Source organism: Eurytemora carolleeae, unplaced genomic scaffold (genome assembly GCF_000591075.1).
Source record: "Eurytemora carolleeae unplaced genomic scaffold, Eaff_2.0 scaffold167, whole genome shotgun sequence".
Classification (NCBI taxonomy): domain Eukaryota; kingdom Metazoa; phylum Arthropoda; class Copepoda; order Calanoida; family Temoridae; genus Eurytemora; species Eurytemora carolleeae.
The window spans coordinates 159,178-217,699 of NW_019396219.1; the positions used below are offsets into that span (position 1 = coordinate 159,178).

General features: G+C 32.9%; 5 protein-coding genes across 7 annotated transcripts; 1 reads left to right on the forward strand and 4 right to left on the reverse strand.

Annotated features, from left to right (window-relative positions):
• Positions 1 to 9,288: 9,288 nt before the first annotated feature.
• Positions 9,289 to 15,095, reverse strand: LOC111698471 (CDP-diacylglycerol--inositol 3-phosphatidyltransferase-like). Of its 3 annotated transcripts, XM_023468821.1 has the most exons (9): positions 14,981 to 15,095; positions 14,487 to 14,555; positions 13,554 to 13,658; positions 12,723 to 12,866; positions 11,725 to 11,801; positions 10,978 to 11,108; positions 10,149 to 10,242; positions 10,067 to 10,098; positions 9,289 to 9,871 (listed from the first exon to the last, which is right to left on the reverse strand). In XM_023468821.1, exons 1-7 carry the CDS (start codon positions 15,079 to 15,081, stop codon positions 10,162 to 10,164), a joined length of 708 nt encoding a protein of 235 aa, XP_023324589.1. In that variant the 5' UTR covers positions 15,082 to 15,095; the 3' UTR covers positions 9,289 to 9,871; positions 10,067 to 10,098; positions 10,149 to 10,161. The 3 variants fall into 3 exon arrangements, with proteins under 3 accessions (XP_023324589.1, XP_023324588.1, XP_023324587.1); XM_023468820.1 differs by having other exon boundaries at positions 9,289 to 10,098; XM_023468819.1 differs by having other exon boundaries at positions 9,289 to 10,242.
• LOC111698468 (COP9 signalosome complex subunit 4-like) lies at positions 15,062 to 28,267 on the reverse strand. The gene is made up of 14 exons (XM_023468817.1): positions 28,132 to 28,267; positions 27,001 to 27,078; positions 26,729 to 26,794; positions 25,501 to 25,602; positions 24,409 to 24,483; positions 22,917 to 22,993; positions 22,324 to 22,429; positions 21,768 to 21,862; positions 20,497 to 20,552; positions 19,839 to 19,876; positions 17,382 to 17,452; positions 16,516 to 16,693; positions 15,921 to 16,058; positions 15,062 to 15,283 (listed from the first exon to the last, which is right to left on the reverse strand). The coding sequence occupies exons 1-14, from the start codon at positions 28,186 to 28,188 to the stop codon at positions 15,203 to 15,205; spliced, it is 1,218 nt and encodes a 405-aa protein (XP_023324585.1). The 5' UTR covers positions 28,189 to 28,267; the 3' UTR covers positions 15,062 to 15,202.
• A 392-nt stretch (positions 28,268 to 28,659) lies between these two features.
• Positions 28,660 to 38,880, reverse strand: LOC111698485 (septin-1). Its single transcript, XM_023468835.1, has 10 exons — positions 38,810 to 38,880; positions 36,527 to 36,620; positions 36,051 to 36,117; positions 34,971 to 35,148; positions 33,668 to 33,757; positions 33,096 to 33,164; positions 31,782 to 31,856; positions 30,999 to 31,109; positions 30,248 to 30,388; positions 28,660 to 29,946 (listed from the first exon to the last, which is right to left on the reverse strand). Exons 1-10 carry the CDS (start codon positions 38,846 to 38,848, stop codon positions 29,881 to 29,883), a joined length of 930 nt encoding a protein of 309 aa, XP_023324603.1. The 5' UTR covers positions 38,849 to 38,880; the 3' UTR covers positions 28,660 to 29,880.
• On the reverse strand, positions 38,867 to 42,651 carry LOC111698470 (39S ribosomal protein L9, mitochondrial). The gene is made up of 3 exons (XM_023468818.1): positions 41,093 to 42,651; positions 39,475 to 40,081; positions 38,867 to 39,073 (listed from the first exon to the last, which is right to left on the reverse strand). The coding sequence occupies exons 1-3, from the start codon at positions 41,235 to 41,237 to the stop codon at positions 38,890 to 38,892; spliced, it is 936 nt and encodes a 311-aa protein (XP_023324586.1). The 5' UTR covers positions 41,238 to 42,651; the 3' UTR covers positions 38,867 to 38,889.
• A 1,693-nt stretch (positions 42,652 to 44,344) lies between these two features.
• LOC111698467 (histone-lysine N-methyltransferase SETD7) lies at positions 44,345 to 54,987 on the forward strand. The gene is made up of 17 exons (XM_023468816.1): positions 44,345 to 44,713; positions 45,402 to 45,543; positions 46,888 to 46,976; positions 47,350 to 47,387; positions 47,781 to 47,859; positions 47,918 to 47,947; positions 48,102 to 48,207; positions 49,555 to 49,606; positions 50,512 to 50,576; positions 50,920 to 51,017; positions 51,592 to 51,651; positions 52,811 to 52,935; positions 53,746 to 53,836; positions 54,446 to 54,482; positions 54,585 to 54,637; positions 54,750 to 54,795; positions 54,851 to 54,987. The coding sequence occupies exons 1-17, from the start codon at positions 44,676 to 44,678 to the stop codon at positions 54,965 to 54,967; spliced, it is 1,266 nt and encodes a 421-aa protein (XP_023324584.1). The 5' UTR covers positions 44,345 to 44,675; the 3' UTR covers positions 54,968 to 54,987.
• The last annotated feature ends 3,535 nt before the right edge of the window (positions 54,988 to 58,522 follow it).

The window sequence follows — 58,522 nt, forward strand, 5'->3', positions numbered from 1 at the left end:
CAAAATGGAAGTCTCTAGACGAGTTTGATTTGTCCAGAGCTAGGAACCTTTGTGTTTGATACTAAAATCCAGATCCCTTGAACTCGATATGCACCGTAGGCACTTTTAATTTAAGGATTTATGCTTAACCTCTTCATTTCAGTTATCACTTCAAGGTACAATTACACTGCAAATATTTAATAAAGACTAAATTAATCTGCAGATTAACAAAGATTGAGATCAAAACAAGAGTTCCAAGCTCAGAACATCTAATTTTCTGATTAAATACTTGTAATTACCTCGTGCTCTGAGACTATATCGCTAACGTAGAGGTTACTGTGAGTTGTATTATGACTGGAGATAAGCATTATAGATCCGTCCTCACTTACATCAGCAACATAGTAGGACAAGAAGGACAGATTGTTCTCAGGAAACTGAGCTACAGACATCCTGGAATTAATCAATCCATCAATAGTTAAATCAATTAATCATAGTAGGACAAGAAGGACAGAGCTAATGACATCCCAGAATTAATCCATCAATCAAATAAAATTCAATTTTCAATCAGCCCATCAAACAATTAATTAATACATCAAATATAGTGGGCTAAATAGAATATGCAGGACAGGTTACTCTCCGGGATCTACAGATATCCTAAGATAATCGATCAATCAACCAATCAATCAATCTATAGGGTAATTGACATCCTCATCATGATAAATTAATCGATCAATTGATCGACCTACCAATTAAACAATCATTGAAAGATCAAAATACCAATCAATAAATACATAAACCGATCAAGCATCTAAACATTACCTTTGATCATGCCGGCCGACATACAGAAGTTTCTCCTCTGGGTTATTTGGATCAGATTTTACAGCAAACAGGAAATCTTGTTTCAGCTCAAACTCTTCAACATCTCGTATCACAACCTTAGAAATATCAATCAACAATAACATCATGATAATATTATCTAGTTTAAGGTTATTTTGGTGAATTAAAACTGTTTATCGTTTTATTTATTTATTATTACAAGCTTAAGTGCCCGACATTGCTCGTGAAATTTTAAAAAAATTAAAAAATTGTTAAAAAACAATTTTCATCTTGAAAAAAAAAATCGATTTTTAGCCGATGTTTTCCTTGGGGTTCCATTAAAAAATGTTAGCCAATTGGGTCCAGTCGTTTGGCCAGTTATAGCTGACATATGAGTGAAGAGCTTTATTATATAGATATTAAGAATATCTGCGTGGTTATTAGATTCGCCGTGTAACTATTTTTATCATTTTTATCATTTTAAAATCAAACAATATCTCCACATGTCGTTGGTCAAATTTGAATTAAAGATGTGTCAGGAAAGGAAAAATATGTAGCGCATATTTGCAACATTTCAGTAAAGTTCACTTCAGGACATCAAGGATAAGTTCAGAACTTATCAGAACTGTTAAGTTACAATGAAAAGCGCCTATTACTAAAGCAAAGACTTTTGAAAACCAAAGCTCCAAGCGAATCAACAATCACGCAATAACTAATTTGCCTGGTATAGTAAGTTACGTAAAACCAGAGCATATTTTTACAAGAGCAGTTTACAAGTAAAAACAAAAAATTTTAAAAGTAAAATAAAAAATGATATTAAAGTACTCCTACCTTGGTGTTCCTGGGATCCTTAAAGAAGTCTGTAGATGAAAGTATGGTTTGGGTTCCTGAAGGTTCTAGTCTAGTCACATACAGTACACTTTCAGCCTAGAAATCATAATTTATAATCCATGGATAAATATTTCCTTTAAAAATCATTCCCACTCTATCCAAATCTTTAAAATCTCCGCGTTGTTAGGAATTATCAAAGAGCTTGGTTATTGGACCATCTTTTGGAATTATGCATATACGGAAATTATACCAAAACTTGAGGGAAAATAAACTGTCATAAATAGGAAAATCGACAAAATTCAAGAATTCAACTAGGAGGGAGGGGTGGGGGAGGGATTTTTAATGATTGATAGGAACTTTTTTTTAACTGGACATCAAAAGCCACCTTTTAATCATTGATTTACCCTTAAAATTCTTTTATTTTCCCAAATTCAGCGAATAAAACCCTAAACAAAAGCATTTTATTGTATAACTTCTAAAATAATGATTTTCAAAAGAGGGGAACAGAAAGAAAAATGATTTTTCGACAAAATATGCACCTCTGTCCACATTAACTAACCTCAGTGTTATAAATAAAGAAGTTTTTGATAAACTCTCCAACTTTCTGGAAACTATTCCCGTAGTTCACAGTGACAAAGAGAGTCATATTCGCGCTCTCACGATCATGGACGAGGAACCTGGGCTCCACCTTCACGTCGAACTCCACGTGCTTGGGGACAAAGTCTGTGTCGATGCTCGTCACCGTCTCACCACAATCTTGGGTTACAAATATTCTCCTACAAATAAATTTTATTTTTTCCAAATTTTAGATTTAAGATCCAAAAAAGTGCCAAAAACTTTTGCTCTCCAAAAACCATTAAAAACCAAAAAAAGTAGCTCAACTTTTAATCATTGAAAAATCACATATGAAGAGTTAAAGCTTACCAGCTCTTTTTAACATCAAACGTACACAAAAAATCACCCCGTGTTCATGTGTACATCAAGATATATCTAACCTTTCTAACAGTAACATTAAAAACTTGTAAGTAGTATCATTTAAGATTCAATATTTTATATTTCATTTTTCTCTGCTAATAACTTAAAGAATATCCTCGCATACTTTTTGCTTACTTAAAGGGGCAATAGACGTAATTTCACGTGACCTTCAATTACAAAAAAAAGTGCCATATCCGATTCACTATGGTGAACTTTTAATCTTTATCTGAGGAAGACATCGTAGTTTTTTATCAGGAAAATGATAAATTCTGACAATTTCCATTAACCCACAAATAACAATCAGAAATAATCAATTTTCAGATAGAAAAACAAGGATATCTTCATAATCTTAACNACACCCCAACTATCCCTGTATATCCAACCTGTGAACAATGTCTGTGAAGACATAGTAGCAGTGATTGTTTGGATGATGAAAGAATTTGTTTATTGTCGCATTCTCACCGTTCTTCAGCACAAACCGGTTACTTAAAAATATAAAATTACAAAACAAAATTATATAAAAAATAGCATCATTTTAAATTAAGTGAAATATAAACTGGTAATAAAAAACACCAAAAAAGTGTTTGAAATTATTTAAATATAAAACTTTCAAAAAGTGAAGAGGTTTATGACAAATATTAATTGTCTAGCCCTTCGCAAGCTAATATCGCAGATAGTATATGATAGATCCAGAGGCCGAATTTAAAGAATTTGAGCCGCGGCTCAAATATTTTTGGTTCCGCATAAAAGTGTATTCAATGTTTCAAGATTTAAACCGGCACTCAATTAAAACCGTTTTTTGGCGGATTTAAGACGCGGCTCAAGTTCATTAAATTCGGACTCAGAACTTAAAAATCGAATGGCGCCACTTTTATCCCTAACCGATGCTTCTTAAAAGGAAAATATTTGATCCAAGTTAGTTTAAATTCTCTTCAAAAACTGCATGGGATAGAGATAAAACTAGTGTTAATATATTCACGATTTTTTCAAAATATTTATTAAAACAATAACTTTTACGACAAGACTTGATAGAACCAAGGATTTAATCTTGATAAATGAAAAGAGTTTGGTTGAAAACAAATATCCATCAAAAAATTACGTTACAAATACAAGTAACTGTGGCATTTAGTACAATATGAACGAATCTAAAAATAACTAAACTGGCAACCACAACAAAATAACAGACATTTTATATGAAAAAACACACAATTGTTTAACGCATAACAGAAAGTGATTACAATGACCTACCTAACATCCAGAAATGAAGTTCCGTAATCTGTTGAAATAAAAAATCTCGAAGTAGAATTTAAATTAATCTCCTAAAACATTTAATACCGTTTATACATGAACATATTTGTTGTAAAGGGTATTATTGGAATCAAAATTTGGTTAACATTTATCAGTTTAAATTTTTAGTTACTATTTACATTTAAACCAGTTCTAGAGCTGCCAAGTATCATTTTAATAAACCCCATACCACTCTCCATGGTTTTACTTTCATTTGTGTGTATACATTTCTTGTCAGTTAGCAATTATGTTAATTTTTAATATATATATATATCATATTATTAGGGTTCATAAGTAATCACTTATCAGTATGGCTCTATTCAACAGAATTTGATTTTGCAGTTTGCGTGGCGTGAACGCTTGGATTACGTGTAGAAACACGCAAACCACTGCTCCATCAAACCCTGCTGAGTAGGTAATGAAATAGGGACCAGAGTGCTCAACCAATTCATTACAAGTTGAGGGCTATATATAATATATATATATACATTATCTTAAAGAAAATAAAGAATAAGAACGTGAATTAAATCTATCAATATCTTATTGTCAACAATTTTGATGAATCCTTAGATGTGCCTCATTCAGTTAAAAATGATAAAATTAGTACAAAAAACCCGGAAATAATTTTTGATTTTTAACCCTACTCACACTTAATATGTTGTGATCAAATTTTTGGCCTAGTGTATTTAAATCTTTCCACAGGGAAACACAAAGAATATTTTTTCTTCAAACCAAATAAAGTGAAAATCTGAAAGGGAACCTAATGTAGAACCCACAGACTGCCTTCAGGGCTCTACGCACCACCGTGCCGATAGCGGCCTGAAGTCCATACCAGACGACGCCCGTGCTCTCATGGCATATTCCGGTGGCTGGCTGTCAGAATGACAAACTATGTACCAAACAGCCACCTATCATGGGATCAAAATAAAAAACCCAGATTCCTGTAGATCAAAAACTGAGGTTACATTCGAGTTCTCCCTGAAAACATAATAATTAAGTGATAATTCATTATTTATTAGAGAATTAATTTACTATAGCTTCTAAGAAGATTGCTCAGTTATCTATGATAATTCATAAAAGGTACTGTTCAGCTATTTTTTCAATACTCATGAAAGAAATTGTTCAGCTCTATTATAAGTAGATTACTCATTTATTTGTTTACTAATTCAAGGGATGGTTCAACTATTTCTTTATTACTCAAAAAAATTGCTTAGTTATCTAGATTGATTATAAAGGGTTTGTTTAACTATAAGAAATAACCTAAATTGAGAAAAGTTCTGTTTTTTGAAAATTCTTTATTAAAAAGATTATTTGTAATTATTAGGCATTAAGGCTGCATGAAATTATTCTTACCCTTCTGATTCAGTAATTGTGTTTTCAGTCGTATCTCGTTTATATCTGACAGTATCTAAGTCTTTATCATTATTATCACCGTATATATTCACAATATTCTGCTCCTGGGGTGAGTGGACCCTTAGGGACCCTGCAGGGACCCCGAGCAGGTACATTAAACTGTACAGGGGTAGACCCCGCATTTTATATTTAAGTACTACTTGGTGCAGTTTAAACAAATCTGAAAAAAGAAAAAAATTGTCTAATTTATTAGGTTCCTTAGAAATACGATCGCTCTATACAACGTTAGATACGTAAACATATCGTGATGTATACAACCGACCTGCCAATTAATTAATTAATAGACAGGTCGGTTGTGTACATCTGAGCTAGGCTTCACCTCTTCGTTTTATTACTCCATGTTCCTACCCCATAGCAAAAATACTGATAACTATTGAATGAAGGAACACGGAAGTAATTGAATGAAAGAAAACGGAAGTAGTTAAATGCCTATCAAAGATGATTCACTAGAGAACCCAGCAAATATACAAAATCTTGATAACAATCCTTTATCATTATTTATGTCGAGACACAGGATATAATCGGGCTGGACTGCAACAAAAAGAGTGCATTTTAAAACGTGCTTAAAAAAATTCTACAAATATTTTCTAAAGAAAAAAAAAACCACGAATAAGTTTTTGTTAAAAAGAGGAAATAGACATAAAATAAAAATAATTATAAGATCATGATGTATATTCAGAAAAAAAAATCACCTTTCCACTTTAACAATAGACAGACTATAGGCATACCGTATGATTACAATATTATCAGTTTCTTTTATTGGGAAAAGAAACATGTTGTTTTATATATATATAAGACAGAGAAATATAAATAGCTTTATTTATAAAAAATTATTTTTAATTTTATCACATAAATGTGTACTTGAATGAACTGATCCCTTAATTCTATAATTCAGAGATGCTGCCCCCCCCCCACACTCCCCCTACCCCATATCCCTACCCTATTGAAAAGAAAAAAAACTTATGAGTTACAAAATATGTAACACAAAAATTGGGGAAAATAATTTTTAAACATATTCATCCCTTCTTAACACACTTAATCATTTTTGACATTTGAATTAATTCATGTGATCTACTCCTATCCTTCTACTTAATATTCTTGTTAGAAATTAAAATCTGTTTTATCAAAAAATCCCGATCAGTTTATTTCACAAAATCAAATAAAACTAGGCCACCAGGATGCTTCGCTCCCCTTGTACAAAATTTTACAGATTTTATATTTTCCAAATTTCTTCAGTATTTTAAATAATATTTTAACACCGTTTTTCGCATGAATTGATGATTTTTTTTACCATTAATTTAAAAAACTAGTTTTCGGTTGGCAATTTTTACTTGCTTAAAAATAATTTTTCCTAAATGTTGTTCTAATATCAATAATTAATCAAATTATATAGAAGACCAACTATGACTGGAATGAATATTTCTAGAAAACCAACTATGACTGGAATGAATATATCTAGAAAACCAACTATGACTGGAATGAATATATCTAGAAGACCAACTATGACTGGAATGAATACATCTAGAAGAAAGACCAACTATGACTGGAATGAATATATCTAGAAGAAAGACCAACTATGATTGGAATGAATAAATCTAGAAGAAAGACCAACTATGACTGGAATGAATATATCTAGAAGAAAGACCAACTATGAGTGGAATGAATATATCTAGAAGAAAGACCAACTATGACTGGAATGAATATATCTAGAAGACCAACTATGACTGGAACGAATACATCTAGAAGAAAGACCAACTATGACTGGAATGAATAAATCTAGAAGAAAGACCAACTATGACTGGAATGAATATATCTAGAAGAAAGACCAACTATGAGTGGAATGACTGTAAGTTTACTATGTCTGCTAAGACCGCTTTCTCTGCTTTCTCAAAAAGAACTTTTACGCAAAACAGTTTTGATAAAAAAAATCTACGTTTCTTTCACTTCTGCGTAATATAAAACTTAGATAAACACAGGTTTAAAGGTAATATCAACCCCTGTTATCTGTCAAGAAGAATGAAAGATAAGAATGAAAATAAAGATGACTTTTTTTAACCATGAATACGTAAAATTAATAAACGATTTTAAACCTTTTATTTAAGTCACTGTTACTCTATTTATATCACTTAAAGTTTAAAATACATATTGTGAGAGTAATATGTGTGTTATGTATATCCATATTTTTCAAATACTGGATCTGCAGCGATATAAATCTAGAAACTCCCATTTACAACCCTCCCCCCATAAAACTTCCTCCCCATTTACCCCCCCCCCCTTCGTCTCCTCCCCTATACATTATATTGTATAATTGCACTCATGTGTTCAGTAATACAACCCATACACAAGACGCCTGATATATGTATATTGTATATTCATATTATTCAATAGAATTTCTAGTTTCTCTTACATCCCTAAACCCACCAACAGTTTATTTGAATTTTTTCATAGTTTTACCTATTTATTTATGCTTTGCCCCTCCCTTTCTCCCCACATCTTTTATATTTTACTAAATCCGTGATATCTTCCTAAATCCTAGATATATTCCTAAATCCTTGATATCTTCCTAAATCCTTGATATCTTCCTAATTCCTTGATATCTTCCTAATTCCTTGTTATCTTCCTAAATCCTTGATATCTTCCTAAATCCATGATATATTCCTAAATCCTTGATATCTGCCTAAATCCACTTGACATCTTCCTAGATCCTTGACATCTTCCTAAATCCTTGACATCTTACTAAATCCTTGATTTCTTCCTAAATCCTTGATTTCTTCCCATATCTTTCATATATTCCTAAATCCCAGATATATTCCTAAATCCTTGATATATTCCTAAATCCTTGATATATTCCTAAATCCTTGATATCTTCCTAAATCCTTGATATCTACCTAAATCCTTGATACCTTCCTAAATCCTTGATATCTTCACAAATCCTTGATATCTTCCTAAATCCTTGACATCTTCCTAAAACCCTTGAATTCTTCCTAAATCCTTGATTTATTCCTAAATTCTTGATTTATTCCTAAATCCTTCCTAAATCTTCTTAAATCCTTCAAATCTTCCTAAACCTTCATATCATTCTTGATACTTCATATATTCCCAAATCCTACATATCTTCCTTCTTACATCATATCTAATCCTTCATATCCTTCATGAGATAACCCATGTTTATTGACAGATGAGGATCGAGAGATCTGAAACAATTTGTATTAATAAATATGAAAACTGAGAAGCTGTTCTGATTATTGCTTTAAAGTTAATCCTTCATATCTTCCTAAATCTTTCATATCTTTCTAAATTCTTAATATCTTCCTAAATCCTTCAGATCTTCCCAAATTCTCCAAATTCTCACTATCTTCCTATATCCTCTCAGACTATCTTCCTAAATCCTCTCGGCCTATCTTCCTACCTCCTCCCGGCCTATCTTCCCGAATCCTCCCAATCTTCCCAAATCCTACCTATCTTCCCGAAACCTCCCTATCTTCTCGAATCCTCTCTATCTTCCCGAATCTTCACTATCTTCCCAAATCTTTACATTCTTCCCAAATCCTCGCTATCTTCCCAAATCCTCCCAACCCACCAAATCATCCCTATCTCACCAAAGCCTCCCCCTCTCAACAAATTGTCCCAATATCACCAAATCCTCACTTTCTTCCCAAATCCTCACTATCTTCCCAAATCCTCCCAATTCCCAAAAATTCTCCCAATCTCACCAAATCCTCCTAATCTCACCAAATCCTTCAAATCCTCTCAAAACCCTCACAATGTCCCCAGATCCTCTAAATGATCCCCAATCATCAAATTTTTTCTAAATCATCCTAATCCTCCCAATCTTTCCAAATCCTCCCAGTGTTTCAAAATAATAATAAGTTTCCTTACTTCCTTAGATTACCTCAAACAAAATTCTAACCTCAAATCCACTTTAGACAAAATCATTTTTAGTCTGAAAAAAATAGTACATTGAGAACATGAAACAATAGAGGGCGGTTAACAAAAATGGTGCTTTTTTAATAAAGTCTAATCCAAAAAATCGGTAAGATTTAACGAACTATTGCTTGTTTTTAAAAAATTAAGCACAAAACACAATACTTAAAAAATAGATTTTTAATACTGTTTAACACATGAGGTAGGGGTTATAATTAATCAATAAGCATAAGAAGAATTCTATTGTATTTTATCATTTTTTTGGGGGGGTGGGGAGGGGTACACGTTATGCCCGTACCAATATCTTATAATATAAAATAAATTTAACATTAATTTCCAACTATGGGATATTATAATTACAAATTACAACACAAATCAATGTGTCTAATGCCCAGATTGAAATAATGCAAACAAGAACTATTAAAACAATTTTCAATCATGACCGTTTGAAATAACAAACAAGAATAGAATATTTTGTTTGATTGATTTGTCTATAAATTAAAAAGCTTCTGTCAAAATTATGAACAAATGATCCTTTCTATCAGCAGGGGTTAAATACTTAGCATAAAATCTACAATATACAGTACATGAACAACAGTTAATAATGATCAAAATAATGACAATAATCTATAATGATCGAGAGTGACTAGTTAAGTAAATAAAGCAAAGGTGTAGCATAATTAGGACGATCACTTGGAACAAAAACTTAATTACTTATTAAAGTTGGAATAAACAGAAAAATAATCAAACATATTTTCAAACTTTGGATTTAAAAAAGTTCCGATTAATAAGGAAAAATGAAAAGAAAATAACACAAATGATAACCCATTGTGCTTTACACCTCCACAACAAAATCAAGTTATTGACTAGTCTAATTTAGCAGAGATATCTTAGAAGATAGTAGTCAAAATTTTCTTCTCTCTTCTTCCCTCATCTTTACTCCTTCTTCTCCTCCTTCTTTTTATCTTCTCTCTCCTTAGTGTCCACCGCAACAAGGTTCATGCAAGCCAGGTAGCCCTGCATTACATTTCATTGTTTATTTTGTTGTACAGTTTCTTGTTTACTTTACAGTAGTTATTTGTTTTCTTTGCAGTACAGTCTATCATTTACTTTATTATTTACTTTGCAGTTTACTTAAATTTTATTTCTTACGTTTCCGTACAGTTTCTCGTTCAATCGAAAGTTAATTGTGTTGTTTTCTAGCGCTGTACTGTTATTATAGTACAGTTTCTTGTTAACTTTACAGTACAGTTTAATTTAATGTTTACTTTGCTGTACACTAAAAGTTTATGTTTACTTTACCGTAGAATTACTTGTTTCTTTTGTAATGCAATTCATTGTTTATTTTACGCTTGATTTTTTACTTTGCAGAACAATTTTTTTTGTTAACTAACAACAAACATTGTTTACTTTTCAGTAATTGTTTTATTTACTTTGCTTTGCTGTACAGTTTACTCTTTACTTAACAGTTTAAGTTATCGTTTTCGTTTACTATACAGTACAGATTTGATTGTCCTACGTTACAGTTTCTTGCGTACTTTACAGTACAGTTCCTTGCTTGGTTTAAAATACAGTGTATTGATCATTCAGTACAGTTTAATGGTTTAATGGTAACCTTACATTACAGTTGTCTTGATTTCTACCCAAATCATGTTTTTCCTGTTTTATGTTGCAGTAAACTTAAAATTTGAAGTACAGTGTCTTGTTTACTTTAAAGTCAAGGTATTGTTTAAGTACAAAATTCTTCTCTACCTGGAGGAGAGCTATCCCCGACTTGGCAACTGCTACAGGAAACGAGATGATTGCGAGCAGAGCGAGTAGATAGAACCAGAACCCAGCGCTGAAGTGCAGGAGGTAGAGGGTGGCGTAAAACATCTCATTACCTGATAAATTATTGTTCAGATTGTACAAAAATGAAGAACAGATATTCCACTGTCCCATCCAAAAACCGTAAGAATTTGGGACGCAAAAAATGTAAAGTAAGATTCAAACTTGCCGATTATGTATAAAATAATATTTACTGCACACTATTTATCAATTTTCAGTAGACATAGAAATATGTATTTCTAAAATAAGCGGGAGTAGCTTTAAAAGATGTAATAAAAAAAACTCAACATATAATATTAAGAAATAATTAATTGAGAACAATTTAATAAAAAATCCTCAACATATAATAATAAGAACTAAACAATTAAGAACAATTTAATAATAAAATCCTCAACATATAATAATAAGAACTAATCAATTAAGAACAATTTAATAAAATAATTACTCAACCTATAATAATAAGAACTAAACAATTAAGAACAATTTAATAAAATAATTACTCAACCTATAATAATAAGAACTAATCAATTAAGAACAATTTAATATTAAAAAAATCCTCAACCTATAATAATAAGAACTAATAAATTAAGAACAATTTAATATAAAAATACTCAACCTATAATAATAAAAACTAATCAATTAAGAACAATGTACATTATACAATATTCCTACCTGCACACATAGCGAACAGTACTTTTCTGTCAGTGTAGTACATGTACATGAACTTGTTACCGGTCGGGTCCATGAACCTGTATAGTGTATACAGTACAGTACAATTATCATGATCAATAAAATGACCAATTCACAAAGTCAACATTAAAAAATCTACTTTTTAAAAATTGACCGCTTTCAATTGCGGTTTCTCTTTTAAAGTGATATGCAAATTTTTGAAGCAAAAGATAAGGAAGGAAATTGATCGAATTAATCTCTTTTCAAAATAGCAAAAAGGACGACATCTACCTCATTGTTACTCAAATAAAAATAAAAATTGAAGGGTATCCTAATTTCCTAATCCTTATATATTTACAACCTGATGTTGTAGACCTTTTAAACGTTAAACTCTGCTTGACGAAATATTATATTTATAAGATTTACACCCTACGAAAGCAAAGATATAGGGATGAGAAAATTCAAAAATTCATGGGTGTACTGTATAGTGTGTCTTCTTACGTATCCAAAACTAGCAAAAAAGGGAACAGCATTTAATTTTGATTGAAACTTCTTCCCAACTATTTTCTTAAAAATCAAAAGATGAAAAAATGTTTAACTTAGATTGAATTCTCTTCCACAAAATACCTATGAAAATCAAAAAAGGGAAAAAATTCAAGAAATTTTAAATTCAGCCTCAATTGAAAACTTTAGGAAACTATTCTGAGTAGCGGAGGCTCTTACTGCATGGCGGAGGCTCGGTCTCCCTAGCAAATCTAGGAGGCTAGTGGCATCCGAGGGTTCCCTCCCACTCTCACCCCAATGATTTAAATCACTAAATCACTGAATATGTGGCGTATCCAGGATTTAATCTTGGGGAGGGGGTGTTATGTTTATTTTGCCCCCTAGGAGGAAAAATTAACTCAATAACTATATTTAACAGTAAGAATATACACCCCTGAGAAAATTAGAGTTAGAGACTACTAATCTGTTTCATAACTACGGTTTTTTGCAAAACCTACTTGTGGCTTCCCTTGCCCTCTAGCAGGCTGGTGTGAAGATGGATCCAGTGGCAGGAGATATCTATAACCATGCTCAGCTGGAACAGGAACATGCACGACGGATAGAATACGGACAGGGTGGTCAGCAGACACATTGTAGCACATCTAGGAGAGTAAATCAATAATATTTATTTTATAGTTCATTTTTTCTTTCATTTTTTTTTCATCTCGTATTCCATCAATTTACCCTTCTTTCATTCTCTAATCTTAAACATTTTAGAATGGTTAACACCTAAAGGGAGTGTATCATAAGGGAGTGTATCATAAGCTTTTTTTTACATTCTCACTCATTTTTTCTAACCCTTTACTATCTTAAACCCGTTCTCTACCAACCTCTCATTCTCTTATTTAAAACCTCCAATCTTTCAAATCTCTCAATCTCCCAAATCCCCTGTTCTCCCAAATCCCCTGTTCTCCCAAATCCCCTGTTCTCCCAAATCCCCTGTTCTCCCAAATCCCTGTTCTTCCAAATCCCTGTTCTCCCAAATCCCCATCCTCCCAAATCCCCATCCTCCCAAATCCCCCATTCTCCCAAATCCCTAACTCTCCCAAATCCCACTTTCTCCCAAATCACCCTTATTATCTCAAATACTTTATTCTCTAATCTCGATCTTTCTCTAGATCCCTCTCAATCTCTCGACTCCCCATTCTCTAAAATCCTTCAAATTCTCTTTATATTTCGATAACTTTACTCCATCTTCTGATTCAGTTGATGATCTAGCTTTCGCTACCGGCCCTTACCATTTCATCTTTTAATCTTAATGATAAAATCCATCTCTCCTCTCAATATACCTGTCAGTAAGCATGTCAAGCATGCCGCCGAATTTCGAGCATTGGTTGAGAAGACGAGCAGCATGCCCGTCTAGAGCATCCAGGAGTCCAGACAAAATGTAGCAGCTTTAACACAATAAATCAATCAATCAATCAACATATAAGAGTTTTAGGGACTTCCTACTAGCCACCTAGAATGCCCCAGATGAATTTACTAAATCAAGAAAGAGATATGGACTTCTAGCTTTGTCATAGGTTCCTGAATGTAAAAGAAAATTGCATTTGATCAAAGTTGCTCTTTTCATCGTGTTTTTGATATTTTTTAACTTAGACATATCACAATGGGACACCCGACATTCTGCCAGATCGCCAGCTATAATACAATACGGCTGAATTTTTAGAAACCTACTGGTAGGTTTTTCATTATAAAATATCAATTTAAAAATAGCTTTAAGATGGAAGTGAATGGAGGTTCATAAAGGGTTACTCACAAAGAAAGAGACTATAAAGACGACTTGAAACTCTTCAAATATGACGATTCCAAGTTTAAACTAAGTCTTCTGCCTTGAGTGTAGTCTTTAAATGGGTTATTTAATGATTTGACAAAGAAAGAAAGAAGTTTTAAGTTACAAAGGAATCGTTGATATAAAGGAACCAGATAAAACAATAACGTAAAGTCGTCTCTTGAAGTCTCATCCTTTGTGGGTACTGTGTAACCCAGTTTTTCTCTTGGAAATCATAATCCGTCCCCCCCTCCGCCAAAATTGTTATGGAAGTTTTTATGTGTACTTGACTTTGAGGGAAATTTTCTTCTTCAAAAGGCACTGTATCAAAAATGCAGTTAAAACTTAAAACAATAAAATTTCATATTTTCCTTAATCCCCTGAAAAAAAATCTTTTACTCCTATAAAATCATATTCACCCCCTTTACATAAAATACAAAAATATACTTACAATGCTGCGGTGAACCAGCTAGTTGGCATATACCAGAAGGAAACCAAAGCAAGGAATATACGGGCATACCTTAACACGGATTCTTTTTTAAATCAGATTTATCCTCTCCTTGTTATTTTATCAATATCAAAACAAACATTTCCCTCCCCTTTTTAATCTAAATCCCGACATCAAATAAAAAAAAAACATAAATAAATGTTAATATAAAAATTTCTTGAAAGAACTGTAAGCGTGATTTCAAGGGACCCTTCCATGTAAAGATGGATAGACCCGAGTCACAAAGGTACAATTTTGTTGAGAATCAACAATTGTAAATTATCAGTTTTCAAAGTTATAAACACAAATAATGGATTCATGTTAGATCAGACAAAGCTTTTAGTCCTCAAGAGTTTCGTTGTAAATCGAACTTTGCCTTCTTTGCAAGGAGGGTCACTTGACTTTACGCTTACAGACCCTTTAAGTTAATAGTACAAACAATTTTTATTTCTACTAACCCGATAATATTCGGGACGAAGAGGAAAACATTTTCAGTTTTAGTTTTCTCCCTGAAGGAGGTTTCTAGGTCAGAACTCATCTTTCTGAAATATTTTAACATTCATTTCACGGATTTTCAAATACATCGAATTTAAGGCAAGTTTTCCCGCATTTTGCCACAGGCTGATGGTTTAGTTTCAATGAAGGATTCTGGTTCTCAAACAGGATGATTGGAGTTGTTTTTATGAGACCATCAGAGATTCTAAAGTTTTATCGACCCACTCCGGTTCCACAGCTCCAATCTTATCCAGCACATTGTTCACCTAAACAGAAAGGCATAGAACAGGAGGAATAATTTTCACAAAACTATGGGAGGCAGTCTTTTTTTCTGTTTTAGACATCCCCCCCCCTCATATAACCATTTACTATAACATATAAAATCTGAAGATCAGGGCTTTCCGTCAATTTCAAAAATGACCGAGTAAATTTGCCAGGGAAAACAATACTTCCCCCCATTTGAAAATCATTTTTCCACAGGAGGTATCATGTTTCTTTAATAAAAATCAATTTTCAAATATTTTAGAAATCCGCCTAAAAACTAAGATCAGCAATATGTTTTTGTTACAGTTTGCTGCTCACACGCAAATCAAAGAAAAAGTTTAGAAAAAGAGGCACAAAGCGTAACTAAACATGGAAATTGGGTGTGAAGCTCTTTTGGCATACTTCATGGAACCTACTCAATTATTAAGTCACCCTCGTCTATTTGGATATTGGCAGGTTTGCAAGTTATGTCATTCAACGTAATAACCTCCAAGAACGATATAACTTAATACCGTCAGTCGGAATGGTTTAGTACCTGGAGGAATCAAGATATTCATTGCTAGATTGAACCCCGCCCATAGTTCCGGGCCTAGTAACGCTACTCACTAAGCCAGGTATTGCCTTAACTAAAATGTCTACCTGGAAACACAATGATTGAATCTGTTTGTCCCAGGACTCAAGTATCTCCCTGGTTTCGAAGTGCAGGGTAGAATCTATCTGATCAATGTGTCCCACCAGTCTCTCCTCAGTGATCATTTTACTTGCAATCCTCTCAGCCTGCAGAATATATATATTTTAGTTAGTCGATTTTTCACTTTTCCCCTTTAAAATTTCGGGTGTCTGCGGGGTATAATATTTAAACTTTAAATAATCAAAAATTCTAAAAAATCTTTTAAATATATCGATAAGGATATCAAAAGCTCCGATTCAAACACTGAATTCAGAAACGTTTATTTCACAGAAATTCGTTAATTATAAAACCAATATGAGACAAAATAAAAAGATGTCTGGACTTGCAAATTTGAAAAAAAAAACTAGCTTTCATAGGAATAAATCTACCAATTTTATGAACTTAGTTTTACGGGCAAAGTCGAGTTCACAAGCTAGTTTAAATAATTCTCAATTCTGATAACATTTTTATGAAAAAAGTTGTAAATTAAAATTCATTTTGATTATATTTTTGGAATTTTGATCACTAATTAGGTGTGCAGCCAAAAAAATGAAATATTAATACCTTCTCCGGTGGGATCTCTAGAAGAGCTCCTAGACCGCTGAATGTGATGTTATTGTAAAGTTTAGATGCTGCAAGTAGATTATGTTCTATAACAGCATGCTCAAGTATAGTTGAACCATCAGACATCGTTGCTTTCTGATGAGTCTGAAGCATTGCATCAAACTCAACCAACTCAGTTCTAAAAAAAAAAGTTTGTTATAACTGTTGCTGATATATAACGCTGATTGATATATTTTATCGGAATGGTAGTGGTTTCTGTTGATTTGAATTTTTCGAATTCTCTTAAAGGGACTGTAAGCGTAATTTTAAGCGACCTTCTGTATATAGAGGCATGTCGATTCACAACGGTATCCTTTAAACCATTGTCCTGACAATGATGAGGTAGACACCCTTAGTATAGGTGAGGATTAAGTGCCACTGCTGAGAGAGGAGACTCAAGGGACTCAAGGTAGCAGTAAACACTGTTCAATGTACATTGTACACTCGCGCAGTTACTTTGCATTTAATTTCCCGCTATATAAATAAGAATATCTAAGAAATCCTTGATTCGACAAAGGTTTAAAGGGTATTGTTGTAAATCGGATATGCCACTCTACAAATGGAATGTCAATTGAAATTACACATAAAGTCCCTATAAACTCCCTGTTCTTCCCCCTGTTTATCTAAAACTGTTAAAAGAACGGAAAAAAAACATTAGTGCTTGAGTGTGCAACTGTGCACATTTTGGTTTACTTAGCACTGTTCATTTTATTATATTGTACAAAATATCCTCCAAAAAGACCAAATAGAGAAAAATTTACTCAGAAAAGTATTTTAGTCCAGACAATAATTATTTACAGTTTTCGAAATCAACAGTTCAATTTTACCTTTTGATAAGTCGGTCCAGGTACATCTTCTCCAGAATATTGAAACAAGACAACTGTTGTACCCTCTCATCCTGCAGTAAATTAGATTTAACTGCGCTACAGTACAGTGCAGTACAGTACAGTACAGTTCAGCAGAAAAAATTCCGCGAATTACACTCAAAGATATTGTTAAGTACCCTATATACGTAAGCTGAGAAGACAAAAGGGGGGTGAGCACTAAACTGAATTTTGCAGTTAAAATACATAATTTTGAGTTCACATGCAAAAAATCAGCGTTCTAAGACAATTCTCAGTTTAAACACTGTTTTAAATTTCCGGAGAGTTATACGTGTTGTGCATCCTCCCCTTCCTTTATAAAGATTTTTACATTTGCAAAATATTAACTCTGACTAAAAATATGTAATAAATGCCGTACTCTTAAAACTTCGTCCCAAAACTGTATCAGTCTAGGTACAACCCGTCCGCTATCAAAAGCACTTGTATCCTATCAACCTGAACTTCAAATTGTCTTTCGTTTATCTCCGCTTTTTCTACTTTCTGCTTTTACAGTTCCAAATATCTTTCTCGTTCCAAACTTTTCTTCTCTACTTCCCATTCTTCGTGTTGAATGTCTCCCCTCGTTCAGGTTTCCTTCATATTCGGTAGTTTGATCCTTCTATCAATTAAAACGGTTTCCTGTTACTCTTTTCATTGTGTAATCTGGTAGCAATCTTAACCTACTGTGGTTTCCTTCTGACACAGTTCCTTTTGTTAACCTTTCCACCGGGTAATCACTGTATTCTCTTCTTTCAAGATCTTGGCATTTGACTAGGGTTCATTGATTCACGCCGCTGCTACCAGCCACTTGTAGTAAATGCCGTACTCTTAAACTTCGTCCCACAACTGTATCAGTCCAGGTACAACCCGTCCGCTATAAAAGTCAAACAGGATACAATCCATTAGACTGCAATCTCGTTAACTATCAACGCCACTATCACTGGGCGCGATCTCAGTAGCTATCAAACAAGCTATTTCTCAGGAACTAAATGTCACACAGGGACACAACGGTAGCTATCAAACAAGCTATTATTCAGGTTTAAAATGCCACACAGGGACACAAGCGTAGCTATCAAACAAGCTATTTCTCAGGCTCTAAGGGCATAGAGAATAGAATATATAGAGAGGAATGTAAAGAATCTCTCGGTATGAATTTTTTCAGTCCCTTTCAGCCTGAAAGGGAGTTCAAAGTGTACAAATCATGTAAATGTTCACAAATTATATGCAGTAGAGTACATAAATACAGTATGTTCCCTAGACTATTCATTTCAATTTCGAATTTTTTAAACTGTTAAATAAACTTTATAATGAATTAGGTGAATAAAAACATCATTTGATTTATAATTATAACGGAAAATCATCGTTTGTAAAGTGGAAGGCATAGAGTCTATGTGAAATGATCATTGGTCAATTATGAAACCAGCCTATTTCATAATTTGGGTTTCTTTTAACAATAATTTTAGATTTTCAATAAAATTATATTCCAGGGCCCAACAGGTTATATAGCACAAATATGTGAAGTACACCTGCAGTATGGAAACAGTACAACAAAATGGCCGTTTTACACTTCTTTCTAGTAAATTCCTCTCTATATATATATTCTATTCTCTATGTCTAAGGGCCACACAAGGACACAAGCGTAGCTATCAAACGAGCTATTATATTACTCAGGCTTTAAATACCACACAGGAACACAAACATATCTATCAAACAAGCTATTACTCTGTCTCTAAATGTCACACAACAGTGGCTATCTATCAACCCTTAACCGATCTCTACCCTATACTGAGGTAGGATCTCAACACGAATATTTCAACGAGGTACAATTACTCTACACTGTAATCAAAGTGGTGTTCTGATTCTACCTAATTTGTATTTAAGGTTTATAGGTTACAAGTTAAATTAATAGACGTTATTACAATTCCTAAATAGTTATCTATAACACATAATCAAGGCAAATCATGTTACGTATTACAGCACAGTTATAACGGCATATATATCACATGATTAAGCTAACCATGCTACGTATTCATTTAGAACGCAGTTCAAATGAATAAACAGGATTTACGTACAAACATCGATCATTAATAATGTTCATTTTTCAACGTTCTACAGATTTACTGAATATCGTAATACCCAATATTTATTACAAATATAGGCCCCAGCAGTTTTAAAAATGTTCACAAACAACAACAAAAGGTAAATTAATTTAACTGTTTTAAAAAAACTAGTCTAATGTTAATATATCATGTGCCGAAAAACTAAACCCTACCCACCCAGTTAACAATTTTCAGGCCAAGCTAAGAACATTTCCGTGGTTCTACCGAGTTTGGGACATTATTATCGGACAACCACAAAAACAGACAAAAGATATTATTACTTTATATATAAAGTTATATTGGTTGACTGACTAGTAAATACCTTGTATAGTGTTGCCAGCATACGGCTTCTCTGCTGTCCTAAACAATAAGTTTGGTTTCATAATAAATATATAATATCAGACAAGAAATGGAAAGTATGAGAAAGAGAGATGGGCAGACGCAGAGGAGCCGTAATATTTCATGTGAAATGATTATTTTATACTGTGGTGAAGGAAATCGAGTCTTTGTCTCAAACTCTGATTATCTAATACATTTATTTATCTTAGACCAGAGATATTTTAAAAACTATGAATTATTAAATAATCAAATTTTGATATCAAATGAGTACAACATCAGGTTGCAAAGATATAGATATAGGGATTATGAAAGAAATAACCTGGATCCGGATTTAGATCCGGATCCATTTTTTCACAGAGCGGACCCAGAATCCGAATCCGGATCCGCATCAAAATTAAAGGGATCAGGACGGGTAAGAAAAAGAGGCCCCGTGTTAGTCATACAAGTCATTTTAAGAGGTGGAAATGGGGTCTTAAAAATGGGAAACTAAGAAATCTTGGGGAAAAAAAGGAAGTGGATAAGGAAGACAGGAAAATGGAAAGAGAATTAACAGCAGGAAAAGAAGGAAGGGAGTAATCTAGACAAGAAGCTAAGTGAATAGAGTGAACGAGGATAAGAGGTGGGGGAGGGGAGGGGCTTACCTGCAGCGGCGAGAATAGTACAAATAGCAGCATTTCTCAAAGCCGTCATACGCTCACTAAAATCAGCAATCTATTTTTCACACATAAATCATACAAACTGTAAATAAAGCAGAATTTGTAATTTGAATAATATCGTTAAATGATAAGATATAGTAGAATTTTAATGGATCCATGTCCAAGTGTAGTGTTCGACTAAATATGATTCATAAATTCCAGGAAATATTTCATCATTCTCAAATTCATATAATTCATTTACAAAATAATTGCCTTTGTTTGAAAATTAATAAGAGAGAGTTTTCAAAATCTGTAACATTCTTTACTTAATTAATAAGAGTTTTCAAAATCTGTAACATTCTTTACTTAATTAATTGTTGAATGTCGCAAGAGTTCATTATTTAATTCAAATTCCGTAAAAAATTGTGTTTTCGACCTTTAGTTTTACATTATCTTTAAAAATAAGTTTGCTAATTTGCCGTCCGCTACCATAGGGGTACCGCAGGGGGGGGGGGGCCTAAACAGAGGGCCGCAATCAACACTCAAATAGGAACTCGTCAAAATTTTGGCAAATTCCGGAACTCAGATATTTGACTTTTCAAGATTCACTTTCCCGGAAATTTTCTTGCCCCATCTATATAATGATAATACTAAAATGAAACTTTTTTGAGAATAACGTTTGATTATGGATTGTTCAATTCTTATCATTGAAATAACTAACGATGGCTATGTGTAATATGAATTGCTCACAAATGACAAATGTGCGAGAAAACTAATACAAAGGCCACCGAAAATGTTTGCCGTTGTTAAAGGGAGTGTTCGCGAAAAATTACTAATAATCGATAATTTTTCGACGCATTCGTATAAAGTTTATAATTCATAATATTTTTTTATGATCTGATAGTTACTTTTGAAAACATTTATTCCCGTTTCATATTTTCCAGGAATGTTCTAAAATCCAGCGACAGCGAAATATATTATATATAGAAACAAAACCAAAAACATTATGAAATATCAACTATTGTTTGTAACATTTGAACGATCAGTTTGGAATTAAATCGATTATTTTACGATCCGAGCTGAATGTTGCAATTTTCTGAATTTGACGCTAAGTTCTTCAGCATGAGTCGTTTTTTAAAAATTGTCTCCTTATAGACGCAACAGAAAGAAGTAATATTAGTAGCGATCAAAAGCGCTTATTTTTCGCCGTAAGCCTATATACCTGTCATGTATTGCAGTTTTATAGGATAGTTCGTTATATCTTGAAGTAATGATACCTGTCATGGATTGCAGTTTTATAGGATAGTTCGTTATATCTTGAAGCAGCTTCAATAAACTTCCTTTTATAGTCCAGAACTCGTCCTTGACACACCTAGGAAAAGGACGATTTTAGAACAAGACCCTTCGAACTTTAAACTAAGAGACTATAGTCATAAATATTATACGTAAGTACTCGTCTTTCATACTTAATTTCAATGAGAAGTTCTTTGCTTTTAGTTTGGTTTTGAAGAGATGCTGCTCTGTTTATAAATATCTCTAATCTACTAACTATCCTACCTTCTAAACAATGAAAAGTTCTTCGTTTTTAGTTTGGTTTTGGAGAGATGCTGCTCTGTTTATAAATATCTATAATCTACTAACTATCCTACCTTGTAAACAATGAAAAGTTCTTCGTTTTTAGTTTGGTTTTGAAGAGATGCTGCTCTGTTTATAAATATCTCTAATCTACTAACTATCCTACCTTATAAACAATGAGAAGTTCTTCGTTTTTAGTTTGGTTTTGGAGAGATGCTGCTCTGTTTATAAATATCTCTAATCTACTAACTATCCTACCTTATAAACAATGAGAAGTTCTTCGTTTTTAGTTTGGTTTTGAAGAGATGCTGCTCTGTTTATAAAAATCTCTCCTTGGACATGATCCTCATCCTCTAAATACAACCTGAACAATATGTAAATATTAGATTTTTTTTTATGTAAAAGCGCAGAATTTCTTCTGGGTGTAGTTACGGCTAAGTTCAGGATTATCCTGTAGATCGGCCCATCAAAGGTTTATGACTGAAACTCGCTGTTATAAAAGAATTCTTCTATAGTTTTTCTCTTTGTCAAAAAATATTCACGGAACATGCGAATAAAAGAAACTGCAGATTTAACGTGACCCTTAATTTATTGAGTGTCATTTCTGATTCACATCCTTTTGTGCTCAATTACGAATGAAATAACCTTATTTTATATTTGTTTCTTTTTAAAAATTTAATTGCGGATTTACGCTTCATAGACTTAAGCCACTTCAAAGGAAACTATAAAAAAACACTATCTAGATATCTCTCATTTAAAAAGAGGTTTAATCGTTAAGAATAGAGGACATGCCACACAATAAATGGAGGGTTACGTGATATTTCTAATATAGTCCCTTTAAACTGATAAACCTGGATATCTTGAGGTATGTCTCCAGTTTATAATCTACACTGTACTGTTTCTGACCAGTCTCAAGGGGGATTCCAACCTACACCAGATAAATCAATCATCAATAACTCGACCAATTTATCAATCAACATATCTATCGGCTTAAAACATATTGAAATAAATCAATGAATCAATCATTAAAGCAATAAATAACTTAAAAAAAATCAATTAACCAATAAAATCTATTAATCAATAAATTACCAAATCAACTTAACAATTGAATCAAAAAATCAAAATACAAAAGATGAAGAATCAATTAAGTGACAGATCAATTATAGAATGCAATCCAATGACCAATCAGATCAGATTTTCAATAACTCATCTGCGCTTTAATCAGTGAATAGGATCCGGATCCGTTGGATCCGCAAGATTTTGGTTTCCTGGATATTTTAAAGAAATAACCTGGATCCGGATTTAGATCCGGATCCATTTTTTCACAGAGCGGACCCAGAATCCGAATCCGGATCCGCATCAAAATTAAAAAAGTATGGATTAGAAGCGATCAAAAGCGCTTTTTTATCGCATTAAGCCTATACCCCCTTTCATTTTTCGTGAACACTCCCTTTAATAAAAATTCAAAGTATATCTTTCTACGTTATTATCATTAAATTTTACAAGATAGAGTAACACTTTAATACAAATTCAAAATATATCTATCTACATTATTATCATTAAATTTTACAAGATGGAGTAACACTTTAAAGGGAGTGTTCGCGAAAAATGAAAGGGGGTATAGGCTTAATGCGATAAAAAAGCGCTTTTAATCGCTACTAATCTTACTTCTATTTTTTGCGTCTATAAGGAGAAAATTGTTAAAGACTTCTCATACCGAATAACATGGCGTCCATACAAATTGAAAAAATTGCAACATACGACTTAGACCGTAAAAAATCAATTTAATTTCAAACAAATCATTCAGATATTACAACCTAGTCATCGATTATCTTTCGCCACATTTGTATATATTTGATATTTCATACTAGTTTTGATTTTCTTTTTTAAAATAATAATTAGCTTACAACTTGTTTTCGAACATTCCTGGAAAATATGAAAATGTCGTCTTCATTACCAAAAATCCTCGAAACAGGAATAAATGTTTTTATAAGTAACTCTTAGATCATAACAATTATAACATATTATGAAAAATCAACTATATATAAATGTGGCGAAAGATAATCGATGACTACAGGTTGTAATATCTGAATGATTTGTTTGAAATTAAATAGATTTTTTTACGGTCTAAGTCGTATGTTCCAATTTTCTCAATTTGTATGGACGCCACGTTATTCGGCATGAGACGTCTTTAACAATTTTCTCCTTATAGACGCAATAGATAGAAGTAAGATTAGTAGCGATCAAAAGCGCTTTTTTATCGCATTAAGCCTATACCCCCTTTCATTTTTCGCGAACACTCCCTTTAATAAAAATTCAAAGTATATCTATCTACATTATTACCAGTGTTTGAGCAGCTTGTTTCCAGTTTTGTTCTCTCTCAAATATATCTGCAAGATGCTGACGGATAGAACCAACCTACAAATATAAATAAAAATGAAAACTTATTTTCATGATTAAAAGCTAAAAATAAAGAACTTAGTTTGGAACTTATGTATTGTGAACATTTTTAACTCTTTCAGAATGTACTAATCCGTAGCTTTTCTGGTCAACTTCTACATGGAGAGCTATATCTGCTTACAACATATATCAATCAGAAGCCACAGACATCCGTCTTCAGTCAATGAGAGTCAACAAAGATCTGATACAAATTTAATTTAAAGTTTCTGCTTTGGATATCTGAGGTGGGAACTCTTGTATTGATAAATAAAGATGTAGATTAAACAAATATCCCTTGAACAGCCAAGCAGAAGCCAGGAAAGTTTTCGTTCAACTACTGAAATAACATAAAAATTGAGGATATCCAATATCAACATAAAGCAGATTCCGCAAAAAAAATCTAAACCTCCCACTCTGGATATCTAGATCAAGAGATCGGGATTGTGGGTTTCCGATATAAAAGGACCCAGTTATGATGGTTTATCAAGGTTATTTTCCATAATAACAATAAAAATTCATTATTATTGCTGAGAACATTCTCAAACTCCCCCTCCCACCTGATCTTCAAATGAGATGACCCTAGGAGCTACATAGTCCACATGACAAACCTGATCTTCAAATGAGATGACCCTAGGAGCTACATCGTCCACATGACAAACCTGATCTTCAAATGAGATGACCCTAGGAGCTACATAGTCCACATGACAAACCTGATCTTCAAATGAGATGACCCTAGGAGCTACATCGTCCACATGACAAACCTGATCTTCAAATGAGATGACCCTAGGAGCTACATCGTCCACATGACAAACCTGATCTTCAAATGAGATGACTCTAGGAGCTACACAGTACACAAACCTGATTTTCAAATAAGATGACCCTAGGAGCTACACAGTACACAAACCTCATCTTCAATTGAGATGAACCTAGGAGCTAAACAGGACACAAACCTGATCTTCAAATGAGATGACCCTGGGAGCTACACAGTACACAAACCTGATCTTCAAATGAGATGACCCTGGGAGCTACAATATCTAATGTATAGTGGGATACAGCCTTTGATACACAATCCTCCAATTTTACCAGAATCGTGCAAATCTAAAATGCAAATATAGATTTTGTGAAGTTTAAAGGGACTGTAAAAGAACAATGAAAGGAGGTATAGGCTGAAAGCTAATCACTTTAGCTCTTGATAGCGACCCATGAAAGATATATCTTATGTTCCTATCTCGAGAAATTAATATTAAATTGTGTCAAATATATACGAAAATTCATATATATGCAGCAGTACTGCCACCAATGAAACTGCAGTAACTGGTCACGTGTCTCTGTCTGTATCACGTGACCAGTATACTGCAATACCATTGGTGGGAGTTCTGATGACGTCAAACGGACTTAAAAATAATTTTATCAATTATATCTATTAAAAATAAAAATAAATTTATATAATAATATTTGGAGAAAACCAAAGTTACAATTGGGTTTCTCTGGAATATCTTCTTTTTCAGATTGGTTGCGTATTTGCTGAATATGATCTGTTTAAACCTACCATTTTTATACTAAATTGTATATATATTAATTTTCGTATGAATTTGACACCGTTTTGAGTCAATTTCTCGAGACAGGAACATCAAATATAACTTTCATGGGTCGCGATCAAGAGCTGAAGTATTAAGCGTTCAGCCTATGAACCCTTTCATTTTTCCTTTACGGTCATTTTAACAGATTTCTTCGCCAAATAGAAAATTACAATGCTAGAACATCAGTGAAATATGTACCCGGCATTGTCCGTGCCCATAAGCCTTTTTATGGTTTTAATCAATGAATTGGGTAAAATAAAGGGTTTTTAGGAAGTAAATAATGAAATTTAGGGTTAAAAAAATATTAAAAAGGGTGAAACAAAGAAAACTTACTTTCATCATTTTTCCTCCCAGAGCAAAAGAGGGAGAAGGTATTTCTCGAAAATATAAACCCCTTCAGTCTTCTACCCGATAAAACTTTAACTTTAACATGGTTCACGCCACATGGAGGGAAGGAGTGCACACACCCTCAAATAGGGTGTTAGGGATTACAAATTGAGTTGCTGTGTGCCCCCCTCCCTTCCGAGAGGCTTAGTTTAAAAAAATTTAAGCACTATCAGAACAGTAGAAAAAAAACCTTAACTTTCTGTCAAAATGACGATAGTAATTCAGAAACAATAAACTATCTTTAAATGAAAATCTACCTCTGTAAGTAGTTGCCTTGATATCACCAGAGATACATTCTCGTTTACAATCGCTTCAATGAACGCCTAAAAAATGCTTTTACTAAAATAAATATTTTAAATATATTTTAAATATAAGGGACAGAATATAAAACCTAAACAATCACGATAGAACTAGCAAAAAAAGCTGAAGAAAAGTTCAGAATTTGTATTTAAGAAAAGAAATTAGAATAACTTCAAGAATTATGAATATCCGTTTTTACGATGAAAACTGATATTAATCTGCATGCTACCTTTAGTCCCTCAACAAGTTCATCCTCCCCTAGGTTAAGAATATTATCCAGAATTTCACGAAACTTCTCCGAGATGTCCTAAAATGCTCAAGTTTTGTATGAACAAATATTTAATGTAAAATACCCCCTCTCCCCTCTCGTTAACAAATCCAAAATCATTCGGTAAATTCCTATTGTAAAAAGGACAGACCCAATCATTCATTCCCCATTTAGGACTACACCGAAAAGTCCTAATTTTACACGTAATAAAGAACTACCATAAATATCTCTCTTTTCATTCTGTTCAAATAAGAATATCATTTTGAAATGCTTCGGCCAGTTCCATAATTTGCATTGAAGGGACTGTAAAGGAAAAATGAAAGCGAGTATAGGCTGAAACCAAAGCATTTTAGGAGTTGATCGAGACCCATGAAAGTTTTATCTGGTGTTTCTGTCTCGAGAAATTTGTTTCAAATTTATGCGAAAATCTATATGTATAAAATTTTGTATAAAAATAGTAGGCTTAAACGGATCATATTCAGCAAATACACAACCAATCTTAAAACAACGATACATATATACGCCCGTATCACGTGACCAGTATACTGAACTGCAATTGGTGGGAGTTCTGAACACGTGATACGGGCGTATAAATAATATTTTCAATTTTATCTTTTATAAATGAAAAATGATTAAATTCAAATAATAATAGAAGCAAACCTAAGGTTCTTAGGCTCCTCTGGGATATCGTCATTTTCAGATTGGTTGTTTATTTGCTGAATATGATCCGTTTAACCCTATTATTTATATAGATTTTCGCATTTTGACACAGTTTATATCAATTTCTCGAGACAGGAACATCAGATAGAACTCTCATAGGTCTCGATCATCACTTAAAATGCTTAGGTTTCTGTCTATACCCATTTCATTTTTCCTTTACAGTCCCTTTAAGAACTAAAATTTAAGGGTTTCTCCTGACAGTGTACAATCACAAATTAGAAAATTTAATGAATTGTTTTGTAAATGGTAGCAAGCTCGAGTCTCATTTTATTGGAGCTAAGGCAATAATTTCTAGCAAATTGAAGAAAAATTATTTACATATAATTAGTAATGATTAGTAATCACCAAATATAGAATTATCTTATATTATACCTTGTGGGAACCATTTGTCGAGGCAAGATTTAACAATTGTGCGCGGTATTGCGACATTTTGCCTGCAAAAATAGTTAAATTAGTTTTGTACAAGAATAGTTGTTAGTACATCGTTAAAAGGCTGAAAACGAAAATCAAGCATTAAAAAATCTTAGGTTATTGTCGTTTTAAAATCATAATGGATTGTCTTTACAAAATTATTTGTAATCATCACAAAAACTCGTTTGTATGTAACAATAAGGCATAAGCATCATTATTTACAGCCTTTAATGCGTTCAATGCAAGAAAAAAATCATACATGGAAACTTAAAATTTGTACACATTGTCTGCCAAAACTGTTCACATATTGTATCAAAGATTTAATCTCAAGCTTAATTCAAATTCTTTTCTTCAGTTGTGTCTTTTTTCTTCAAAATAATCGCAAACTTTTAAATATATTTTCCATTGTTATTTTCCAAGATCCCAAGTTGTTTCCTCCCAGTTTTCCTTTCTTCCCTATATTTCTAATCTTTTTATTCATTTTCTTACGTCTACAGGAATCTTTACAACGACTCCCTTCCCACATTCTTCTATAATTTAACGCCCCTGCAATGATTTATACTATGAACCCTTGTGCGTGCGTGCGTGCGTGCGTGCGTGCGTGCGCAGGTGTACAAAATGAAGAAATCCACGAAATTACAAAATATGTTCTTATAAACAGGCTTTGTATAATGTATATATATACAATATACATATTACATAAGGCTTAAAACGGTATTTATAACTACAATGCGTTAGAAGATATATCAGAAAAAGATACTTTGGTTCGTCAGTTTAACTATTTTACAACTTGTGTTATGTTTGTATACTATAAACAAACAAACAAACAATCAACCATCATACTATAAAAGGCTTTTCAAGTTCAAATAAAATCAAACTCTGCTTTCAAACATTTTCTAATTCCCTTTATCTTTGCAACCTGATGGTGAAAATTTAACATTTCTTTTTGTTGAAATTTTATCCCGAAGAACTTATTTAATACTTTGATAAACATTAAACTATGGTAAAATAAAACCAAAGAAAATATTGTTTTTGTTTAATAAAGTTCAAATACAAATGTTTTTACAAAGGCAGTTTTAAAAGACTAAATTAATTTTAAAAAAGATTTTTTATTCACGGGTAGTTGCTAAATTTGAGGCCGTTTTTACCAGATTGGAGTAGTAGATTCGCTATCCCAGTTGGGAGTGCTTTAGTAAACCTTTGCAAGTTTATGAATCTGTTATATTCTAAAATGCGTTCTGAATTCGGAGAATAACTCTTTATCAAAATTATTGTTCAACTTTAAAACTCAAAATTGTTTAGTGACAAAAAAATATTTTATTTACACTCCATTTGCAACAGGAACTCAAAATTATAGATGTTTGTAATGAAATGGTCAGTGAACTCACTCACATTCTTTTTAGTGTGCAACAGTTTTTAATGAATCCCGCTAATATGAAAACGTAATTATGAAGGACCCGTCTATGTAAAAACCAACTCTTTGAATAGAAATGTCATTTACACTTAGAAAGTCTAGAATTAAAGGAAATTTTAACCCCTATGGGCTTATCATTAAATCCTTCGGGGGAGTAAATGATACATTTGTTCACAATAACACTTTGCTGTTCTAGTTTGATTTAAGATTGAAACTCATGGACTCTGCCATTTAATGTTTTTTTTGTCGAAACAAGTTTTGAACCAGTTTAGAACCAGTTTAGAACCAGTTTGGAACTAGTAGTTTGCTAGATTTGATGTACTCTGTTGCTTCATCTGTTCTTGCATTTTCGCCAACATATCCTGAAAAAAGTGTTTAAATAATTGCTAGAATGAATGCTAGGATTACTAAGTTGCCAGAATTAATTATAATGTGAATCCGAGATTCAGGATTTGAAACGGCGGTAGGTAGATTAGCGACTTAGGTGGTAACTTTTTTATGGACGTGAATTATTTATTTCTCTTCTGACCAACGAAAAATGAATTGTTTCTACTATGTACTTCGTCATAGGATTAGAAAGACTTTGATTCTTTGACAAAAAAAAACGCAAAATGAATGATTTAATTGATTCTGATCTTCTCTGATTTAAGAATAAAAGCAAACCTGCATTCGTTTAAGTTCCTGATCCTTTTCCGCCAGAAGTTTATCTGTAGTATCCGGAGCGAAGGATTTGCCGGATGTGGCAGAGCCACCACGAGATAACCGCTGGGAACGGAAGTTTTCGTAATGAACATCATGAGTAACCTTTGTTAGAATATTAAAATTGATTTAATTATTGAATAATAAATTTTATAGTTATTGTCTTTACACCTGTTTCAGCAAATATTTTATTTTTTAACAATTTTTTATTCTAATATAAAATACTTTTTTTTACCTAATCATTTATTCAATTCATCTATTTTTACGTTTTTCTTGATTTAGATTAAAAATATATTTGATTGTTCGACAGTTAATTTGTTTGATTAAAGATTGATTGATGTAGTCTCAACCTTCTGAAAGTGCTACATGCGTGGATGTTTGTAATTTGATTATTTATGATTGATTGATTTAAAATATATTTGATTAATTAAGGTTTTACACTACGTAAATGTGTTTCTTAATTGATTATTTAAGAACGTGAACGATTGATTTATAACATAATTGATTGATTGAGTTTCTACCTTTTGAAGGTCCTGTATATACGTGTATTATGTTTTTAATTTGATTTTTTAAAAACTTCATTGATTTATTGATTAAATCTCTTTCTTCCCTAGAGGTCATATGCTTTTAAATAAATTTTAAAACAACTTCATTAATTTTTTAATGTATATTTTATTTTTATTTTCAGGACTCCTGTATATACACCCTTGTCTACCTCTTGAAGGTCCTGCATGTGTGTGATCAGCATAGTTCTAAGCTTGATGAAATCACAATGCTCCGGGTTCTCAACATCAACAACACCCCAGGGATACTGCCGTCCTCGAACCTGGAAATAACAAACATTAAAAGGATTAAAGAGATTGTAAGCGTAATTTCAAGTGACCCTCCATTCATAGATGACAACGGAACCCTTAAAAGCTTTGTCTAATCAAGCATGAATTAGATATTGATGTTTCTGTTTCTATTAACTGTTTCTTTTCATTTCCGGGTTCTCTGCATAAGTGACCTGCAAGAAACAACCGAGAAATTATCTGAATTATCAATTGAAATCAGAAATTAAAATTGGAGTCAGAATTAGGACGGTATATTACACATTTTTGTTAAATGCAAGGCTTCAAGGGTATCGTAGAGCATCTTTGCATCAGAGGGTCAATTGAAATTATGCTTACAGTCCCTTTAAAGAAAGGATTTGCGATCAATTGTTTAATATTTACTTCTCCCTTTTTTTTCAAATCTTTTTCACTTGAAAATTTGTCTGACCAATATCAGACTTAAATTTTAAGATCTCTATGAGTCGTGACCCACCTAACCATCATCCCTTTTCTAACAATTTCCCCCGATTATTACGAAGTTTACTAATTCTGGACTTTTGTTGCAGACAGGCCGCCATTAAAAAGTATTTTTATAAAACAATGTTGAATCCTTTGCTTTTCCCCTTTTAACCACTTTTTTTTGTAAACTTATAATCTTCAGAAATATTTAAACCGACTAATATTACCTTCTTCCCAGCCACCTCTACCGAAGCGTTAGCTCCAATAACAGCGAAGGGTATGGATTCTCTCAACTGTCCAACCTGTAGAAATTATAGATTAATAAAAATAGTAGATCTGAAATGGAACTTAACTTATATTCGCACTATACTGCGTAATTTTGCAAATAATTGCGGGAATATGATTGCAAGAAAGTTCAGGCAAATAATTATTTTCTGAACATTGGTTTTAATAGCATGTCAAATTCTATTTTTGTGCAATATGCAATTGTTATTCATTTTAAATTGTGCATACTTCTTTAAATTGAATTTTATGGTCGAAAATTATCATATCATTTTACACGGGCACAGTTTCCGCAACCACTGTAAGAATTATTTGCGCAATATAGGTATTAACTTGCGAACCAGAATTATGCGCAACGATTCTTAAATTCGCTGGAAATCCTAATTGCAGAAGAAGATCCGAGTCAATTATAATCTGGATTCAAGCTGAAAATTTTAGCATTGTGGATATCGAAATCAATGGTTGAACACATCTTTTTCTTAATCTGCAGATTAATTTAATCTTACATTATTAGCCGACAAAGTGTCTGAAATGCAACCAATCAGAGCGTTGATTTAAGAAACCGAACAGCAAATAAAAAGCTGAGAAAATTTTTAATTTTGCGTGCCAATTAGAGAAGTCTTATTGGTCGGAAACCATTAATTATATACAAGGAACAAGAATAAAGGGAAAGGAAATGGCTCTGGTCTGGCATGAGATAGCTAGTCGCACTGCTTTGCAGACGAGTTCCTTATTACATAGGCAAACTCTTTTGGTACACACACACATGTCTACATTCAATGTAAGTGCAGAACAATGTCGTCAATTATACTTAAGCTAGAATAACGAGCAGTTTATTGTAAACTTTAATCAAATTACATTCTGTCATATCATATCATACAGCTAGGGATGCGTCCAACAGCTCCTTGACCTACAAGGGGTATGCCATCACAATCCCCTATAGGTGAAGACTTTTCAGCCTGACATAGTTTAAATCCTAATGTCGGACACACGACCAAATTTGAGCCATGTCACCGGTCTGATTCCTTTTGTCAGCTAGTTGCCAAACAGTTGTATTAAATACATATTTAAATGCTGACAGAGAGAATCTCCCTCCCGGTTAACTGAGTGTTTAAAAAGGGTATTCATGAGTTGAAACGAATAATTTTAAAATGAATTGATAAAATTTAGAGATTTAGGCCTAAGTAGTAAGGGTATCCGATACAATAGTTTTTAGCTCGGATCCGGTAATCCCAGTGCAACACTACTTTATGACTAACCTGTACTTTGTACTCTTCATCCTCGTCTGTATCACAATCCGGTAGATTGTAGATACGGATACCGTTCTCCTAAAATAGTTCCTTTTTAAAATGTAAAATAAATTTTTGAAACCTGAGGCCGAATTTAAAGAATTTAAGCCGCCGTTTAAATTTAAGCCGCGGCTCAATTATGGCTGGTTTCACTTAACTTTGTATTTAACTTTTCAAAATTTAGGCCAGCGGTCAATTAAAACCGGTTTTGGGGATTTTGAGACGTGGCTTAAATTTATTAACTTCGGATACTGGTGAAAAATACCACAATTTAAACACCTGAAAAAATACTGAAAGTAAAAAAAAACAATCTAAAAAACACGTCATTTGTCACAAAATGATAAGATAAACAATTTCTTTTGTATTTTACGCAAAAATGTATCAAATATGCATTATATAATAATAATAATAATAATGCAGGTTTTGTAATCACTGTAACTCCTACTACCAACCCAATTGGAAAGTAATTTAAAAACTTGACTAAATATTTTTTTGGAATTTCAAATTATGAATTTATTTTTTAAAGCAATGCTTCTTCCTACCTTAATCTCGTCGAGAATTCTTGTTTTCATTTTCTTTATCTCAGATGCAGTCAGGCAGTCAGACTTGGCCAGTACGGGTACTATAGATACCTGGACAATCAATCAATCATTTAACGAATCAATGAATTAATCAACTAATCATTAAGAATCAGTTAATGAATCAATCAATCATTTAACGAATCAATCATTTAACAATCATAACGAATCAATCATATAACGAATCAATCATTTAACGAATCAATCATTTAACGAATCAATCATTTAACGAATCAATCATTTAACGAAACAATCACTTAACGAATCAATCATTAAACAAATCAATCATATAACGAATCAATCATTTAACGAAACATCATTTAACGAATCAATCATTTAACGACTCAATCATTTAACGAATCAATCATTTGTCGAGTCAATCATTTAACAAATCAATCATTTACGAATCAGTCATTTAACGAATCAATCATTTAACGAATCAATCATTTAACGAATCTATCATTTAACGAATAAATCCTTTAACGAATCAATCATTTAACGAATCAATCATTTTACGAATAAATCATTTAACGAAACAATCATTTAACGAATCAATCATTTAACGAATCAATCATATAACGAAAAAATCATTTAACGAATCAATCATTTCACGAATCAATCATTTAACAAATTAATCATTTAACGAATCAATCATTTAACGAAACAATCATTTAACGAATCAATCATTTAACGAATTAATCATATAACGAAACAATCATATAACGAAGCAATCATTTCACGAATCAATCATTATACGAACCAATCAATCATTTTATAAAATCAATCAATCCTTTAACGAATCAATCATCAACCATTAAACGAATCAATCAATCAATCATTTAACAAATCAATCAATCAATCTAAGGGCACTTATTGTTTAACCAAAACAAACAAACAAATCCATTCTACAAAATTCTTTAGTATTTTTCAGTTTGTTTTTTGTTCGCAATAACATTTTACCACGTTAAAAAGATAAGAGTGAAAATTTAAAAACTTGGCTAAAATCTACAGTCGTCGTTGCATAAATCAAATCAATTCAATGAACACGACTTTTGATTTAAAATTTTTTATTTAAATTAAGCGTTTAACAGCATGGATGAATATAAACGTGGGAACACAGAGAAGCTGTCGATAAAAAAAAGATTCTCTCTTTGATCACTTATAAACTTGAAGTTCGAAAAAAACTTGTTAGACTAAAATATAAAAGTCTTTTTTATTGCTGATATAATCGCCTACCACTGTAGTAAGTGGTATATATATAGTGTACCTTGTTAGACAACTGCTTCATGAAATCTATATCTAAAGGTTTGAGACCATGTCCGTAGGGAGATACAAAGTAGAAGCAGCAGTGTACACGATTATCAATAATATTCTTCCTGTTCAACCCACTTTCATCCTTCAAGTATCTGAACACAATAAAATTAATAAAACTTGAAATATAGTAAAATGATTTTCAAAGATGGGGGGGGATTACTGTCAAAAAAGTCCCATTTTTTCACAAAAAACGCGCGCGCGCGCGCACTTTTGCTCATATTCCTTCAAAACCAAAAAATGCACGTAATATACATAATTCTGAGTTTGCATGCAAAAAATCAGCCTCCTACGACAATTCTAAGTTATGTTTAAACACTGTTTAAATTTTCCGGAGAGTAATACGTTTTGTGGCCCCCCCCCTTTTGTGATAATTTTTTCTAGTTTTGGATTTGGAACCGTATGCCATTATTTTATTTTTGTAAAAATGCACAGGTATTAATGTAGTGATAGCTTTAAACAATTTAAGAAAAAATCGACTTTAAAAGGCAATTTAGTTTTTTTTGAAGACCATCTTTCTCCTCCAAATTAGCAATGAAAATCATCAAATCATTTCTTTAAGAGTAATGGAAACCAGAATATGATTTTAAAGAATGAGTTGGAATATCGTTTTTCTAAAAATCTAAAACCCTGCGGCAATGCTTACTGAATCCGAATCCGTTGGATCCACAGGATTTTGGCTTTCTGGATCCAGATCCGAATCCGCAAAATATGCAGATCCACGGATCCGAATCCAAGGGGTAAAATATCAACCAAAAACTGCAAAAAATAATATTTTTTTTCTCTCAAAATCCGAATCTGCACTATGAAAAACAAGTTCTTGATTTCTGAAGAGTTCATCTAGTTTTAGCATACAATTAAGCGAACAATAAACACAACTTGAAAATTCTCATTTTTTTCAGAGTTCAAGAAATCTTAAAGAAACGACCTGAATCGGGATCCTGATCCATTTATTTCCAGTGCGGATCCAGGATCCGGATCCGCATCAAGATCAAATTGATCCTAAGCACTGCCCTACAGTTACTCGATTATGTACCTGTCAGGATACAGGTCTGTCTGGAAAAGGGAATTGATCAATGTTGATTTACCGAGACCACTCTCTCCTGAATTAAATCAGAATTATTTTTTATTTATTAGGATTGTCAACGCAATATTTAAATGAGTCTCCAATCAATGAGTGCCATTGACGATTGACAGCAGTACAAGTGGTGAAGTTTTTCAAGCTATAAATAAAAACGGTGCTATGGATCCGCAACGTTTTGTCTTCCTGGACTCTGATCCAGATTTGGATCCATGGATCAAGATCCAAGGAGCTAAATATCAACCCAAACCAGTTATAACAAAATTTAGATACACTTTACAGCATTGAAAAAAAGAAAGGAAAAAATAAAAATAAAAAAATTTCATTTCTTAAAAACAACAGTAAACCCGCATCAGAAATAAATTGATCTTAAGCACTGAAATAAATAATATACTTCAAAAAACGTAATAAATTGAAAATGCATAGTGTACCTGCCACCATTAGAGTAAACTCAAATCCTTTCTTAACTGACTTCCTGTGAACCTGGTTGGGTAGGTTTGCAAACCCAACATAACCAGATGTCTCCTAAATAACAAACCATAAATATTAGATCATTATTTACAGAATATATTGTAGCTTTTATTTAAAATCCCGCTCTCCCCTCAACAATTTTCTCTCTCCCGCCGACGTGCACATGTTAGATTTAAAAATGCTAAAAGTGTCTTGTTATAGTTAAATCCTAGGGGAAGTTGATGCCTTGATAGAGAAATTAAAACTGTTTAAGGTTTACAGCTTACAAGTATGAGACATATTGCAGATTCCACGTCGAAGTTTTTCATTGCTGAACCTTTAAAAAAAAAAAAAATTTTGTGAAAAATTATGAATTTTTTTTTTGCTAAATTTTCTTACCTGGGTTAACCTTGTTATCTCACTGGGGTTAAATATTATCTCACCTGGGTTAAACTTGTTATCTGACCGGGGTTAAACTTATTATCTCACTGGGGTTAAACTTATTATCTCACTGGGGTTAAACTTATTATCTCACCTGGGTTAAACTTGTTATCTTACCTGGGTTAAACTTGTTATCTCATTGGGATTAAACTTGTTATCTCACCTGGGTTAAACTTATTATCTCACTGGGGTTAAACTTATTATCTCACTTGGGTTAAACTTGTTATCTGACCGGGGTTAAACTTATCTCACCTGGGTTAAACTTATTATCTTACCTGGGTTAAACTTAATATCTCACCTGGTTTAAACTTATTATCTCACTGGGGTTAAACTTATTGCTCACCTGGTTTAAACATATTGCTCACCAGGGTTAAACTTATTATCTCACCTGGGTTAAACTTATCATCTCACCTGGGTTAAACTTATTATCTCACTGGGGTTAAACTTATTATCTCACTGGGGTTAAACTTATTATCTCGCCTGGGTTAAACTTGTTATCTGACCGGGAAACTTATTATCTCACCTCTTTTAAACTTGTTATCTCACCTGGGCTAAACTTATCATCTCACCTGGGTTAAACTTATTATCTCACCTGGGTTAAACGTATTATCTCACCTGTGTTAAACGTGTTATCTCATTGGGCTTAAACTTATTATCTCACCTGTGTTAAACTTGTTATCTCATTGGGATTAAACTTGTTATCTCACCCGGGTTAAACTTATTATCTCACCTAGGTTAAACTTGTTACCTCACCTGTGTTAAACTTGTTATCTAACCTGGGTTAAACTTATTATCTAACCTGGGCTAAACTTATTATCTCACCTGGGCTAAACTTATTATCTCACTGGGATTAAACTTATTATCTCATTAGGGTTAAGCTTATCATCTCACCTGTGTTAAACTTGCTATCTCACCTGGGTTAAACTTATTATCTCACCTGTGTTAAACTTCTTATCTCACCTGGCTTAAACTTATCATCTCACTGGGGTTAAACTTATTATCTCACCAGGGTTAAACTCATTATCTCACCAGGGTTAAACTTATTATCTCACCTGGGTTAAACTTAATATCTCACCAGGGTTAAACTTATTTTCTCACCTGTGTTAAACTTGTTATCTCACCTGGGTTAAACTTATTATCTCACCTGGGTTAAACTTATAATCTCACCGGGATTAAACTTATCATCTCACTGGGATTAAACTAATCATCTCACCTGGGTTAAACTTATTATCTTACTGGGGTTAATTGTATTATCTCACCTAGGTTAAACTTATCATCTCACCTGGGTTAAACTTATTATCTCACTGGGGTTAAACTTATTATCTCACCGAGGCTAAACTTATCATCTCACCTGGGTTAAACTTGTTATCTCACCTGGGTTAAACTTATTATCTCACTGGGATTAAACTTATTATCTCACCTCTTTTAAACTTGTTATCTCACCTGGGCTAAACTTATCATCTCACCTGGGTTAAACTTATTATCTCACCTGGGTTAAACTTGTTATCTCATTGGGATTAAACTTGTTATCTCACCTGGGTTAAACTTAGGGTTAAACTTGTTACCTCACCTGTGTTAAACTTGTTATCTAACCTGGGTTAAACTTATTATCTAACCTGGGCTAAACTTATTATCTCACCTGGGTTAAACTTATTATCTCACTGGGATTAAACCTATTATCTCATTAGGGTTAAGCTTATTATCTCACCTGTGTTAAACTTGCTATCTCACCTGGGTTAAACTTATTATCTCACCTGTGTTAAACTTGTTATCTCACCTGGGTTAAACTTATTATCTCACCTGGGTTAAACTTATTATCTCACCTGGGTTAAACTTGAATAAGATCTGGTGCTCTCTCCCATTCTGTGAGATGAATTAAATCTGAAATTTAAACAAATATTATTTATTCTTCGAGTCGCTTTTTCTCGTCCATCTCTCCGAGCCTCTTCTCCCGGTCCAGCTTCCACTGCTTGTATATCTGGACGTCCTTCTCGAGCTTGCTGGTGGTGAGGAGCTTGAAAGAGGGGGGCTGCTTGTTCATATCAATCAGCTGCTGGCGTTCATGTTCCCACACTGGTTCACTGGCCCTGGAATACGGCAAATTATCAGATAGAATTCCGAGGGTGTTTACTAGTGCGAAATATTCTTCTGGAATCATTTTCAAAAAGTATTCTTCTAGGAATTCTAAGAAATGTTTACAAAAGGTATTTATCACAAAAAATTAAAAATGGCCGTCGCTAATTGGTTTCAAGGATAAAATTGAAAATCATATTGAGTTGGGTATCAGTAGATCCGTATTTTAATACAGTTTACAGAATTGAAAAATGTTGAAATTGTTAAGTTATGGAGAAATTTTTTTTCAGATTTTAAATATATCTGAGTACTAAATAAATGTGTTTCTTTTTGCCCTAACTTGGTTAAATTTCAATTTTTTTTAAATTTGTAAATTGATTTGAATTCAGGTATTCACTAGAATAGAGCAACTTGCCTGAAATACCAAGATTCTAGTTTAATAGCTCTGGATGGATCCGTTGCAAGATGATGAATTCGGCATCGAATTTTAACCTTCTCGAAATAATTTATCGAAAGAATTGCAATGAACTCCTTGTTCTCTAAATCCAGGTTAGGTCCAGATATTTCTCCTCCTGGTATTTCAATATTCTCCTCGCTGGTCCAGGTTCTATGCTTTCTCAGCGCAATTTTAATATGCCATTTCTCAATGGTCCAACTGTTGTCCATGTTCATACAAATATCAAGAACTCGCTTGGACCATTTCATCGCGAGCAGACGAGCCGATTCTGACGAATTCATTTTCGTCTCCTCGGGTATAATTATATCGGAATATTTTTCCAAATTTTGTTTGTTATGATAGACGGCATAGCCTAAAAGAAGGAGGTCACGATGGACTTCAAGGTCAGGAAAAGAGATAATTTGACCTTTGACCCCGTAATCGTCGACGTTTCGTAGCAGGATGACCTTAACAGTCTGCGGAGGTTGAAATTTCTCTTCTATCTCGTAAACCATGTACTTGTCGTCCTCTGTGTGTACAACGCTTTTATCTACAGCATGACGAGGAGCGTCCAATGGGTCAAAACCTACAATATAATAATATAATAATTTTAGTGGGACATCGCATTGTCGCGCCACAAAACGGCTTTTTGACTCCCCCCCCCCCCACACACACACACACAATGGGGTATCGAGGGGGGGTCTACATTATTGAGTTTACACCATAAACCTTTTATGTAAGTCAAATAAGGCTTGGTCGATGAAGAAATTTTTGTTTAGAGAAGTTTGTAAGTTGTAGTAATGTTGAGTTGGAAGTTCTCAAATCCGACGGAAAAAAGATAACCGTGAAAACTCATAAAATGGGCATATTACACACGAATTTAAGACCAAACAAATACTTGAACGCGCTTGGAGCGCTCCCACCTGATGGTCATTAGAATCTATTTAAATATCTTAATCATCCTGAATCCGTTGTAATTTTGTTTTTAAATAAAGTTTTTTTTCAATCTTTACGTCTCCTATACGCAACCTATGTACACTATGACCTCTAAAAAATGTACCAGGGGTTTTGTTTACTTTTTCTGCAAATTGCCTTTTTGTTGTTATAATTTTTTCATTTAACTATGTAGTAATTTTGGCCATTTTCTGTTGGACTGATGAGGATATAAAAATAAATCGAAATTAATTTCCAACCCAAAGTTTATCTATCTGCAAGAAAGAAAACCTTTTTTGCCAATAAGGACAATTTATGATAAATATATGAACAGGAAAAATAATAATAAATTGAAATCATCATAAATCAATGGTTTAGCTACAATTGATACAATGTTTGTAAATGAAAAGATCAGAAAATATTCATTTTGTCCATTCTCACCATGAAACACAAGATAAATGTATTTTAAGATGAGTATTGTAACCAAAAACCTGTTTCCCGCCCCNCCCCATTCACGTCAATTGTGTACGATGTACCTGTATTTCTGGACCGAGCGCTGTGGCTAAGACGGTTTTTAAAGGTTCTTTATGTTTCCATCAAAACAAAAAATGGAATATCTTTGATTACAATAATGTAGAATTAAACAATAAAATAAATGTTGCACCTGGAACTTTAACAAGGGGAGGTTTGTAAACCCTCTTTACTATGACCGTATTTCTAGACCAAGATTTAACTGGAGTACAACGAGAAAGATGAACAACACCCCGGCATAACATTTTAAAACAAGTTTGTCTGAAAAAAATAGACATTTCATAAATTGATAGGATAACCACTTAGCCGAGGGCCTCCAAGACATTTTATGGTTTATAAATCTCACCAGTGTATGGTACATAAAGTTTGTATTGAGTACAAAACATCTTTTAAGACCTAGTAGAAGTCCAGCTTCTCCGAATATTTGGAATACTACCGCTGCTCACAATATCTCTCCAGGTTTCGTCGTTGAGGTCACTGTGTCCCAGATCAAGATTTATCAAGCCTGGACATTTCTCCAGAAGTTTCTTGAGCCCTTCAGAACCAAGTCGGCACAGAGAGAGTTTGAGACTTTTCAGACCATGCTTTGACTGATCCGGTAAGTCAAGATTATCCTCAATTATCCCGGTAGATAAAGATAGATCTTGTAAGTTCGGTAAACCGGATAGTAATATGGACAAGTGTGTGTTCAGACATGGAGTACTTCCTCTATAATTATCTACATGAAGAACCTCTGGCCTAAGACTGACCAGCTCAGATAAACTCTCTACAGAGAGATGATATGGAAGAGACAGAGATCTTACGCTTTTACATTTAGCAATAAACTTGATGAAACTAAGCTCTGGCATATATTTGTCCAGGATGCACAGCGATTCAAGCTGACTGCAGTGTTCTCCCATGATTGCGAGGTGTTGTGTTATTAGAATTGGATTACTACTTCTAAACTGGATTTCAAGAGAACGTAACTTTTTACACTCCTTGAGAATCTGAGCAACACTTTTTATGGGATTGGTTCCTGTGAGGCCTAAGGTATGGAGCTCAGTTAGGTTCTCTCCAATATACTCTAGAGCTTTGCTTGGCAAAGAATCCCCAATATGGAGTGCTTTAATTTCCTTCCCTGCCATCATGAGAATGGAAAGATATGTTTTCTCTTTAACTGAAGTATTGAGGGTTAGATTAAGATACTCCAAACTAATCGGCTTAATATTAGTTTTCAAAAAATTGCGATTATTTCTATGAAAGTCTCCGTAACATTTATAATCAAGATATTTTAGGTTTGGCATGGAGAGTAGGCTTCTAAGACTTGTTAATCCGAGCTCCAAAGTTTCGCCAATTGTCAATCTCACTAATTCTGGATGGTTTTGAAGAAACCATCTGAAAGTTGCGCCTTCCACACTCGACAAACATTCGAAAACCAGAACTCGAATGTTGCGGATACATTGAGAAAAGAGCTTCAATTCACTCGAGTTCATTTCAGCAAACCTCCAATCTTTCAAGTTTAAAAACATTGATAGAATGTGTTTGTTCGTCAGACTTAAACTTCTTCGATCTCTGGCTCTCAAATACTTAAATATTATTTCTAGAGGTAGATATGGTAGATTCCCCAGATTTGTTACTTTGTCAAGCATGATGTAATCTGTTTTTGCTTTTTTGGAAGACTCCATTGCAATCTCTTACTAGCTTAGTCGTTCAGGTATTTTAGATGTTGGAACGATCATGGGTATTTCTGAAATGTTGGTTAAATGCCAGTGAACTTTAAAAATGTGTAAACGATACTTATGTTGTAACAACGACTCACGACCCGGGAATAGGAATAATGGGAATGGAAATGGCGCTGGTCTGGCATAAGAAACCCGGTCGCAGGTTCGTCCTATTATACGATTTTTGGACCCACCAACATCCTATAGATTTGTACATGACCACTTATTTTTCAGCAAATTTATTATTATTTATTTTCTTATTATTTAGGGTTGGGTTAAGTTAAGACGCTTTCTGGGCCGAGTGCTGCCGATAGGACAGGCTGGGGCCAGGCGCTGCGACCACATGATCAATTATATCCATGTACAAACTTGATAGGGAGGAGGAGGGGTCCAAAATCGTATATTATGAAATTACCCCAGTCGCACTGCTTTGCAGACGAGTTCGATATTACACACGCACACTCTTTTGGTACAGACACACATACATGACGTTTCCGCCCTCTACTAACGACCCCGCCTCCGGTGATTCACTCGACAATCGACGTTATTTGAAGAGTGCGCATAAAACACAGAATACCGCGTTCTGTAACTGTTCTAGGTTTTGATTTTTGTCGTCTTTTCACTGAAGTGTTTCGATGGAAAATAGAGAAAACAACCGAACGGGGAGAATCTTTCTTAAAGTATAACATTAAACATCGCATAATTACATTTTTAAAGAAGTGGGTTATGAAGGGTGGGATTTTGCGGTTTAATAGGGGGAGGGACGTTCTTTACGCCCCCACCCCCCAAAGAAATTGGGGGCGTCGACCCCCCTCACATGAGTCTATGCTATAGATCAGGCGCGTCTGCCCTTTAATTTTGATTAAGAACAGATTCAACAAAATTTTGCCTACGGCTCCAATTAATCATCCAAAAGTCAAAATGAAAATTTCTAAAAAAAACAAGATTTGACCACACATCTTCGACTCCCCTCCCACCCTTCGAGCTTGTCAAGGTTTTAACATATATAAAATTCCAGGGGAGGATATTTTGCCAAGGGGATGATAACAACTTTTGGTGCGCTCTCCCCCCCCCCTTCTCCTAGAAGATATCGTAATTGTCGCCCCTTTTCATGTCGAAACAACTTTTTCTATGTTCAGTTTCCTTCTCGACTATTAATTTTCCGTGTCAATAATTCATTTTCCGTCTCAATGATTCATTTTCCGCCTTAAATATGTTTTTACAACATCTTGCTCTGCACAGTTAAGACTGAAGTCCAGAAAAACTATTCAGAAGACGTTTTTAGCATGATAAATATGCATGTAAATTGGGGTTTTTAAAGCCAATTGTTCTAAATATTCGACCAAAAATTGGCACCATTACTGCAGGCGCGTGCAAAATGTGTGCAAAGTATATTTTGTTTATCAATTTATTTGCTTTTCGGGTCAAGAATTTCAAAGAGTGTCAAAAAGTCTGCAAAATAAAAAAGAATGTGCACTTTCAGAAGAAAAAAGATTTTCTCCTCACATAAAAAATGAGTAATGTTGTTTCTGAATTCAAAACATCTGAGATGTAAACAAAGGTGGAGAAATTTTCCAGGGGTGCATCATTGCCTCAATACTCCCCCTTGTATCTGCCCCTGACCCTGTTTTGTAAATATTCTTGCACTTATAATATATAAAAAAGAAAGCTTCGGAATTGTTAGTTTAAGGTCGGTCAGCGAATGAAGCAGCCGATACACAATATATTCACAAATAATAAGTTCAATTTTATTATATACAGTGGGACCCATAAAACTATGGAATATGTAGACGACATTTAAGCAATCTCAAGACGTCAGGTTCTAAACATTTAAGATTAGAAACAATTAGAATTTGAGGCGAGTGTTATGTTGATTGTTCCTATATAGAATTAGTTGATTTCGTTTAAAGTTCGGGAAAAGTTTTAAAGTTGCGCAAAATACTGATCAATCATAATATTTACATGAGACTTTTAATCAAAAAATAAAAATGCAAATAACTTTTACATCAGCTGACAATGGCAAATAACAAGATGGTTCTTGAGAAGTATCTCAGGTAAAGAATTTAGTTTTTAATCTTTGATAAAGTGTAACTCAAGGCCGTATACAGGGGGTGGGGGCGAAATGTGCCCCCCTTAGGAGCTCCCAGGGCTGGGAGGGGGGACAAAACGGCTGAATACGATTGGGCCGAATTTTAGGGAGGAAACACATGGATACCCTTGGGGATGACACAAGCTAAATAAATTATAAGTTTTTTGTTTTAATAACTTTTAATAACTTTTAATAACTTGGATAGTTTTCCAAAGACTTTTAAGGTTTTTGATGTAAAGTTATCAATATTTCAAAACTGTAAAATTTTGCTTTTATTAAATCATACAATTTTTATCCAAAGAGACAAATGACAATTCAAAGTAAAAAAAACCCCTGTTGTTATGATTTTATTGCTTTTTGCATTGATTTCCCAAGAAAATGGTAAAAGTTTGGCATAGTGTCAAGAAAGCAAATGTTTAGAATAAACAAATTTTAAATTTTCAGATTGAGTGGTTGAAAAACAAGTTAAAAACGAACAAACTTACTGCCCATCATTCATAGTTACAACATAGGTTTTCTTATCAAGGTTTTATATGTCCATTGCTATGAAGACGACATTTTCCGTACATTGTAGCGCATTCAGATAAGCAACCTTAGTAAACAACCTTGGTTACAACTGTACATAAGATGAATTTCTATAGTACATACTGCAGGAGTTTAGAGGATGCATATCAAGATGAATCAAGAAGAGATTTCAACGATGAAATCAATTACGAAGAGGAACCTTTTAAACCTATTCCATTTTATTCGCTGTTCGGAATATCAGAGGATCAATATCAAGAAGATACTTTCAAGGTTTTTTAATTTCTTTATTAGTATCTATATATATAAAGTTGTAGTCTCTGTTTGGGTGTCCGTCTGTTTGTTTGTCTGATCATAACTCAGAAACCCCTTGACCGATTTGCCTCAAATTTTGATTGATGAACTAGGAAGAACCACTTAAATATTGTCAGCTTGGTTTTGAGAGTCTAAGTTGCATAAGTTATTGATTTTAGTAGAAAAAATTTAGTCCCGTCAAAATCGACCAAATGCGGGTAAACGGCGGGAGTAACCTGGGCAACGCTGGGTTCCCAAGCTAGTAGAAGTTTTCTCATAAAGGATGTGACTTCAGTGACGACTGCACGGAACATGAGTCACTAAAACTTTGAACTCCTTTCATTAAATAATCTATATAAAGACGACATTCAAGGAAGAAGTGTTAGTCTAAACATACGTATTTGAAGAGTTGAACAGTCTCTTTGTGGGCATAGAATAGGGAATTATAAAGATTTTTTAATATTATATTTAACATATATTAAAGAGCAATTATGCTAAAAGGGGTTGTACACAAGTATGTTATCTCTCATCTAAACTTTATGTTTGAAATTTTTAAAAATAGATTAATTATGATCATATATTATTCCCCAGACATAAACACTTCTCAAGTCTAAATGGGGTTTAAAATGTAGCAACAAGTAACAAACAAATGTTTTTACTGAAAAACCAAGTGAAGTGGGTTTTAAAAAATGAATTTCCCCCTTAAGGTTTAAAAAATTATATTCACATGGCATATACATGTACAATACATGGAGTAATTAAAGTTCAAATTATGAATACTTCTCATGCAGCTGAATGATAATTGATGGTAGTGTTACATCGTCTACACGCAACACCCCCCCCCCCCCTACTGAAATTCTGACCTACTAACTTTCCGACCTACTGCAATATCGGACCTACGCCAGCTGTTTATTTTTGTATTATTTGAGGGTTTGGTTAGGTTAAGGCAATTTCTGGGTCGAGCGCAGCGGTTAGGACAGACTAGGCTGAGCGCTGCGGCTAGGACAGGCTAGGGGGAAGTCCATCTAGCCGCTGTAAAACCACGTGCTAGTAGCTTGGATGTGTAGTATAGCGGATTTGTGTAGGTCGAAAGATACATCATCTTATTGATTGATAGACAAATTGGGAAAATGCGGTATTTCAAGATTTTAACCCTTGGTTTAAATTTTAACTCGTTGATTTCGGAGAGTTGAATATTTAACCCCAGGGTGAAAATTCAGGTTTAAATTAATTCAAAACCTTTCGTTCTTTAGTTTTAGGCTGATCAGGATTATAAAATAAAACACAAGTTTAGTATATCGTAATAATAACTGTTTATTTTAGTTTGATGAAGATCTTGAGGATATGAAGGGTTTGAAGACAATTACAAAAACAAAATCTTGGATTTGGCCAAAATATTCACAGTTTGGAAGGAAAATGTTTAGAAAAAATTCTTAACTGCAAAATAATATCACTTTTATTGCATAAACTAAGCTTCGGTGCGTTCTGCAGTATTTTGCAGTACACTGACCAGTGACCAAAGATATAGTAGTGATTAATATTAAAAGCTAGAAAGCATGACTTAAAATTTCAACGTTAAATTTTTAAATAATTAAGAATTTTAGTTAACAAACATAATGAGGAAGACCCGGAATTAATTAACAGTTAATCAGGCGATTTTTCATTTTTAGATTGTAAAGTCATCTGATTAATAGTAAATTAATTCCGGGTCTTTTTGATTAGCACAACAAATTTCAAATCATGGATTTTAAAGTAATTTTTTAAAAACATTTCTTTAAATCTAAGGTTTAAGCCTGATTCATGTCTGCACCATATACAAGGAAGGTAGGAACTAGAGTAAAGACAAGAGTAAAGAATGTGATCAAACTTTTTTGTTCAATTTACTTTCATACCCTGTAATACAGATTTAAGAACCAGCTGTTAACTTTATATTTGGTCCCTTCATTTAGGGACGGGGGGGAGGGAGGATATTTAGCTTTTTAAAATTCTTTAATATTTTTCATTAAACAAGTCTTTGAATTTTACAAAATGCACTTTTGAGTTTGACCAGATTCTAATTTGTTGTCACTTTTGTCTGAGAATTGGAGACAGTGTAAGAATTAACCAGAATAAAGTCAGTTTTTGTTTAAACACATTAATTAAAAAATAGATGTCCAATATAAACATTTACAATTAATAAACATTTGTAAATTAAATTATTTATTTTATTTTTTAACGGTTTTCTGGCAATTTCCTAAAGAACGGTCCTTACACTCTGTTTTACAACGATGGAACCTATCTAAAAGTATTTCTAAGGTGACTTTTATCATTTTAATTTTGAAAATAAAAAAAATGTTTTAAATACTATTTTTAGGAACGGTTTAATTCACGGCTTAGCTTTAAGGTAATCGACCTTAAACTAAATTAGCATTATCGCATTTAATGTTTGAAACTCTCTTTTTTTACAAGAAATTTTTTTTTATTTTCTAATTTTTTTTCTGACTTGTTTAAAAGACGTTTAACCAAGCGTTTTTGCTGAACATAATTCAACTTTGTAGATATTTTGATGATGAGTGGGTTTGGGCGGGCCATGTAAAAATGGGCGTGGCTACAGGACTATGTTTGGCCAAGGAGTGGGAGGGCGGAGGAATTATCATCGGGGAGGTAACTTTTTCCTCAAACAGTGTGTCCCATCATTAGGGTTGTTAATCGTTTTTGAAAACGATCGATAAATAGGGTTTCCAACGTAATAGATTATTCTCTTACGCGTAATTACAACATCCCTACATATTGCAATATAATCTATTTAAAAAGGGATGTCCAGTCCCGTATAGTCTGTATGTGTACTGCAGTACAGCTTGCTCTAGATGCCTAAAAGTCGGCCCGGTGCTTGAAATGAACCGGAGTTTACATTGATTGAATCGTAAATCACTGCACACTGGACAGAGAGAAAAGGTCAATAATGTGTAAGATTACGACAAGATTACAATTATGAGGGGAAATGATGCGGTTACATAATAGATATTCAAGACTTGTTTTTCAGCTCAATAGCATTCGATAAAAAAGTAATTATGAACTAAAACATACAGTGAAACCCTTAATAAAGAATACATCGGAAGTCTTGACAATTTTTCAATGAGCTTTATACTATATTTCGTAAATTTCGGTATTTGCGAGAATAAATAAATAGCCATGAATATGCGGGAACAGTTTTAAAGAGATCCATATAATCATTTAACTAAAAGACTAAATATCTGCAACATTCCATTATCAGAAAGTGAAAAAGACGACATTTGATGCATTCTTTCGATGTATTCGTTATTTAGGGTTTCACTGTATAATATTTTAATCATATGTAAAATTTACTTAAGTTTGACGTGACAAAGTTCTAGATTGGGATTGGGATTTTAAGTTGTAAAACGCTAATGTTAAAATAGGCACGAAAAATATGCAAGGCTTATTTGAGTATTTGGTGCATATTTTAACATTTGTGCATATTTTGACATTTGTGCATATTTGAAAGTTATATTCCAATTTGATATGGGAATGGAACACTGAGATCTAGCTTTACACACATGCCTTTCCTTCCCACGCTTATTTCATTAAAATCAATGTTTGGGTCTTCACGGGGGAGCCAACTCTTTGAAATTATGCCTTTAAAGACCATTTCGACTTTGAAGTGTCGCAACGTCTTGTCTTTTGGTTTACCCAACCAAAATATTATATGAATGAATATGAAAATTATATGGATAAGAATAACATTGCATTATATTTTATATTTTTGATCCCCTGTTAGATGTTTTTTCAAAAATAATTTATTTTTTTGAACAGATACGCACAGGGGTTATTCATATAAAAATGCGAAGAAAAAAATCTTTAAATATGGTGAACACAATTCTCATTCATTTTTAATAACCCACTGTTTGAGGTCCGATAGAAAATAGTTATAATTCTTTTTATTTTCAGGAACTTTGAAGTGTGAAGACGATGTAAAAAAAGTGTCTGTTTAAGGTTGATGAGAAAGGAGAACATACAGGGGAGAATATAACTTACATTTATCCAGGAAAATTTTGATATTTACATTTTTTCTCCCAAATTATAAATTTAAGCATTAAAACTTTTTTATCTGAAATTATACATTTTAGTCTTTAACTATAAAATCTATTTCTTCGGGGTAATATCAATTTTTAATAAAAAACGAGATAAAAATAATTTTGATAACTTAGGCTTTTTGGTCTTTAATATTCTTTTGATATATTACTGTACACATGAGACCAATCGTTGCTTTATCCGAACCTGAGATGGAATTTAAAGAATTTGAGCCGCGGTTTAAATCCGCCAAAACCCGGTTTAAATTCAGCGCCGGCTTAAATCTTGAAACATTTGATACAATTTTAAGTGAAACCAACCATATCTAAACCGCGGCTTAAATTTAAAATTCTCTAAATTCGACCACTGTACAAGTTTTTCTTTTGTAAAAAGTGTTAAATTCTGAAAATTTCCTTCATTGTCTCTGCGGCAAAAATCCGCAACTCACTTCTATACATAAATTTAGCTTGTGTGTATGTCTGTCTGTTTGTTTGGTATCCAATAAACGTCAAAACGGCTGAACCGATCGGGCCCAAATTTTGTTTGGGACCTCACGTGACCCCAGGGAAGGTTTATGAATGATCAAAATTTCAAAAATTTGTGTTTAAAAGTTTTTTATTTTTGTAAAATTTAGAAAATGCGCGAAAAAATATTATGAAATCCGCAAACTTTTTTGTTTTTGTTTTATGCTGTACAAAGAGAAGATGCTCACAGATAAAGCCACAATTAAAAGTTGAAATAGAAGATGGGCGCGAAGCGCCCTAAAAGCCTAGTTTATAAAGAAGCCAATGTTTTAAAAAATCCATTTCAGGATAAAACATGTTTTTGTTTTCTTCTAAAACATTGTTAAATAGTTGGGAAAAGATGTCAAAAATCTAGATTACAAAACTGCGCTTCATGGATGTTTTAATAATTCTGTGATGAAAAGTGCAAAATGTTCAGAGGTAAAACATTTCTACATACTTCTTTATTTACAGTGGTGACCAGACAATAAGAGAATTATTGACATCTTTCATCTTTCATCTTTAAAGAATATTATACTAAAGATTTGTGATTTCAAGTTGATAAAACTGCAATATTTTTAATATTTTAATAGTTCTAATTAAGTTTTTATCAGAAAATTTTTTTGGGACTCACTGTACATCGTTAAAAAAAATTTATACTTTTAAATATTTTTAAAAATTAAAAAAGACCTGAAAATTTTTTTTATATTGTTAAAGTTCTCTTTTGATGTCAAAAACTTCCGAAGGAATATTTTACAAATATTAAGATATTTTTTTTTTCTAGATCAGCTCCTTAAAGATTTTGGAGGGTGAATTAAAATACAGGGTGGAGATTATGAATCCTAATTCAAAATTCACATTTTCACCATCAGACTATAACGGGTAAGGCAAGATAATTAATTTAACTTTTTTTAAAAGCTTCAAAAATTTGGTTTGATATTCTGCGAGTATATTTTCAGTTTATATTCAATAATGCCAAGAAAAATTGTTGAAAAGATCACCGATGTCAAAATTAAAAACTATTTTCAGTCCAAAAAATCTATTTCTTTCAATTCAAAAATATGTTTGAAATTTGCCATTTTTCCGCCAATCTTTGTCATATTTAAACAGAAATTGAATTATTAATATCTCTTTATCAAAATTAAAGTGGAATCCATAAATCTGTGGAACAAAGAGACGATATTTTAGCAATCTTCTGTGTGTTGGATGTTGTGTTCGTGTTGAAAGCTATTCAACTAATTAATTGAATTGGTCTGTGTACAGTGTACTGCACTGCTAAATTTCTGTGTTGAATGTACGTTGTGTTTACGTTGAAAGTCAACTAGTTATTTAAAATGGTCTGTGTACAGTGTACTGCACTGCTAAATTGCAGTGTTTCATGTTCATTAATCATTGGGCTGTTCAAAACAGTCATCTTTCTATTCCATAATTTTTTGATTATCACTGTGCAACTTAGGTTTATTGGAGACTGTCCTCATTTAAGAGATCCTTATGAAGATAAATATATCGAAGTTAGGTATAAATTAAACAGATTTTTTTCTTTAGAACTTTTTGGTATCTTTTTGTTTTGTCTCACTTTTCTGTAAGAAATCCTATCATAGAGTTTAAGATAGTTCGACCTATCAATGACAGACCGACCTATCAAAGATAGTTCGACCAATCAAAGACAGCTCGACTTATCAAAGATAGTTCGACCTAACAAAGACAGTTCGACCTATCAAAAACAGTTCGACCTATAGAAGACAGCTCGACCTATCAAAGATAGTTCGACCTATCAAAGATAGTTTGACCTATCAAAGACAGTTTGACCTATCAAAAACAGTTCGACCTATAGAAGACAGTTCGACCTATCAAAGACAGTTCGACCTATCAGTTCAACTTATCAAAGACAGTTTCACCTATTAAAGATAGTTCGACCTATCAAACATAGTTCGATCTATCAAAGATAGTTCAACCTGTCAAAGTCAGCTCCACCTATCAAAGAGAGTTCGACCTATCAAAGATAGTCTGACCTATAAAAGATAGTTCTACCTATCAAAGATAGTTCGAACTATCACAGATAGTTTGACAAATAAAAGATAGTTCGATCTATCAAAGACAGTTTGACCAATTGAAGACAGTTCCACCTATCAAAGACAGTTCAACTTATCAAAGACAGTTTGACCCATCGAAGACAGTTCGACATATAGAAGACAGTTCGACATATAGAAGACAGTTCGACATATAGAAGACAGTTCAACCTATCAAAGACAGTTCGACCTATCAAAGACAGTTCGACCTATCAAAGACAGTTCGACCTATCAAAGATAGTTCTACCTATCTAAGACAGTTCGACCTATCAAAGACAGTTCGACCTATCAAAGACAGTTCGACCTATCAAAGATAGTTTGACCTATCAAAGACAGTTCGATCTATCAAAGAAATGTTCGACCTATCAAAGACAGTTCGACCAATCAAAGACAGTTTGACTTAACAACGATAGTTCGAAATAGACATTGAAATAAAAATATAAGCTTACCGATAGCATTTCGAAATTTCGAACATTTCTTAGATATCCCTAACAGTCTGTTCATAATTTCGATCAAAATGTTCCTTATTTCGAAATGATCTTGGAAGTTCAATATTACAAACAAAATGTACTAGTTTCTCAAGAGATGTTTTATTTCTTGTTTAAGGATTTCTAGTATGGAGGGAGGAGGGGAGGGAATCTATGCTCTGAAAAATATTCCAACAGGAATTCTAGTTGCCATGTTTAACGGAATTAAATACGAGTTGGTCTCAAATCCAGCTTCAGGAATAGGTGAGATAATACAGTGGGCCTCTGAAAATGCAGTGGAATAAAAAGATGACTATTAAACCTTTGTAATGATTTTTAAAAGTCTCATGTGCAGTGTACCAGGTCGCAGACCTCTATAACTTAAAACTTGGTTTTTAAGCTACCAATAAAACGCTTTGCTTTGTAACAACATTAAATGTTCTCAAATGTCGTCTGCCTATTCCACGGTTTTCTGGGTCACATTGCAATAAATAAAAAAATCAAAGAACCCATGCAGAGCTGAGTAGCATGTGATATTAAAACAGAATTTCAAACTCGGTTTGAAAAAAAATATGTTTGTTCAAAAGGACTATATTGACCCAGCCATAATGTCTGGTGCTTTCCATATAATAAGATAGATAGACAGATAGATGTTACCGTCATACTATTTCTATTGGTTCAGAATAGACAACAAATACATGACTGATTGGATCCAGGCGCTAATGGACTTGGCATACAGGAGTGAAAAGTCAACCAACTCAACTTGAAAGATTTAAACCAAGCTAAGGACAGAGATTATTTACTAGAACAAAACCAAAAGAAAGTTCGCGGATTTAAAAAAAAAATTCGTAGATTTTCGAAATTTTTTGAAAATCGAATTTGTTGGAGGCAATTTTTTGAAATGTCGGTTATTCATAAACCTTCCTTTCGGTCATGCGAGGCCCAACACAAAATTTGCGCCCAATCGGTTTAGCCGTTTTGACGTTCATTAGATACAAACAAACAAACAAAAACCCAGACAGTGTAGCAAAGTATATATATAGAAAACAACATATATGTTTGTTAATTTCGTAGATTCTGAAGAAGAGGCATATGACCGACTATCCTACAATATTCACATGCCTCAAGATGAAGATTTCTTCCTAGATATTCCTCCATTATATCGGTAATTTTTTTCAAGATATTCCTCCATTACATCCGTAATTTCTTCCTAGATATTCCTCCATTACATCGGAAAATTCTTCTTAGTTATTTCTCCATTATATTGGTAATTTCTTCCTAAATATTCCTCCATTATATCTGTAATCTCTTCCTAGATATTCCTCCATTATATCGGTAATTTCATTTTAGAAATTCCTCTATAAATTTATATCGGTAATCTTTATTTTATACCAAAACTTTTATTTTCTCCATAGAATGTGAGTCCATGTTTAAACATCTTTAATATAACCATTTAAACTTTACGTAATCCAATATGATGTGGATTGTGGATCCCCTGTAATTTGATTAAAAACCTACGTATGTGTTTAAATTTATTAAAGTTACAAAAACAATTTCAACTGCCACTAGAAATTGTTTAAAAAATATGATCTGGAATTTTTAATATTTGGATCAGTCCTGATTTTCTTCAATTATAAGAAAGACCAAGTATAATTTGGAATAGTTCGAACAACATTTAAATGCCAAAAATAGTACATACATTGATTTGCAATGCTAAAAAAAATTTAAATATTTTTCAATTTTTAATTTATTCATTGTTAAAACCATTTTTTAGAAGTTTGGAGAATTACTCAGCTTCTTTAGGACACAAGGTTTAGCATTATATTTTATGAAAAAGAACCTTTTTGAAACTTTCTAATAATTTTTAATTTTTTAATTTCTCAGTTTTGTTAATTTTTATTATTTACTTTTAGGTTAATCATTCATTCAAACCCAACTGTAGATTCTCAACAATATTTCATCCTAGGTGAACTTCATCCCATCAATCCCATCCATCCCATCCATCCTATTCATCCATCCATCACATCCATCCCATCCCATTTATCCCCTCCATTCAATACATCTTAATTTTATCTTAGATGGGGAAGAATAAGAGCTATAACGTCTATTTCTCCAATTTTAAAGGTAAAAATGTAAATTAAACAAAAGCTTAAAAAAATTACAACATAATATTTTGAAGGATGAAGAATTATTTGTGAACTATGGATATGATCTGAACAGATCTCCGCTATGGTTTAAGGAATTATGGAACTCCCACAACTCGGAGAAAGTTTATATTAAACCAAAATTATTCTGAATATATATTCTTACCTTTTACTTGTTGTGTAGTGAGGAAAAGTAGAAATTGCTGATATTGCATTTAAGTGCAAACCCCTATCCTTCTCTACCCTGATCGACCCCAATCCTACATTATAATTCCGTCCTAAAAACATCTTAACCCGACTTAACTAAATTGTTAAAAAAACTTTAAGCATAAAAGAAGGGGATATGTATGTACGTTCTGTAGAAATAGATAAATAAATAAACGATTACACAGACAGCGCAAATGTTTATCAGTGTTTGAATAGTTGCATAAATATGTTGTTTTCAGTATCCTTCCTATTTGTAGTACAGGGTGTTCCACGAAACATGACAGTTGTTGAATAGTTTAAAATGTCTTCTTTATCAAGTTGTTTGCTGCCAAAGAAATTATCAAAATATATTATATTGTAGGAATCCAGTTTTATGTAGAAAAATTTATTTCAAAGTAAAATATATTTGAGTAAATGTTTTTTAAAATAAAATAAACTGCAACAAGTTTTTACTTTTGTTTTGTGGGACACTAATTTTGAAAATCATTACTAAATAGTACCACGTGTGAAGTAATAGCTAGTCTTATTATAATTAAAATGCAATGTTATAATTTTTGACAATCTTTGATAAAATTTTCTAAAATTGCATAATGAAAAAGTTTTTGACATTGCATCTTCATGTAGATAATTCAATGAGTTATATTCAACTTGTGCAGAACTTATTTCCTAATCGTGAAAAAATGACTGGAAAAGAAAGTAGTTCTAACTTTAGTCGACGATTTCAGGTTTTTAACTTTAAACACATGCATTATTGTTATTATAAATATTATTTTTAATACTGTTATTATTCTTAATATCATTATTATTATTATTATTTTTATTATTATCATTATTATTATTATTATCATTGGTACAATCTCGTCGTATATATTTGAAGACTTTCTACTTAAATTTTGATTTCTACAATTTTAAACAGCAGGGAAACATGTACATACATGGAAACAGAGAGATTGGCACTTCTCTTCGTTTACTTGTAAGCTTGTAAGTTGAAATAATGCTTATCAGGGATCATATAATAATTATCAAAAAGTCGTCTTCATTGTATTGGTATACAAATGATAAATGTATAAAAGCTTTATTGAAAAAAAACGTATAAACAACCTTATTATTTTGTACACCTCATTTATCCTGTAGACTGTTGAGGATAACACTGAATCCCTAATTTCTGATTTATTCAACGAAGCAGTGGATCATATGCTCTTCTCAAGGTACAGTGGATCCCACAGTGGAAAAGTAAGACTATTATTAAAAACATGATAGTTTTAATAAACATGAAACACAGCAACTGTGCAGTGTACACAGACAAAATTCACTTAATAAGTTGATTTTCAAGCTACTGGTGTAAAACTATTTGCGCAGTAACAACATTAAGTACAAATGAGATTGCTTGAATGTCGTCTTCCTATTCAACAGATTTCACTGTAGAAATATATTCAAGAGAGAGCATTGTTAAAATCTCTGAAAACAGTGAAATGTTTGTCTTCATCCTTCTTTCTTTTCATTCAGTGTAATATCGTCAATGACTTTGATATTTGTAAATGTTATAATTATAATTATTATATACTTTTAGAGTGGGATGATAATACACCATTTTTCCGATAAAGGCCGGACATACAGGGAGAACCAGAAAACTCTGTAATAGAAAGACGACTTTTGGACTCAATTTTTAAATAGTCAAATGAGACACAGCAATTGTGTATTGTGCTCTATTCATATCATTAAATCGTTGATTCTTAAGGTACAAGTTAAAATATTTGCCATGTAACAACAATTATACACACTTTAGATATTGCTTCAATGTCGTCTTCATTTTCCACAGTTTTTAATTGTCTCTGTTCTAAACTAGTTATTGCGTGGACTAGCAACTATAATACCGTCTCTGTTTAATGTAGGGATGTTGTTGGAGACTCCGTTGATGAGTTAAACCGTGCAATTGATTCAGGAGAAGACGACATTGTGTTCCCTCTTCTACACTCTTACCTGGAATCTTTAAACCTTTTGGGTAACGAGGGTAACAAATAACAATGTGTTATTGAGTTTTTATTAATACTTATGGCGGCCGAATTTAAAGAATTTGAGCCGCAGCTCTAATGTGGTTGATTCCACTTAAAGTTGTATTGAATTTTTCAAGATTTAAGCCGGCGCTCAATTAAAACCGGTTTTTGGTGGATTTAAGCCGCTGCTCAATTTCATTAAATTCGGACTCGGGAGGGTTACCCACTTAACTCAACAAAGGATGAGACTCTAATGACAACCTATAAATAAAAGAGTAACGTGTAATTTTAAAGGATGAACTTAGATTTCTTAGAACTTAGATTTCCCTATACCCTACACATTTTTTACTTTTTTTAGATCCTGGGCCTGTGTTTAAGAGAAAGCAAGCCAAGGGGAACAAATGAACGAAATAAATAGATTAATTATTTTTTCTCTTCGTGGCCAAGATCAACAAATAAGGAAATTAAATATTATCATCAACTATTCAGAAAGAGGAGTGGTTCCATTTTTTCAGGATCAATTTGGTTCATTAAAGGCCTTTAATTTCCAAAAGTTTTTAATGGTTTGTTATTTTTAACAGCTTTAGAAAAGGTTGTGTAGACCGTATAAGGACTTTACGGAAACAAATTGATTCTGGAAATATTGAAAACCCTAAATTTATTTTGCGAGATAGTAATTTGGATAGAACATTGATTTCAAACTTGAAGATTTAAGAATCGATGTTTAATTTTATTATTTGTTTGTTTGTTTATTTGCAGGAGACAGTACAACTGGATTCATGTACAGGCTTAACACTTGATGATATGAACGTCATCATACGACAAGCTGATGTACAATCTCTTCCTTATGTACACTTTGCCCGAGGTAAATTCAGTAAATGAAAATTCAAAGAAGATAAAATGTGAATATGTGTTAGTTTCTTTTGTAACAAGCCATACTTAAGACTGCCACTATTTTTATAATTAAAATTAAGATGAAGGTCTGTTTACTGTTTTCAAAAGGCCTTTATTTTTTTTTTAACTTTGGTGAAATCAATGCATAGTTAAATCGTTTTGAATTTTTCATACTTTATAGCTCCTGAAAACTCTTTACTTTACAACACGACATTCAAAAACTCGAAAAGTCCCTGTTGACCCGAATTTTTTTGTTTTATTTTTTGTAATCAAACGCCTTTTACAGGTCTAAATAAAATAAGTATTTCTACAATAAGTTATTGTGGTACAATAATCATACAAAACTTTGTTTATAATAGGAGAGTTGCTCCAAAGCCTTAAAAGATATACTGAAGCTTTACAAGATTTTAAAGCTGCTCTGTACACTGGAATCTGCAACGTACTTAAATATAAAGGTACAAAAAAACAAGCTTAAACTTTTAAAAAATGCAAATAAGTATTTATTCTCGTGGATTTAAGGTGTAAAATTTATACTACATGGAATATTGCGCACGATTTTATTTGTTTCCTAAACTTACAAAAATTGTGCTGAAGTTTCAAGTGGAGGGGAGG

Coding starts and splice junctions, on each gene's coding strand:
- LOC111698471 (XM_023468821.1), bottom strand. CDS start 15,081: ATGTTAAAATATTTCAGAAAGATGAGTTCTGACCTAGAAACCTCCTTC. Junction 14,556..14,980: donor TTCGTCCCGAATATTATCGG/GTTAGTAGAAAT, acceptor ATCCGTGTTAAG/GTATGCCCGTATATTCCTTG. Junction 13,659..14,486: donor AGCTGGTTCACCGCAGCATT/GTAAGTATATTT, acceptor ATTGTGTTAAAG/CTGCTACATTTTGTCTGGAC.
- LOC111698468 (XM_023468817.1), bottom strand. CDS start 28,188: ATGTCGCAATACCGCGCACAATTGTTAAATCTTGCCTCGACAAATGGT. Junction 24,484..25,500: donor TCATCTCATTTGAAGATCAG/GTTTGTGTACTG, acceptor TTATATTTGTAG/GTTGGTTCTATCCGTCAGCA. Junction 16,059..16,515: donor TAGAGATCCCACCGGAGAAG/GTATTAATATTT, acceptor TATATTCTGCAG/GCTGAGAGGATTGCAAGTAA.
- LOC111698485 (XM_023468835.1), bottom strand. CDS start 38,848: ATGGGAGAGAGCACCAGATCTTATTCAAGTTTAACCCAG. Junction 36,621..38,809: donor CTTATTCAAGTTTAACCCAG/GTGAGATAATAA, acceptor TTTGTTATTTAG/GAGACATCTGGTTATGTTGG. Junction 31,110..31,781: donor TAGAGGTGGCTGGGAAGAAG/GTAATATTAGTC, acceptor TGTTATTTCCAG/GTTCGAGGACGGCAGTATCC.
- LOC111698470 (XM_023468818.1), bottom strand. CDS start 41,237: ATGTCTATTTTTTTCAGACAAACTTGTTTTAAAATGTTATGCCGGGGT. Junction 40,082..41,092: donor TCCCCTTGTTAAAGTTCCAG/GTGCAACATTTA, acceptor ATTATATTGTAG/GTTTTGACCCATTGGACGCT. Junction 39,074..39,474: donor CTAGAATCTTGGTATTTCAG/GCAAGTTGCTCT, acceptor GCCGTATTCCAG/GGCCAGTGAACCAGTGTGGG.
- LOC111698467 (XM_023468816.1), top strand. CDS start 44,676: ATGGCAAATAACAAGATGGTTCTTGAGAAGTATCTCAG. Junction 48,208..49,554: donor GAGGAATTATCATCGGGGAG/GTAACTTTTTCC, acceptor TGTCTGTTTAAG/GTTGATGAGAAAGGAGAACA. Junction 50,577..50,919: donor AAAGTGCAAAATGTTCAGAG/GTAAAACATTTC, acceptor TTTTTTTTCTAG/ATCAGCTCCTTAAAGATTTT.